General features: G+C 39.7%; 2 protein-coding genes, 1 long non-coding RNA gene and 1 pseudogene across 33 annotated transcripts; 3 read left to right on the forward strand and 1 right to left on the reverse strand.

Annotated features, from left to right (window-relative positions):
* Positions 1-9,821: 9,821 nt before the first annotated feature.
* LOC127785774 (UDP-glycosyltransferase 83A1-like) lies at positions 9,822-15,775 on the forward strand. Its single transcript, XM_052313168.1, has 2 exons — positions 9,822-10,399; positions 14,613-15,775. Exons 1-2 carry the CDS (start codon positions 9,859-9,861, stop codon positions 15,527-15,529), a joined length of 1,458 nt encoding a protein of 485 aa, XP_052169128.1. The 5' UTR covers positions 9,822-9,858; the 3' UTR covers positions 15,530-15,775.
* A 3,962-nt stretch (positions 15,776-19,737) lies between these two features.
* Positions 19,738-22,087, forward strand: LOC127785801 (uncharacterized). Its single transcript, XM_052313190.1, is given in 7 exon segments — positions 19,738-19,823; positions 20,404-20,783; positions 20,861-21,070; positions 21,157-21,610; positions 21,612-21,769; positions 21,850-21,920; positions 22,019-22,087. Coding segments are annotated over 7 exon segments (1,428 nt in total).
* A 3,925-nt stretch (positions 22,088-26,012) lies between these two features.
* LOC127786297 (uncharacterized) lies at positions 26,013-26,597 on the reverse strand (annotated as a pseudogene).
* Positions 26,598-37,453: 10,856 nt separating this feature from the next.
* Positions 37,454-59,243, forward strand: LOC127785671 (uncharacterized). 31 transcript variants are annotated; one of them, XR_008019835.1, is made up of 9 exons: positions 37,506-40,030; positions 40,138-40,215; positions 41,100-41,282; positions 41,412-41,497; positions 42,339-42,416; positions 43,696-43,804; positions 44,390-48,291; positions 48,369-48,515; positions 48,618-54,664. It is a non-coding gene; the product is annotated as an uncharacterized LOC127785671 (long non-coding RNA). The 31 variants fall into 31 exon arrangements; XR_008019839.1 differs by lacking the exon at positions 41,100-41,282 and adding exons at positions 54,671-54,841; positions 58,628-59,243 and having other exon boundaries at positions 41,412-43,804; positions 48,618-49,075; XR_008019841.1 differs by lacking the exon at positions 42,339-42,416.
* Positions 59,244-60,948: the final 1,705 nt, after the last annotated feature.

Below are 60,948 nucleotides of genomic sequence, written 5' to 3' on the forward strand. Positions count from 1 at the left end.
AGGGTAAGCGCCAATTCCCAAATTCTCCAATTACATTTGAGTTGGGAGAAAGTTTAGAGAAATTTGGGGGAGGGTCTCAGGGCTCTCAAGCGAGTGGTCGATCTGTTGGACCGAGGTTACCCAAGACTGATTTCCCTAGGTTTAGTGGGGAGAATCCAAAATTGTGGAAGAAAAATGCTGAAAAATATTTTGGGATGTACCATGTGGCATATGAGACCTGGCGCAGTTTGCAACGTTGCATTTCACTGGAAATGCAGCACTCTAGTTGCAAACCTATGAAGAATTGCATAGTGTGGAGAGTTGGGCAGAGCTATGTGTAGCAGTGAATAGCAAGTTTGGTAGAGATCCATATCAGCACCACTTAGAGGAGTTGGAAAACTTGAAGCAAACTGGTAGTGTAGAGGAATATCATAATAAGTTTGAGGAGTTGATGCATTTAGTGTTGGTGTACAATAGGGGTTATGATGAAACCTTCTTTGTTACTAGATTTGTAGGTGGTTTGAAAGCTGACATTAAGCTTGCTATTAAGTTGCATAAACCTAGAACAGTTGATGCTGCTCTTTCTCTGGCTCAAACACAGGAGGAATTGCTTGAAGAAGCTGGTAAGAAAAGCTACTCTAGGGGGCAGTTTCAGAGACTCTTTTAAGCCTGCAATGAAATCAACTCATATGGGCAAGGGTATATTGGGTACTAGTCTAGAAGATGGGAAGCAAACTGAGGAGAAATCTAAATGGGAAGATAGATTTGAATCCCTCAAGGCAGCTAGAAAGGCTAGAGGTGAATGTTTCAAATGTGGTGAGAAAGTGGGGACCAAGACATAAGTGTCCAAAGGCAGTACAGTTGCATGTAGTAGAAGAATTACTTGAGGTGTTCCAGGTGCAGGAAGAAGAGTCAGACTCTAATCAGGATGAAGAGGATACAAGTGAGGAGGAGCTGGTCCTATTTGAATGTGTTGTGCATGGTACCATGGGAAGAAAAACAATCAGGCTACAAGGTTTAATCAACAAACAGGAGGTACTGATATTGGTGGACTCAGGCAGTTCAGGGAATTTCATAGCTGAACATTTGGTACAGAAATTGCAGCTCACACCATAGCTGATGGGGGAAGAATGCAGTGCAACAGTTGTGTGAAGGGGGTTGAGTGGTGGTGTCAGGGGAGCAGTTTTGTTATTGATCTCAAGGTGCTGGCCCTTGGTGGATATGATATGATTCTGGGAATGGAGTGGTTAGAGCAATTCAGTCCTATGTGGATAGACTGGAAGAGAAAGAAGCGTAGGTTCAATCTCCAGGATAAAAGGGTTACCCTGACAGGAGTTAAGGATAGGGTGGAACACTACAAGTTGGTGAATGCAAAACAACTTTCTGGGTTGGTTAAATCAGGAGCTGTATCACGGATGGTTCAGTTGTGTGTTGTAGAGAAAGATGCAGCAGAATCAGATAGTGTACCCCCTTAGGTGACAGAAGTTTTAACTGAGTTTGCAGCAAGGTTTCAAGAGCCCACCAGCTTACCACCACACAGGGACTTTGATCACAATATACCTCTGATTCCTGGTGCAAGACCAGTAAATAAGAAACCATACAGGTATTCACCTCCACAGAAGGATGAAATTGAGAAGCAAGTTGTGCAAATGCTGAATTAGGGAATTATTCAGTCAAGTTCAAGCCCATTTGCCTCTCCAGTCTTGCTGGTTAAAAAGAAGGATGGTTCTTGGAGATTTTGCATTGATTATAGGGGATTGAATGACATTACTGAAAAGAATAAATACCCAATGCCAGTTGTGGATAAGCTTCTAGATGAGTTGGCTGGAGCAAAATGGTTTACCAAGTTAGATCTGAGATCAGGATACCATCAAATCCGGTTAACTGAATGTGATGAGGCAAAAAGAGCTTTTAGAACTCACCATGGGCACTATGAGTTCAGAGTGATGCCTTTTGGTCTGACAAATGCCCTAGCAACCTTTCAGGGTTTAATGAACACAATCTTTGCTCATTTGATCAGAAAATGTGTACTGGTTTTTGTGGATGATATTCTGATTTACAGTCAGACATTGGAGGACCATGTGAGTCATCTCAGGGAGGTATTTCAATTACTGCAACAGCATGAGTTGTATGTAAAGGCAAGCAAGTGTTCATTTGCTAAGTCTCATCTTGAATACCTTGGGCACATAATTGGAGTGGCAGGGGTGTCTACTGACCTTGGTAAGGTAAAGGCTATGCAAGACTGGTAGTGCCCAAAAATTTGAGACAACTAAGGGGATTCTTAGGGTTAGTTGGCTATTATAGGAAATTTATCCAAGGGTATGGATTGATGACCAATCCCTTAACTGAGTTACTCAAAAAAGATGTCAAGTATGTGTGGTCACCCTTGGCTCAGGAAGCCTTTGACTCTGTTAAACAAGCTTTGACTCAGGCACCTGTTCTTAGGTTGCCAGATTTCACTCAACAGTTTGTGGTTCAAACAGATGCTTGTGATAAGGGGATTGGAGCAGTACTTCTGCAACAAGGGCACCCAATTTCCTTCCTTAGCAAAGCTCTAGGTCCAAGGGCTCAAGCACTCTCAACTTATGAGAAAGAGTGTTTAGCTATTCTTTTGGCAATCCAAAGGTGGCGGCCATATCTGCAGCATGAAGAGTTTATCATTCAAACTGACCATCGCAGTCTGGTCTACTTAGGGGAGCAACAACTTACCACCTCTATTCAACACAAAGCTTTTGTTAAGCTGATGGGATTACAGTACAAAATCCAGTATAAGAAAGGGGTAGAAAACATTGTGGCTGATGCTTTGTCAAGGCAAAAGGTTGATGATGCATTGGGGGCCATTTCAAGTGGTCAGCCTCGGTGGATGGAAATAGTGATCGATGGTTATGCTAAAAATGCTGAAGCTCAAAGGTTGCTGACTTCTTTAAGTCTGAATCCAGGAGGAGAACCAGGGTTTCAGTTAACTGATGGGATATTGAGGTGGAAAGGCAAGGTCTGGTTGGGGCATCATATAGAAGCTCAACAAGTAGTGTTATTGGCCTTACACAACAGTGGTGTTGGTGGACATTCTGGAGTTACCAGCACTTATCAGAGGGTGAAAAAATTGTTCTATTGGCCAGGAATGAAGAAGGACATCCAAACATATGTGGGCAGTTGCTCTATTTGTCAACAGGCCAAAGCTGAGCACTGTAAATCTCCAGGTTTGCTGCAACCTTTGCCGGTGCCCACAGAAGCTTGGTCAACTGTCAGTTTGGATTTTGTTGAAGGCTTACCAAAGTCAGGTGGTTTTGATACAATCATGGTTGTGGTAGATAAATTCTCCAAGTTTGCCAAGTTTGTGCCCTTGACTCACCCCTTTACAGCTCTTACTGTGGCTCAAGCCTTCATCAAACATATCTATGACGTTTTTGGGATGCCACATGTGATAATCTCAGACCGAGATAGAGTTTTCACAACTGCATTGTGGCAGGAATTGTTTCATTTGGCAGATGTTAAAGCTCAATATGAGCTCTTCTTATCATCCTCAGACCGATGGGCAAACAGAGCGCCTTAATCAATGTTTGGAAGCCTTCCTGCACTGTACTGTCCATGCAGCTCCTTCTAAGTGGTCCCAATGGTTGGCTCAAGCTCAACATTGGTACAACACCTCTTACCATAGTGCTTTGGATAAGACTCCCTTTGAGGTGCTCTTTGCAAGGAAACCAACACAGTTTGGATTGGTTAATATGGGAGAAAGTACAGTGCCGGATATTCAGGTGTGGCTGCAAGAACGAGCACACATGAATGAAATTCTTCATCAGCAGTTGGTTAGGGCTCAGCAACGAATGAAGAACCAGGCCGACAAACATCGTTCAGAGCGACAGTTTGCGGTGGGGGACCAAGTATACCTTAAGCTCCAACCTTATGTGCAAATGTCAGTGGCTCACTGCTCTTGTCACAAACTGAGTTTTCGATACTTTTGGGCCCTTTACAATTCTGGAGTGCGTGGGAGCAGTTGCTTATCGTCTTGACTTACCGGCTGGCTCTCATGTTCATCCAGTGGTTCATGTGTCTCTTCTGAAGAAGGCAGCCAAACCAGACATTCAGGTGAGTTCTGACATTCCTCAGCATTGCTTCATTGACAATGTAGAGCTTACTCCTGTCGCGGTTCTTCGTCGACAATTGATCAAGCGAGGCAAATCTGCTGTACCGTATGGGCTGATTCGTTGGTCTGGACTCCCTGATGAGTTGGCTACATGGGAGAATTTACGGCAATTGAAAGAAAGATTTCCCGCAGCATTGGCTTGGGGACAAGCCAATCTTTAAGGGGTGGAGAATGTTATGTATCTCTGGTGTTGTGTGGTGTTTTGAGTATTGGGCCGGTTGGGCCGTGTGAGTGTGAGTGAGTTTGCAGACGTGCCGTGCAGGTTCGGTGGTCACGTCGCGTGAGTGGTTGTAACCTTTAAAGGAGGACCCATCCGTCAGGGAGACGGTATCGAGAAAGAGAAATCAAAATCAACTACTCCTCATGTGAATTGTCTCATTCCCCAACCTGTTCTTCCTCTTGTTCATCCGAAACCCCAATTTCTTTTCCAATTTCCAATTAAGCTGGCGTTCCGCCGCGAAATCTCGGCGAGTTCGTGACAGATGTATGTATAATATATATGTATACTAGAATCTTTCTATATTCTTGCCACTTAGCTTAGATAATTATGAGTAAGAGTATGAATGCTTCTGCTTAGTGTCACTCTACCCCATGAATTATATTAACCCCTGCTTAGACTTTGGTTGATACAAATAATATATAAATTATTAGTACGATTCTCTCTATTATAATCTTTCCACGGGATTAAACAAATACGATATCCTTGGAATACTCTCGGGTAAAATGCTACAATGGTATATCCGTGCGCTTGCGGATGAACTCTATAACCATAATATACCAGAAGTATTTCTGCGCCATTGCTGGAAATTATATTTCTAATAGTGTCGTTAAGAAATATCAACAACGGGTCGGAATTCATGAGGCTTCGGATCGTTCTCACCCTCACCACTTGGTCGCATCTGGTAGTTATCCTCTTGCTGCTCACGCTAGTTACCCTCTTTTGTTCGGATTACGCCGGCGCTCTTTTGCCTTGAACCTACTGCCATGAAGATCGGGCCACCCTCGCGAGTGTGTTCGCATCATTGCACCAAGTGGAGGAGGAAATTTCGCGAGATATGTAATTTCTTCCTATTGACATTATTCATACATTACAGGCACAATTCCAATTTGTCATACAAACAGAGTACAAATTTGTCATGTCCACATGATTCTACTGGCACTACTCAATAATTTCTACCAAAAAAAGTTAGAACCACAGAAACACTCAAATTGGCATGCTCACATGGCTAATTTCTTCTACACAATGATAACTTTTCATAACTACAGAGTGCCCGAAGCCCAATTGACTAGAAGTTGACGCGTGTAGCAATCATCCAAACTTTACACACTCTGTAATCATCGAAACGATCATACTTCAAGCTTTTTTCTGAAAACAAGCAGAAAAAGCTTTGAACAACTTTTCAAGTAAGTTGAGCTACCCAAGCTAACTTCTGCTAATTAATTTCTCATTGAACTCGTTGGACTGACTGATTTCTCATGTACTATGAACACTAAGACATATGATCATGCTACTAGAGTGTGCAAATTAGTTATGAACTTACTATCCGATATGTGAATAACCTTGGGTTGTTGTCACCATGCAGTTGAGGGCTATAAATATGAGAGTTGGGAGATGTGAGGGGGTGTTTGATCCAGAAGTGTAAAGTTTCGACGTGTCACATTGGGTATTAAATAGGGTGTCGCATGGGGTGTTTGGGCACTAATAAAAAAATTAATTATAGAATTCATCAGTAAACTGCGTGACGAATTTATTAAGGCTAATTAATTTGTCATTAGCAAATGTTTACTGTAGTACTATATTGTCAAATCATAGAGCAATTAAGTTTAAAAGATCCGTCTCACAAATTAGTCATAATCTGTGTAATTAGTTATTTTTTAGCCTATATTTAATACTTCATATATGTGTTCAAACGTTCGACGGGACAGGGTGAAAATTTTTAGGGTGAGATCTAAATTGGGCCTGAGTAATGGCGACCTCTTAAACTAGTTAGGTGGTGTTTGAAAGTCCTGAAAATGAAGATGAAGATTAAATGTTATACGCAAAAAGAGGTTGTAATAACGTGTGATTAATTAAGTTTTAATTATTCCAAACTTGAAAAATAGATTAATTTGATATTTTAGAACAGCTTTCATATATAAAGTTTTCGCATGAAATGCACCGTTCAGCAGTTTGAAAAGCGTGGCATGAATATCCAAAATTTAATCCAACTTTTGTTGGAGAAAAGAACGGGGCCTTATGTTATGTCTGAATAACTGAAATAGTTGCAGTAGAGGGTAGCTGAACAAAAGTAACACGGAAGGTCCGAAGGAGAGAAGAAAAGAAAATACAATTTACATGTGGTTCGAATGGCTCAGGTTTCTACATGCATGATGGCTTAGTTCAAACCAAGAGTTTTGGAATATTCTACTTCATCTTTCTATTAAAAAAATCAAATCTGTATAAATTCTGCTCACTTCTTCTAAATTCTTGAATTGGATATGCAGTACTCCATCAGCTTGCAGCAGCAAACGTACAAGCAGATGGAAGAGGAGAAACCCTGCTTGGTCTCCAGCCGAACGGCCAGAACGACATCGGTTGTGTTTAGTTTCACGATAAAATTAAAAGTTCGAAGAAATTAGAACATGTGACGAAAAAGTTCAAAGTTTGTATGTGTAGGAAAGTAGTTTATGTGTGTAGAAAATTTGATGTGATAGAAAAATTGAAAGTTTGAAGAGAATATTTGAAATCTAAACAGGGCGTCAGGGCTGATATTGTCTGCCGTCTCCTCTTCTTGGTGTCCCCTGTCCAGCTGAGCGGCAAGAACAACAATGGCGGTGGCAATAATGGCCCCACCGCCTGGCTCACTTCCTGCCTTGCGGCCTCTCCCCTAGCATGATGCAAGTGCCGCATGGGTGCTTCCAGCCCGCTGCTTGCTGCCTACGTGGCCTGCCGCCACTTCGGGCCCCACTCTTGCTCACCCCACCAATCGTGGTAGGTTCTGAATCTGTAGTCACAGGGTTGAGGCCATCGGATTGGGGTACGACGGCGGTGCACGGAAGGCATGAGCGGCAGCGACGCGTCGGAGGAGGAGAGGAGGAGGCAGCAGTGAGTCTGGTCGCGAGGACGATGAGGCCACACCGCAGCGGTGGTGAGATGGAGGGCAAAGATGAAAATTAGACAATGCGACGTGAGTGTTGAACTGGTAACGTCATATAAGGGAAGGGGTATTTACAAATTTGGCACTTTTTTTTTGAAATTTTGCAAGGATAACATTAGAATGACATTTCTATTTGCATTTTCATAATTTTGTAATGTTAGTTTTGCAATAACGATTTAAACTTGTGGCAAATTTATACTTATCTCATAAAAAATCTAGATTTTTTCTCTCGCGCCGCCCCTCCCCTTGGGCGACACGGGAGGCGACGCCCCCACCGGAGCGCGACCCCCCCCTCCTCCCTACTCCGCCTCGCCGCCACCCGAGCGGCTGCCGGCAAAGCCGCGCGGTGCAAGGACGGCGGCGGCGGGGCTTCATCTTCGCGCCATGCTCAGGGTAGAGGGGGACTGCCCGGGACGGCGGAAATTGCCCAGATCCGTGCCCCCCGGACGGATCTGGCGGGGAGGCACTCGGCGGCGGCGGGGCTGAGCGGTCGTGCTAGCGGCGACGGCTGGAGGTGCGACGACGGTGGTCGGAGGTAGGGCGGCGACGGAGGAGCGCCGGCGAGCCTGGATCCGGCCCCTCGGCCGGATCTGGGCTGGGATACGCGGCGGCGCGAGGGCCGCGCGAAGGAGGCGGCGACGGCGTGTGGCCCACGCGGAGGGCCGCGCAGCGGCGGCATTGGCGTCGACGGCGGAGGTGGCGGGGAGGCAGCTGGCGGCGGGGATGAGCGGTGGCGGCGGTGCTTTCGAGTGGTGATGGTGGCGGCGGTTGGTGATGGCGGCGGCGGCGGCGGAGCCCAAGCTAGGGTGGCTGATCAGAGCTTCAACACGCTTGCCAGGCCGCGCCAGTGCTTTGCAGCGGTGACGGCGCCTTCGCGGCGTCGGCGTCCTCCCTGGCGGTGGCTTGGCTTGTGTGTTGTGCGTCTGGCCTCTCTCTCTGCAAGATCCGGTCCCCTCCACCGGATCTAGGGCGAGAGCGCCGTGCTACGGTGGACGTCTCGGTGCACCATTGTGGAGCACTGTGACGGAGGGTGTCATCGGCATGGCGCGGAGGGTGGCTAGAAGACGGCAAAGCGGTCTTCTAGCCCGAGGATGACGCGGGCAACGGGATCGCGGCGGAGTCGACGTATTGCATTGTCAAGGAGGAGCAGCGGTTCTCCGACGGGCTCCAACCCAGACTTCGTCCTCCTACGACGGTGCCTTTGCCGACAAAGATGGCCACGTCGGTCAGGCTAGTGTGGGGGAGAGGGGATCCATTCTTCTCTCTCACCCTTTCCCCATCCAACCCAACTGCGTGGATGGCGTTGGAGCATGTAGGGGGTCGAGCTCCTCCTTGACGGTTCGCCGGCGGCGTGGCGCCGACGCGGTGGCTGCGCGTCGAAGGCTTTTGACTGTGGCGGCGGCAGAGCGTGCAAGAGTTTTTTTTGGGATGAGACGAAATTTGGGAGAAAACCCAGCCTTCGGGCCGGCAATAACGACGTCTGCGGGCGCCGCTCTCTCCTTGGGGTGTTGCTGTAACTCTTGTCTCTCCCATTCTTCAGGTGAAAACCTTGTCCTGGCTCTCGGGACGGGCGACAGCGGCATCCTTGGTGTCGTTTCCTTCTTGGAGGCATCGTCTCGAAGATTTCCTGTTTTGCTTTTGCAGCGTTTGTGGTTGTAGACGCGTGGTGTGTTGGTTTTTTTTTCCTTTCTGGGCTATAGTCTTTCAGGACTATAACTTGTATTTTTTTTCCTGCTTTATCAATACATGAAACTCGCCCCGTCTCGTGCGGTTTGTTTCAAAAAACAAAAAAAAGGAAGGTTTCATATTGAACTGGGAGTGTCAATTAAAAATAAACAGGAGTACAAGTTAATTATTCTATAGTTGTTGTTTAAAATATAGGTCTCGCATATAAAATTATATAGCCAGGACATAAATGCTTTCAAAATACCAAATTTGTGTAAACTTTTCGTATTTATAAAAAAATTAGTCAAAATTGTACTTATTGACTTCAACAACTAAAAAAATGGAAGTCTCTGATGAATACAAAGAGTTAAAGAGACTGCATCTAAATTTGTTTTAAAAGAAGAATTAACAAACTAGTGGTGATTATGTTACTTCCTTTTCAACTCTCCAACAATCAGCGCCTGGTGATCTTTTTCCAGTACCGTGCTTTGAAGATACTATTTCCTCCATCCTAAAATAAAACCATTTTTTTATTAATTATCGTTTGTTTCAAGATAATATAATTTTTAGACATCATTAGATCCGAGTTTGTGAAAGTATATGCCAATATATATTGAAACTAGATAAATTACAAACAATCAATAAGGATTTGATAAAGTGAGTATTTCGGTATTTTCCTTTTATTTTAGTATGGACGGAATGGATTACAATCAACTTATTTAGCAAATCCCATTTTTAATACGTACTAATAAATCAGCAATAGTTTACTCCAATCTCCAATTTTCCAGCATAGCAGCCGCCCATGACTCGCCCATGTCGGCGTTGACCCGTCCACAGTGATGCCGCCCCTACCGAGCTGGGCGGTGGCCGCTACTTTATTAATTATACCTCAGGAAGAGTCCACACTCGCTGCTCGACTCCACCACGCAAGAGATGGCCGCCGCCGCCGCAGCAGCAGCAGACCACGATGCCGCGCCGCGCGCGCACGCGCTCATCCTCCCGTACCCGGCGCAGGGCCATGTCATCCCGCTCATGGAGCTCGCGTACTGCCTCATCGACCGTGGCTTCGCCGTCACCTTCGTCAACACCGAGCACAACCACCGCCGCGTCGTGGCCGCCGCCGCTGGCGCAGGCGGCGTGCAAGCACCGGGGAGCCGGGCACGGCGCCTGCGGCTCGTGGCGGTGGCGGACGGGATGGGCGACGGCGACGACCGGGACAACCTAGTCCGCCTCAACGCCGTCATGGAGGAGGCCATCCCGCCTCAGCTGGAGCCGATTCTTGATGGCGCCGGCGGCGAGGGGCAGCTGGGCAAGGTGACGTGCGTGGTGGTCGATGTCGGCATGTCGTGGGCGCTCGATGCCGTGAAGCGGAGGGGCCTCCCGGGCGCCGCGCTCTGGGCAGCGTCGGCGGCGGTGCTCGCCGTGCTACTCGGAGCGCAGAAGCTGATACGCGATGGCGTCATTGATGACGACGGTATGATAATTGATAAGCGGCCAGCTCACTTGTCTTATCTATTAATTCAGCTATTAATAATACATTATTATATACATTTCCGAATATAAGTGATTTTGAGTTTTTGCCTGCAACATTTGACCACTCGTCTTATTCAAATTTTTTTGAAATTATTATTTATTTTATTTATGACTTACTTTATTATCTATAGTACTTTAAGCACAACTTTTCGTTTTTTATATTTGAAAAAAAAAATTTGAATAAGACGAGTGGTCAAATGTTGCAAGCAAAAACTCAAAATCCCTTATACTGTGGGACGGAGGGAATATTATCTAAAAAAAATACATTTCTGTTCTCCCGAAATTATTGGATTAACTGTGCGTAGCCGACAGCACATGCCCTTTTTATCCTCTTGTACCGGATCTGAATTATGGGCGTGAACAAAGGTAGAGTCTAAGGGCAAGTCTAATGTTACAGCCCACTACTAGCTCCAATTCATCTATAGCTAATCTAATAGCCAATTCATACAATATTTGCTTACTATACTATTAATATATGGTCCTACATATCATACACACAGTGTGACTGTGTTTTGGAGTCCGTGCTGCATCTGTAGCCTGCTGCTCTTCTCTCTTACTCCCTCCATTCCAAATTGATCTACATATAGTTTTATTGAGGTTATTTCTAAATGATCTACATATTTGTATTCATTCATTAAGTCTATTCGTTATTTGTGCATTGGAGTGAATGGACATTGATGCATGCAAGCATGCATACAAGTATTTATAACCACATGCAATATCTTGATTTGCTATTGGCTAGGAAATAGTGGGGATGGTGCATGCATCGAGTTTGTTGCTAAAGTAAATATAGTATGAGAGAGTTATTAGCTTTTCTTGGTCTTGGTGTACCTATGAAATATGTAGATCAATTTGGAATGGAGAGAGTATCGTTTATCTCATTAAAATATATTTATAGGTAACTAATAGCCAGCTATTGTACCTGCTCTAATATAAGCTTTCCATACTAACTAATGTCTCATCCTCTTACAATAGTATTGTAGAGATAATAAGATTTCTAAACCATTAATGTACTAAATATTTTTTATTATACTTCTTTTCTTTTCTCCACCCTCATGCAACAAATTTTTCGTTAATAAATGCTAAGAGTCGACTCTGAGCCATTGTCATGCATAGCAACGATGTTTCACATTCATTCCCTCTCTTTCTTCCACGTCACCAAATTTACTTGCATGACAATAAAGAGAGCCCGTTATTAGACACCATTGTACATGCCATAATATAGGGTCCCATGACTCTCATCTGGTGCCCACTTACAAAAACCATAACGGCTTTTTGGACAAAAATAATAATTAATACTATGTAAAACTTATATATACATTATATCTCAAAATTTAAGTGTTAAAGTTCCAAGTTCAAATATTGGCTTTATCTTATTCTTTTTAGCTCAACTGATTAGGGCTTATAGGTAGTAAAATAAAGCATTAGGGTTTTACTTTTAGGCTAAAGTCTACTGGATTTTTTTATATTTTAGATATTTTAAATTTTTATTTTTTTAAATAGGTTCTTAAAGAAACTTATTTTAGAAATGGACCATTTTCGCTGCACCAGTATTATTGGCACCATGATCCAATAAGATAGTACCAATGCTATTAGTGTCATCCCCTTTGTCCCCTTCCCTCACCCGAAAACTAAGTGGCTGATATGAATGGGCTATGCACCAATGACACTATCACTGAGGACCTATTTGCAAAAACAAATTCTAAAGAAGAACTAAAATGTAAATATCTTTTCTTACAAATAGATCCTTATACCAATGACAGTTGCGCCGAGGATCTATTTCTAAATATTTTTATATTACAAATAAGTCATTTTTTTATTTTTTATTTTTTACTTTTTACAAAACTAGCATATTGCCCATGCATCGCAACGAGGTTTTAATTGATGAAAATGATCATTAACATGCTATTATTATTATGTTCTGTGTACGTCATCTCTTAAATTCTACATATTTTGCTACTTCCTCTATTTCACAATGTAAGTTATTCTAACATTTCCCATATTCATATTAATGTTAATGAATCTAGATAGATATATATGTCTAGATTCATTAACATCAATATGAATATGAATGTGAAAAATGCTAGAATAACCTACATTGTGAAATGGAGGGAGTACTAACATATGGGTCCTATGGCCTCATAATATCATTTTTCCTTCCCACAAAAAATAGAGATGGTGTTAGGTGGTCGACATGTGGGCCCTTTGGCCCCACATGTCCTTTGTTCACTCCAAAAGGGTAGGGAGTTGGTGGTGAGGTGGTAGATTCCCTACTCATCACGGCCACTACTTTTTAATAGTATAGAATAGGTCCTATATATGCTACTGTTATTGCCGCCGAGTCCCTTCATATTAGTGACTTAGCTTCAAGGGGGCAGGGGGCGGCGCAAATGTTATTGGTGTCATCATGTTGGACCAAGACGCCAATAACGTTGCTGTCGTGAAAATGGTCTATTTCTAGAATAAGTTTTTTAAGGTATATATTTTGTAAAATAGGTTTTAAAAAGGATAAAAATATCCTTCTACGGTATATCCTTTTTATCCTTGAAACTATTTTTACCTTGAATTTAAAACCCATTATTTCTCAACTCAGTCTTTAAAATATCATAAATAAATGATGATGTGTTAAAACTTAATGTACTGTGATTTTTGTTGACATGACTATCTTCTTCACTACCATGCATGAAACTATCATAATTTTTAAAGGTCATTTTTGACATAGATTTGGATTGTAATTTCACGTTGGATTTGGAATTTGTTAGTTGCATTATATTATATAAAATTTTATATTATCACGATAATAAAAGATATAATTTTTTCAAATGTTATTAATGTAATCACAGATAGACATATAGATTTCTCGTGCTAAAAGTATCCAACTGAAGAAAATATTAGATCTAGCTAGCTGTAGCATCTATGTTAACAAAACACAAAAGTAGATGTTTCCGCTACCGGAAAAGGCAAACCACTGTTTTATACCGGTGGTAAAACAACAGAGTTTCGAATTCATACCGAAAATAGACTTAATAGAGAGTATAGTAACCTAAATTAGACTTTAAAATTTCTTTCTTAACGAGGCTCCACAATATGAAAAAGGATGTTGGTAGTACTTCATTCAAAAAAAAAATGAAAAAGGATGTCGTAGTAAATTAATTAAATTAGTAACATTAATAACTCTTATTTCCTCAGGTGAAATAAAACTAATACTTATATCATGTCCTGACACATAAGTAATATATAGGTGCATGCACAGTGACCCCTGCTTTTTATAAAGTACTCCCTCCATTTCAAGTTATAATATGTTATGATTTTGGTTAAAGTCAAACTGCTTCAAGTTTGACCAAGTTTATAGAAAAAAAAGTAATATTTTCAACCCAAGATAAATTTATTATAAAATATATTTAATTATTAATTTAATAAAACTAATTTGGTAATGTAAATATAACTATATTTGTCTATAAACTTAGTCAAACTTGAAGCAATTTAAATTTGAGCAAAGTCAAAACATTTTATAACCTGAAACAGAGGGAGTAATTGTTTTTCAAGTATTCTTTATCTGTTTGAAATTTCCATGTATGTCCTAGTTATTACTATCAATCTTTTCTGTTATTTTTTATTTCTCATTATTTGTATTAATTGTACATAGCTACATACTAACCAATTGTTGGACTAACAGACTGGTGTAACAAAGACTACTTTTAACACCCCTCCAAAAGCGTAACAAAGTTATCCATTATGCAAGCGTTACACTAGAAGTAGCAGAAAATCTAATTTACCCGCACACATTCTGTTACCCCCTTCGGCCATAACTAATTGTTCCATATCGGGAGCTCACGCGGTCCGCATTATTTTTGTATGTGACCATATCAATTTAAATTATAGTAATTCTAACCTTATGGTTTCCTTGATCTGCACTTATTTGGTCTGGATCAGAGTGTTACAAGAACAACAATGAAATAATAAATTGATTATCTTGTTTATAGAAACTCAATTACTTAAAACTTTTAATTTTTATATAACAATAAATAGATCGGATTGAGCGTCAAAACAAAGCAACTTTTGTGTTCAAATTTGAGTAATTTCATGAAAATTTATAGCTCAGATTTTTTCGGATAATGCCTGAAACTGATATGATTTTGTTCATTATGTCGCAGGTGCACCACTCAAATTAGAGAACAACTCATTCCGTCTCTCCGAGTTCACGCCACCCATGGACGCGACCTTCCTTGCATGGAACTTCATGGGCAACCGTGATGCAGAACGTATGGTGTTCCATTACCTTACCTCCTCCGCACGGGCTGCTGCGGCCAAAGCAGACATTCTCCTCTGCAACTCATTCGTGGAGTTGGAGCCAGCCATCTTTACTCTAAAATCCCCAGCCACCATCCTCCCTATTGGACCACTTCGTACCGGGCAGCGTTTTGCTCATCAGGTAGAAGTGGTTGGGCACTTTTGGCAAACCAATGATGACACATGCCTCTCTTTCCTTGATGAACAACCCTATGGTTCTGTTGTATATGTGGCATTTGGCAGTCTTACTATCATGAGCCCAGGACAACTAAAGGAACTTGCACTAGGGCTAGAGGCTTCTGGTCATCCATTTCTATGGGTAGTTAGGCCTGGACTTGCTGGTAACCTCCCTACCTCATTCTTGGACGCCACCACGGGACAAGGAAAGGGTATAGTGGTGGAGTGGGCTCCACAGGAACAGGTGCTAGCGCACCCTGCAGTTGGGTGCTTTGTAACGCATTGCGGGTGGAACTCAACGGTAGAGAGCATTCGTAATGGAGTGCCCATGCTATGTTGGCCATATTTCACCGATCAGTTCACAAATCAAATATACATTTGTGATATTTGGCGGATTGGGCTAAAGATGGTGCAAACCTATGGTGAGGGGATCGTGACCAAGGAGATAATGGTAGAGAGGTTGAAAGAGCTACTACTAGATGAGGGTATCAAGGAAAGGGTGCAAAGGTTGAAGGAGTTTGCAGAAACAAACATGAGCGAAGAGGGTGAGTCCACCAGAAATTTGAACGCAGTTGTCGAGCTTATGACAAGGCCAATGTCATAGAATATGGTTTAACGCAGGTTTTACGTTACTATTGATCCAATGAATAATGATATTTCATACTTCATTTTTATGGACCTGAAGTTTGCTTTGCAACCTATGATTGTTAAAACCATCTAATGTACGTGCTATATGCTCTAAAAGTAATATGTGTAAATGTGTATGGTACAAATGCATATATACTCCCTTTTTTTATGTAGTTACCAACGTCATATATATTAAATTTTGGAAGTAGTATTTATTTCAGCATTGGATATATTGTGCATGTTCGACACAAAATTACACAAATGTGTTTGACTGAATATCATCTATATTTGTGTGACAGAATCTCAAAATATTTGGTTCATGCACAATTTCTTGGAGTTCCATAGCAAGAAGACTCGATTTTGTATGAAAATTTGAATTATTTTGTGGGCATTACAAATACAAACGGATTTTTTTGTGAAATTATTCCTACATGCATGCATGAAGTCGACTGGATAACAAGTAAATTAGGAACTAGTGACACTACTGGAGAAACCCTTTGGTGCCGGTTTCCCAGCCAGAACCAATTTAGTGGCACCAATATCCAATTACATGGATACCAATTTTAGAACCGACACCTCATAGGTTTATTTTTACAGGCGGGCTTATTAATTAAGAGGCCTGCCTATATGGCCGACCAACCACCTCTCCTCCCTCTCAGTATTTTGAAAAGCTAAGTCTTCTCTTACTCCTCATCCTTATCTCCTCAACTCCTCTCTCTCTTTTTCTCTCTGACTCACAAACTCCTCACCTCTCCTCTCTCTCTCTCTCACACACTCACAAACTCCTCACCTCTCCTCTCTCTCTCAAAGCAACAATAGTGGGGTTAGGTGGTGTGGCACACATCAACAGCGGCACGCTTCATTTACGTCACAAACACATAAAATTTCGTCACGTTTCGTAATCTGTGACGCTCGCGTGACGAAAATTCATTCGTCACCTATCACGCGTTTCTAATGGTGTTCTATGATGAAACCTTATTTTTTTGGTCATTAATCTGCTGACGATCTTTCTGTCGTCATAAGTTTGTGACACTCATATTCGTCATTATCTAGCCTAAAAAACGTCACAAATCACTAAGCCTGGATGACTATGCAGCTGCCACATAGGACAACAAACGTCATAAAATTGTAGTACAATGCCACATGGAGCTGATATGGCATGTTAATCGTCATAAAATTTCTTATGGGCTGTTAAGGTCCACGTATGGAGCAATCTGTTTATGGGCTAAGCATATAAGCTCATTTCAGCCCATTACAAAAGCCCATTTCAAAAGCCCATATAAGCTCAAGGTATAACAACCCATATATCATACTATATAAAAGCCCAATTATCATTCAATATAGCACAAGTCCATTTATCATCCCAAACACATACAGGAAAAGCCCGGTCACATACAATCGAAGCCCATTCACATAAAATCTCACATCAGTACAGACCATAGCAAAATAACAAGTTTAGTACATCTTCACCAAATCAAGCTACAATTGCAAACTATGTTCAATTCCACCATATCCTAGATATCAAAATAAGGTCCTAGCCTCCTAGGTTAACTTAACAAATGCAGCCACAACAGCAAACTAGATTAATTAAATCCACACTAGGTCCACCACAAATAACTCAGCAAAAAAATCAATGTCCAACTCAGCCAACCATACTCAGCAACAACCTCAATATAGTCCTCCTAGGCATCTGTGAGACAACAAAATTTAGGAATTAAGCCGTCCAACTCAGCCAACCATACTCAGCAACAACCTCAATATAGTCCTCCTAGGCATCTGTGAGACAACAAAATTTAGGAATTAAGCCCCAGTTTGCAGAACATAAATTTAAATTTAAATCGACACCTGTTAATTGTGCATCACACAACTTTCCTGTGTCAACAGCCCTCTTATCCCCTGAGTCGGTTAAACAAGCTTTGCCAAATCGTAAGACATGAAATCTCTTCCAAAACATAAGCATAAGTCCAAAGCAGTCCTTCCATCCTGTAATCAAATCTGAATTCAGAAAACAATACTAGTCTATAGACTATACTACAAAGCATCAGTCCGTGGAAAAACAAGCATTTGAGATGACAAAGCCATAGAAGTCAATTTCTGCCAAGCGGATAAAAATGACATGAAAGTGTATGCCAACTTCCCAAATAAACTCAAGGCTCATGAGTGCAATATATGTCACAAAAGAAAGAGAGCTAAGAGGAACATAATCTGCAATAAAGTTAACAAATGTCATTTTCAAGCTTCATATCAATTGTTTTTTCTTAATTATTTGATTTTATTGCTTTGTTAGCACCTGAGAGGCAGAATTTCATGTAAGTTTACCATCTTCTCCTGAAATTGGTCTCCGATAATCAGTTACGGGTTAGCTAAAGGTCACTAAACTTGTTGATAGTTTCATTTTCAGAAGGAACAGAAGGGAGAAAGCTCACCTGGGTGCAAAGAATATCGATAGCTATTGGTGTTGCCAAGGGAATTCAGTTCTTGCATGGAGGGATCATACCTGGCCTATTTGCGAATAATCTGAAGATCACCAACATTCTTGTAGACCAAAATCATGATGCTTCCATTTAGCTGTATGTGCATAACGTCATTGTCAAGTTATTTGGCACACTTCAAGAAGTGGAAAGAACAAAAGATGTGCGGAAAAGTCCTTTAGCTATTAGGGTACCTCTACAACTGCAAGTTAGTATAAAGATTATCTCTAACTAGTCGCCAACCTGTGCGTTGCACGAGCTTATTATTACCTAATGTAAAATTTCAATTGTATGCTAAAAGCACTGTGTTATAGTAGCCTAGATTAAAATAGATTGTACATCAATTGGAACTTGCCAATATGAATTTTTAATTTTAGAATAAATGATAAAATACTCATTAAGTGTTCAAGATGGGGACAACTACAGTTTAATAATTGTTAATTCCAAAAGATCTAAATTAGTAAATTCTGGAAATGTAAAGAAAGCATGTTATTCTCTATTGCATGTTTTATTCAACAATTTTTGTTTATGATAAAATAAACAACCTCACCGGCCATATTCTTTTGTTTATCGACATAATCATGTACAGATCTTTGGGACAAATGCATTTGGATGAAGTAACAAGCGGCAGGTTTATTAGCCATATATAGATGTTTACTTATCAGGGGAAAAAGTTGCCATAAGGATTAATTTAATGACATGAGAATTCATAATATAAATGGCAGACTACATACAGTGTGCATACATCTACAAACAGGACATATGGAAAATTAATCATTTGTTGCTAGAAATAGAGCGAATGTTCTTAATAGGTGCAAGCAAACTTTTAGATTTGAGGAACAGATTGTTCCTAACAATCGAATATGAAACAATATTGGTTAGGACCCTGTGGTGGCCTATGCTTTTCATTTGAGTAATCCAAGCATCATAAGGATGATCTATACGTAGAAATATTTGGACTACCAGTTTGCGAGTACCTGAAGCACTGCAGCAAGACCTTCATCTCGAAGAGAATAACATAGCACATTGTACAGAACACGTCAAATTAAGTTTGATAGCACACATCTGCTCTCTTGTATATTACACGGATCAGATCAGTAGATTAGATGGGTTTGAATTCCAGATAAACTGCATAAAGTGAGTTGCCGCTCTAAACAAAACAGACGGTGTATATGAACAGTTGAAAAATAATTTTAGATACAGTGGGAACAGATTGAATAAGGATTTAGTTCACCCTAAATTTTCTTAATAGCATGTACATTCCAAGAAACTTCTACTTCTTTTAATTCCATAACAGCTTGTACATTTAAACTAATTTGATCATGTTCACTTATAAAATCATATCAGCAGATTTTTATGAAATGACCATCAGACTATACCTCTTGAAAACAGAAAAATAAAAATGATTCTCTTCAAAACCATGCACATCTATCTAATATAAAAAGCACCAGTCATCAAACACCTATCTTTTCTTACCCTTAGATCTATTCATCCAACGGCTTATGTGAGAAGTTGGATCAACCTCTGCAATTTGCGATCCCCACATCGAGGAGCAGCGGTTAAAAGAAAATAGCGATCCAAAAAAAGGAAAAAAGAAAAAGAGCAATCGCTCCGTCTCCACAGGACCACAGGCCACAGCCATCGAGCGCTCGCCCTACCCTGCCGCCGCAACCGCCACCTCTCGTAGGCACCAGAGTCGCCGTCGGCCGTCTCCATGCAAGCCCGTCGTCTCCACACGCTTCTCCGGGCGACAGGGCGGAAAATCGGGGTCGCCGTCTCCATGTGCGTCTCCAAGGTCGGGTGAGGGGACGGAGAGCCGGGTTCACCGTCGGCCGTCGCTGTCTCCATGCGCATCTCCAATCCGTCAGCGCCCCTTCACACCCAGCCCATCGCCGCCCTCAACTACGTGCGGTGCCACCGGCCCTCCAACCGCACTCCAAACCGCTGCCAGACGCCAGCCCTCAACTCCACCTGCAACCGCTGCCATCGGAGATCAACCTCCCTAAATCGTGGCCATCGAACTGCTCCTCTCTTCAAATTGAAGGTACAATCGGATTTCTTCTGTCAACATTTCCATTTGCCCTCTCCTTCCACCGTCGCATCTTGCCGAAGAGAGTCACTGGTCGATGTTCCTTCCCCTGCTCTCTCTCTCTCTCTATATATATATCTCTCTCCCCCCTCAGCCCACGCATCCAGATCTCGCCTCCCTCTACCCCTCCTCTTTATTAGCCGCTGCACCCCATCGAGCCCGCCCAACGCAGCCCGCACGAGCATCTCCTCACGCCACCGCTCTTTGCGTGTCCACCACTTCCATCCTTGCGAGACCAAGTTATAATGTCTTCTAAGTTTTCCCGTATATATATGTTACTGTTGACACCAGGTTTGGTACTATTTTCATCTTCCTTCAAAGTTTCTGGGACAAGCAGCGTCAGTTTGTGAAATGGATGGTGTCTGATGAGTGGAAAAATAGTGAGTGGAGGGAAGAAGAGGACCATGCGTTCACATATGATTGTTTGACAAACAGAAGGTGGTGGAGGGACATGGAATTGGTGTTGACAGCTGTCAAACCAATCTATATTGTACTTCGCTTTGCTGATCAACAAAGAAATGCAACGATTTCTGGATTTCTTCCAAAGATGATTTCAGTCTTAGGTGACATACGTGCTAATTTATGTCAAAAGCAAAATCTTCATGATAGGGTACTACAAGTAGTCAACAAGAGGCTTCGTTATCTTCTCAACGAAACTCTTATTACTGCAGGTAATAGTTGTAAGTGAAAATTGTTCTATTCATGTTGATTTCCATGCTTAACATATTGCATCTGTTTGCTTTCCTAGCTGCTGCACTTGATCCGAGAGTGCTATATACGTCGAACATGGGAAGGCAACGCAATTCAAGATTTGCTGTAACACTAGCCCTCAAGAAGATTGCAAGATCGTCGTTGGAGGCCTCTAATGCAATTGAACAATTTAACTTCATCACAAAGAGAGGGTTGTTTGGAGGAGATGAGGCTCGGCGGTCAGCACTTAATGGTCGAATGAGTGCAGGTTTTACCTTGACTCTGGATTTTCAATTATCATTGTACTTCTTTTATTGCTCCTCTGTTTCGTACCCATTCCATTGTATATTGTAGCTGAGTGGTGGGATTCATATGGAGGAGAGCACAAAGAACTACAAAATCTTGCACGCCGCCTTGTTTCACAATGCCTGTCCTCCAGTGGCTGTGAGCGGAACTGGAGCACGTTTGCTTTGGTGCATACCAAAGTGAGAAATCGGCTGGGATACGAGAAGATCCATAAGCTGGTCTACGTGCACTACAACTTGAAGTTGCGCATTCAGCATTTCCAAAATGACATGCAACTTCTTGATGGTATGCATTCTGCCCAGGAAAGAGAAGGAGATCTGTTTAGCATCATGATCGATGTTGCTATGTATGATGAAGGTAACCCAATCATGGATTGGTTGTGCAACTCTAGGAGTGAATCTGTGCCCATTCTTGATGAATTTGATGACAATGAACCTGAATTGTCGAGCCCAAGTAGATTTCTCATAGAGGAGTAATGAAGAAGTGGCTCAATTTAAGAGGAAGCTTCATTTTGATACAGGTGATGCTAATAAGAAAGGAAAAGCACGTTTGGAAGATGTTGAAGAAGATAACGCAGAAGATTATGTGTCAGATTCTCCACGAGGTAGCCCGACTTATGCTGAATCGGGGGATAGTAGTTCAAGTGATGGTGAAGCTAATGGTAAGTTTGCAGTTTCAACCGCTTTCATTATAAGTGCTTCAACATCCTGAACTTTCTTTCCATCTTTTATCATCTCATAGATGATGTCGATGTTGTTGTTGATGTTGGTAGTGAGGAGGATCATGGTGAACCTACTGCTAGGGGAGCACCTGTTGGTAATACATGTGTGCTTGATAAATAATGAATCAATTGTGTATGTAACATTTAAATTTAAATGGGTACCAATAAGACTTGCATCTTATTTTGCAGGTGAGCAACCAGCCCCACTCCACCCAAAATCAACAAGGAAAAGGAAAGTTTCTGTCAAGGTTCTTTTAGACAAAACTTCTAAAAAAAAGGTATAGCTAAACCTGACCTCATCTGTATTATATAACCATTTAAATCCAATATAGTGACTGAATTTGAGCATATGTCAACATTTGTAGTGATCTAAGCCTCCAAGGACTATGGATAGATGTACTGGACCAAAATTTGAGCATATGCCTTTCCTCTATTTTGCCCATTGGTTCTTATGCTTGTATGTATGGTTGTATGCTGCAGTATGGGCTAATTTAGAGATGTTTTGGGGCTGTGACCCTCTTTTGGCATATGTACTGCCTGTAATATTTCAGACTCCAGACTTATGTTGTGTATTTTGGTAGAAACTGGTGATATTTGGGACTATAGACTCATTTGAATGTTATGTCAGGATGGGCCAATTTAGAGATGTTATGGGCTATGCGACCCTCTCTTGGCATATATGACCCTCTTTTGACACAATCTGTCATGTTCAACTCAATCTAATGGACTATGCATGCGTGACATTGTGTTCTTGTACTGCCTATATGATATTTTGCACTTGTACTGGTTATTTACATACTATATATGTTATTTTCTATACCAAATGATCTAGATACAATCTACTTGATTTCATGCACAAATTCAGCCAAATTTTAATAAATTTTGTCCGAACTTTTTTTCGTATCGCTGATAAAATTCTGATATTTCCGATAATCCCGTTTATCGGTACCCTCCGATAGATTTTACATATCGATAAGTGAAACCCTGACTGTTGTATCAATTGACTTGTTAAGGAAGCTTGGAAAACTAAGCTCTGTAGTTATGCCCAAATGACTTGTTAAGGAAGCTTGGAAAATTAAGCTCTGTAGTTATGCCCAAATGCTTGTAGTGCCTAATCAGCTTAGATGGTCGTGTACTGTACTTGAACTTCTATAGGCTGTGAGGGAGTACATCTATAGGCAAGCAGTCAGTCAGAGTGACAGTAAAGAATCAGGTAGAATATTTTTTTTTCTTACAGTTCACCATCCTAAACTTTAAAGGGCATGTGCAGTGAAATAAGTTTACTAGCTTTCTGTTCCCCGGCTTAGCCCTTACATAGTTACATTGTTGATTAAGCTAAAATTTTTGGCAGTAGGCTCAAGCTCAAAGCTCCAAACAGTCCAGGTTTTTCTCATTGCCATCCCCGATCATAAATATGCATGTCACCCTTTTGCAGTTCCTCATCTTTCTCTCAACGAATCAGTTGCAAATCATGTATTGACCTTTGATAAGTTTGCAGATTCGTAACGCCATTCTCTCATGATCCATCTGAATCTTTCTTGCAGAGTCCTCTAATTCTTTAGGCATGCTGCCTTTTCTTTTTGTTTGGTATTGTACTATGCAGATATAAATCTATATTGTCAGCTCTCCACATGTTTCTGGATCACTAACAAGACAGAATGTCTCACCACAGCTATTGGTTGGTTGGCTGGTTGCGGTCATGCTCAGGGGCCACGACGAGGCGTTGCTGCCCTTCTAGCGGGGGGCAGAAAGGCTGTGGGTCGCACTGGTGACGTTGGTCGCTGCCACAGTGGCACTGCCTGGCTTGCCAGCGGCACTGCCTGACTCTACTTCTCTGTAATCGTTTTGGTGTCATAAACTCCTCTCATGGAGTTCAAGTATGCTCTTCCTTCATCTGCATTTAATACCCTGAGTTTTGGAGTATTGTTCTATCTTCTTGGACTCTGAACATCCACTTTCTCGGACAATCAATTTTACTATTTTCTGCTTTTTAATGGTTCATGTAGTTAGCCATCATGGCAATCAATCGATCCATGGTCCTAGAGTGTGTTATCCTTTTCTATGCTGTCGTCCTCGATTTATTCTACTGTCAGCTGCCCTTTGACATGTTATTGGCGGTGGACTTGCTAAAGCAGTATGCGGGTGGTCAAGTTATGAACAAAGGGGGCTAAAATACGAGCTGTGATGTGGCGATGAATGAAAAATGGGAAAATTGGACAAGAACCCAGGAAGGTAAGTAGAATATGAAAGTGGTCCAAGTAATTATGATAGCAATCAAGTCAGATGCTGATTAAATCAATTGTTCGGCAGGAATTATCAAGTCACCTTGGTGCTTTGCATTGTCAAATGGCAGATGTCCAATAGCATCTCAGGTAAATAGCTCCGCTTCTTATATTAATAACTTGAGCTGTATATCGAATTATCTACTCTCATTGGATAAATAATGCAGCAAATATGCATATATGTCTACATTTTTCTATTCGGTGCTGTATTCAGTAGTGGTTTGGTGGCATATGATCTTAAAAGGCCCCCTTCTTCACACACACACACACACACGAATTGAGCAACACATACGCCAACGTTACATGCATGTCCTTCAGTTATTGGATCAACCACAGGAAGGTTAAGAATATTGACCATATAAGAGGAATTTCACTAAGTTCTAATAGAATATCTGAATCACATCGTAATTCATAAGGAATCTCGATTAAGTTCTAATTAACTTTGGTACATCATGTTGCCTGACTCACTACATAATATTTGGAGTGCTAATGCCAATTCATATAGTGCTCTGCTATCACTATTTCAGTAGTGCATATACTGTTAATCAAAATAATTTCATTTTGTAACTTGTATATATATATATATATATATCTACATGAGGACTTTGCAAAGCAACATCTCAGGGGCCTACAATGAGTTGTTGCTCGGTAAGAAGTTTTAGTATCAAAATTCATAATATGCGCGCTACAGGTCCAAAGTACTGTCCTTGCTAGATTCAGTTCCAAAATGAGACAGTTCTCACCAGGATAACAGGTGACAGAAAACTTTGTCGTGGTTCCATAGCAGTTGCGTGTGGAGGGGCAGCAGCTTATGAAGCCACGTCTTGTTTCATCAGAGGTAATATTGAGCTAAAGATGATAAATTTAGAAACTTCAGAAGATGGCATGAACTGAACTTACTGACAAATGCTTAATTCAGAAAACTGACAAGATCTCACGAACTAACACAAGAAAACATGGTCTTTATGCACTGACTTCGGGTGTTCAGCGAGCAGGGCGTTGCAGTCTTGCTGAGCTACCAGGTCTACTTCAGTATGAGGAAGCGGTCAACCAACAACGTCGGCAGCAAGCACATGCTGGAAATGAGACTGTGTTAATCTTATTAAATCAAAAAAAATAGTTCATGTTATGCCATTTATCTAGTGTAATTACAGTTGTATATGTTCTTTTGTATGCTTATGCTGCCATCGGCCAATCTATGCCGTTAGGATATACATGTAAGAACTCAGAAGCGCGGTGTAGATCAATTGAAAATCGGTTGATTTTTTTCTCACAAAACAAGCATATTATAGATAAATGGTCTCTGATTTTCTTTTCAGCCTGCCTAAATTGTAATATTTGTAAAATAATGAAAGGATACTTGAAAGTTGATGTTTGACGTCGGTTCCATTGTAAAGGAATTTGAGTTCAAGTTTAGAAAGAATTTTGTTCAAATTGGAGACTCCAACGTGTTTGATCAATTGAAAGCAATCGTGACGAATTATCCAACTTATTTTTAGAGCTATATGAAATAATCACATATTTATGAGTACGTATTTTTCTTTTTAGAGCTATATGGAGTAATCACATATTTATGAGTAAGTATATGTTTATTAGTATCAAGACTCAATAGTCTCCTTCTAATTTGATTCCATTCAATAGGTATCGACGTGATGGCGTGCCTTGCACGTGCACGCTCACTAGTAAAGAAAAATGGGGAAGAGGAAGGCAGCCCAAAGGCTCGACTGCTGCAAAAAAAAAAGTCAGAAGATATAGGGATCCAGAAGTTGGTAAGCAAAGAAAGAAATAAGGACCCAGTATTAGCAACAAAGAAAGAAAACCTGAGCGCAACAATCGCTACCCGCCAGGCATTTACTGAGCCGCATCCAAGCAATCAACGTGGCCGAGCTGCGTTGCCATCATCACAGGGACTCCAGAGGCAACCACCTCCACCACCTTGATGACAGCGAGGCGGAGTCCTTGATATGTCGGCGTTGGGATCTGCCGACGGAGGAGCAGCCCGATGCAAGGCGATGCAGAGGCGAGGGGGTGGTGCCAGGCCAACGCAAGGCGTGGGAGAGGCAGGGGATCGGCGCCGACTACTGTGGAGAGACGAGCAAGGCACGACGCCATCCCTGTTGCAAATCCCACCGGCAACGCGTAGGAGATCGGCTTGGCAGGTGAGGACAACGGCCCCGGCGACTCCGGACGATGGTGATCTGGCGGCGCAGAGGCGGGCGCGCAGGCGAAGAACGGGGGCGGCCCGGACAAGAGTGAGCGGAGGGCAGCGAGTGTCGCTGTCCCGACAAAGATGCGGCGGCTGTTGAGGGGGAGCGAGAGCGACGGAGAGAGGGGAAAAGAGGGGGGCTGTGGCGGCGTGGATCGTTGGATTGAGGGGAAGAGAGGGGGACGTCGACGTTGGGGAACAGGGAGGAGAGGCCACCGCTAGTGGTGGACGACGCGACGGCAGTGGATGAGCCAATGGAGGAGGAGTCACGGTGGGACATTGCAACGGTGGAGGTAGTCGCCGTCGATGGTGGTGGGTGAGGAGATCGGTGGTAGAGTGGATGGCGGTGGCGAGGAAGGGGACGATGGCGGCTGGGTTTTGGTGGATTTGGTTTGGGATTGGCTAGGGTTTGGGGAACCAGGGATATGAAGCAATCACAACGCGGTTTTACCAAAATAACCCTAGTGCGTCCATAGTAGTTATTGAATTGTTTGGATAAAACGGTCAATACACCTTGAAAATGTTTGGCTTGACCGCGAAGTGGCTTGAGTCTGAAAAATTTTGGCACCTGCCCAAAAAAATTTGGCGCCCTATCTTTCTATAAAAAAAATAGTTTCAAAATATTAAAACTTCGAATCAAATTTTATCATACTAAATGAACTCATGTGAAAAAGTTGTCAAAAACAAAATTGTAGAACTCATTGAGATCTACCAATTTTCTTTTGGTCATTTCTCCATCCGAGTTTAATTGAACTATATAAAATTTGAATTTTAAAATAGAAGAAAATCAAATAATTTTTCGGATAGTAAATGATTTCAAATAGGACAGTTGTCAACAACAAAGTTGTATAACTTATCAAGATCTACAACTTTTGTTTTGGTCATTTTTTTATATGACTTTGTTTGAACAGTTTAAATTTAAATTTCAAATTATGACAATTTCAAGCAACATTTACAAGTACTAAATGATTTTAACTAAAAAAGTCATCAATAACAAAGTGGTATAACTCATCAAGAACTATAACTTCTATTTGGGTCATTTCTTCATCCGAGAAAGTGATTTGTAACATTGTTCACAAAATGTGCATATCTCTTATATAGTTTATAAACTATAACATAGATATGTAATTTGTGTGAACAATGTTACTATCATTTTGTCGGATGAAGAAATGACCAAAATAAAAGTTATAGGTACTGATGAGTTATACAACTTTGTTGTTGATGACATTTTCATTTGAAATCATTTAGTATTTGAAAATGTTGTTTGAAGTTGTCATAATTTGAAATTCAAATTCAAATTATTGAAATGAAGTCATATAGCAAAATGACCAAAACAAAAATTGTAGATATTGATGAGTTATACAACTTTGTTGTGATTACCTTTCCAGTTGAAATCATTTAATATTTGAAAATATTGTTTAAAGTTGTCAAAATTTGAAATTCAAATTTTATATAGGTCAATCAAACTCAGATGGAAAAATAACCAAAATAAAATAAGTAGATCTCAATAAGTTATACAACTTTGTTTCTGATAACTTTTTCACATAAATTCAGTTAGTATGATAAAATTTGAACAGTAGTTTTAATATTTTGAATTTAATTGAAAGGAGGGACGTAGAATGGACTTCTCAGCGAGAAAAGAGCAAATGGGCTGGCCCATAACAGGCCTTCTTTCATCCCATCTCTTTTTAACCTTTTTTTTTCTTTTTATTTTATTGTACCACTGTGAAATAACACACAAAAAATCATACTAAATAAAATTATGTGAAAAAGTTGTCAAAAACAAAGTTGTATAACTTATTGAGATCTACTAATTTTATTTTGGTTATTTCTCCATCTGAGTTTGATTGACCTATATAATATTTGAATTTCAAATTATGACAACTTCAAACAATATTTTCAAATATTAAATGATTTCAAATGAAAAAGTCATCAACAACAAAATTGTATAACTCATCAATATCTATAACTTTTATTTTGGTCATTTTGATATATGACTTTGTTTCAATAATTTGAATTTGAATTTCAAATTATAACAACTTCAAACAATATTTTCAAATACTAAATGATTTCAATTGAAAAAGTCATCAACAACAAAGTTGTATAACTCATCAATATCTATAACTTTTATTTTGGTCATTTTGCTATATGACTTTGTTTCAATAATTTGAATTTGAATTTCAAATTATAACAACTTCAAACAATATTTTCAAATAATAAATGATTTCAATTGAAAAAGTCATCAACAACAAAGTTGTATAACTCATTAATATCTATAACTTTTATTTTGGTCATTTCTTCATCCGACAAAGTGATAGTAACATTGTTCACAAATTTTACATATCTCTTATATGGTTTTATAAACTATAAGAGAGATATATAAATTTTGTGAACAATGTTACTATCACTTTGTCGGATAAAGAAATGACCAAAATAAACGTTATAGATATTGATGTGTTATACAACTTTGTTGTTGATGACTTTTTCAATTGAAATCATTTATTATTTGAAAATGTTGTTTGAAGTTGTCATAATTTGAAATTCAAATTCAAATTATTGAAATAAAGTCATATAGCAAAATGACCAAAACAAAAGTTGTAGATATTGATGAGTTATACAACTTTTTTATTGATGACTTTTTCAGTTGAAATCATTTAGTATTTGAAAACATTGTTTGAAGTTGTCATAATTTGAAACTCAAATTCAAATTATTGAAACAAAGTCATATAGCAAAATGACCAAAACAAAAGTTGTAGATCTTGATAAGTTATACAACTTTGTTTTTGGTAATTTTTTATTTGAAATCATTTACTATCCGAAAAATTATTTGAATTGAAAGGAGGGAGGCAATATAGACTTCTCGGTGAAGGAGGAACAAAAGGGCTGGGCTGGCGGCCCGAAGAGGGAGGAGGGAGAGAAAGGCTGCGGGCTGAGGGAGGGAGAGAGTAATACTTGGGCCGAAAAAGGCCCAAGGACAGAGAGAGGAATTTCAATTTGTTTTTCATTTATTTTAATAGGTTAAATGAATTTTGTAGTATTAAAATTAGTTATTGAGTATCGAATATTCACGGAAAATTTCAGATAATTATTTCGACCATGTAGAATATTAGAAAAATATTTCCGACCATGATTTTTAAGGGAAAATTTTAGTTTCCTCATTAATTCACTTGATTAAATTACTTTAACTTTAATATATTTTTCTAGAAATGCATTATATAAATTTATGACGTTTGCTTTGTACCCTTTATGACAAATTAATATTCGTCACGATGTCCCATTGAAAAACTTTATGACGATTTCTAGTTGGTATTAACGATGAACATCTTTTTTCGTCACTAAGCCACCCCATCTCATACTAATCGTCATAAAATGGAATGTGCTAGTGACGAATAGCTCCGACGTCATGAGGAATTCGTCACAGAAGGTCATATTTCTTGTAGTGAAGGGAGATGACAACGACGATAGGGAGGGGCGGCAACCTCAAGGACAGATGATCCGTCGGAGGTCGCGACAGGAGTGGCAAACTCTCCCCCTCCCTCTTGGATCCCACTGCCTCTTTCTCTCCCTCGCACATGGATTCGCATGGGAGGGGGAGAGGCCACCGGCCGCCCGCCCCATATGTCACCGATAGATTCGCCCATCTCCCTCTCGCGCGCAGTTCCTCCAGCGGTGGCAATGTGAGGTGTAGGTTCGGCGGCAGGGACACCAGGGAGGGCAGTAGCGACGGTGATGACGAAAGTCACCGGGCATAGGAGAAGCGATGGCGATGGCTACCGGGCACAGGAGTGATGGATGACATTCGCTGGGCACGGGAGCGGTGGCCACTTCTAGCTAGGGCTTTAGAAATTTCTTTTTGAACTTATTTTGCTGAAAATTCTTTTTTCAGGCGAGTGGTCGCCCAAGAAAGTTCCACATATTCCTTCGTGCACTTCACACATAACCACTTTGGCTTCTTCCAAACTTAAGCACTTAAGCAAAACTTCATCAATTGTCCGATAATAAAGATCATCATCCAACACAACATATTTAAGAGCTCTATACTTCAACTTCCTTGATGTCGATTGAGAAGGATTTTTTAAATATTCAAACATTTCATACCTCCAATCATCGGCTTGTATAGCAACAATTTCAATCTCTACATCTTTCAAAATCAGCTTGTATCCAGATGCACCTTGAGCTAGATCATTGGCTTCAACATTCTGTTATCTGGGAATATGTTTCATAGAAACCATCTCGAACTCTTTCATTAACTCTTGACATTTTTCATTATAAACTCTCGAGACATCATTCTTGTACTCATACTCTCCAGACAATTGATTGATTACTAACAATGAATCACCCATAATTTCAATAGCATCAGCTTCAACTTCCTTCAACAATTGTAATCCCTTCAATACTACCTCATATTCTGCTTGATTGTTAGTATAATATAGTTTAATTGTAAAGGCAAACTCAAAAATTGCCTCCCAAGGCGATATAATCACTAAGCCGATACCTCAAACATGAGTGCACACTGACCCATAAAAAAATATAGTCCAAGGTACTCACTCAACATATCCAAGTGAATCATTGCGGTATTCCACAATGAAATCTGCTACCGCTTGTCCTTTTACCGCCTTAGTTGATTCATACCTTAGATCAAATTCCGTCAAATCCAAAATCCACTTTCCAATCCTCCGTTTCAACACAGGAGCCGTTAGCATGTACCTGACCACATCGGCTTTGCAAACCACTATGCACTCATTTGAAAGTAGATAATGCCTCAACCTTGTACATGAAAAATATAGACTTAAGCACAATTTCTCCACTCGGGTATACCTTGTCTCAGCATCCAAAAGTCTTCTACTTAGATAAAATATAGCTCTTTCCTTGCCTTCAATCTCCCGGATTAACACAGAGCCGATCGTTTTTTCATTGGTTGATAAATATAGCTTGTAGGGTACCCCTTTCTGTGGTGGTATCAAAACTGGAGGAGAACTCAAATATTCCTTATACTATCTAAAGCTCTCCTTGCTTCTCCCCCCAAACAAATTCTTGATCGGTTTTGATCCTCAGCAATGGAGTATATGGCATCAAGTTCACAGCTGCTCTTCCATCAACCAACATCTTGGACGTTGGCTTCCCATTAACAAAACTGTTGACGTATAATGGCTTAAGATGCCGATGCTCTGTCCCATTAGGCTTCTCAAAAATAGCTTGCTATGGTGATAATACTAACTTGGCTAGAGATTCTTCAAAAACATCGTCACCAGCTTGTTTTGCGTTGTACTCTGCTGGTAGCACAAAAACCATGTTTACTGAAGAAGAATGCTTGATCTTTTGTTTTATCGGCTCTGACCTCATCGGCTGGCACCACTTTGCTCTTAACCCACCACTCCTTAGTGCACTTCAGCAAATTATCAATCTCCTCTTCAATTTCCTGCATCTGCTCCCTATTTCTCATCCTTTGAACTCGTCTCTTCTTGTTCTTTGTAAAAATACCATATGGACAACATTGTGGATTTCTGACTCTAGGCTTATCTTCAGCTTTTTCCTCAAAATAATCTTGATGAATTGGCCCCAACCTCTGATGCATAGGTAACTTTTTCTGAATTGGTCAATTCTCATCTCTAACATTATTTTTGTCTACTAGAATTCCCAATATATCTCACATTAGGATCATTGCACCCTAGGCAATCTTCAATTGATGGCAGTCTCGTACCCTCATTCCAGCAAAATCTGGAAATTTCACACCGCCAATGAGGATCAAAACAATAGCCATCATCCTGATACTGCCTTTGATCTTCTCTCTCTTATTTCCTTTGATATTTGTTAATCATCCTAGTAGAATTAAACTTGTTCGTCCGATATCCTCTCTTATCGGCTTGATCATTACTCCTAGTATGCACTATGTTGACTGAGAAAGGATGTCCATCAATCTTCATCGGCTTCTTGCCATCCTCAAACTTGATTCTGCCTTATTCAATAGCCGGATGGATTTGCCGTCTTAACAACTTGCACTCATTAGTATTATGAGATCCTGTATGATGCCACTTGCAGTATATCCTTTTCTTCAACTCTTCAGCTGATGGAAAGACATGCCCTGCTAGAAGCTAAATAGAGTATGTTTTTCTTGAAGCAATAAGTCAAATATCCTATCAGCTTTGTTAATATCAAAGTCATATCTTTCTTCCTTCCCAGTATTTTTTACCCATTGGCAAACAATAGTCTCTTTGTTCCTAGACCACCCTGCCAAGCCAATTTGTGGGTCCTTATCTTCTGAATCAGATGTGTAACCGTATATGTTGTTGACATTATTTCTCTTTTTAGCAAACCTCTTAGAAGTTAAGATGTGTGCGTGTGTGTGTGTGTTTTCAGGTATGAGTGTGCGCGCATTTGTGAGTGCATGTGTTTGTATTGTGTTTGATTTTTTTGCACAAGGGCTTAGAGATTGTAAATTGTGAATTCGCTTTCATGGGCGTGGACATTTGGTTAATACTAGGTTATTCCCATACTTTGCTGCGGGAATTAAGCAATTCTCAATATATTTTTTCAACATATTGATAAGTATAGATTTGATAAAATATTGTGCAAATGATATGAAAGGTGATGATTGGATATGTTTGCATGTTGATTTGCATAATTAAATAAATTATAGATGACATTGTATGCTTGCATTAGGCTAAATATGCAGATGTGTTGCCTGACATTATAAATACTAGGTGATTCCCCGTGCTTTGCTGCGGGAATTACTAAGCAATTCTCAATATTTTTTTTTGACAATCAAGCTAGGAGAAAAAGGAAAAAAATAATGAAACATCAGGGTTTATCAGTACTTATCATCAAACAAATAAATGATACCCACGCTTTAATGCGAAACATATTGATAAGTATATGTTAAATATTATAAAAATGATAGATTTGTTAAAACATTGTGCAAATGATGTGAGGGGTGATGATTGGATATGCTTGTATGTTGATATGTACAATTAAATAAATTGTAGATGATGTTGTATGCTTGCATGAGGTTAAATATGTATTTATTGCTAGTGGGTGATGATGTGGCATGATTGCATATTGAGCTTTAGATTTAGTAGATTTGCATATGGACCACCCTTTGATTTGGCTTATTTATATATCCTAAATAGTACGAAAATAAGTACATGCATGAAGCCATGTCATCAACAATCCTAAGCCATTTGATCGCGTTAGTATAAAATTATTAGCCAATGGATTAAGGAGTTACTTATTCGCATTTATTTGTGAACTATTTAATTAGAGTAAGCGGAGAGATGGAGGAGAAAGCAAAACGGCGTGGGGAGGAGAAGCGCCCGGGGGGAGGGGGGTGGATGAGAGCGGCGCGGGGATGCGAGGAGAAGCGAGAGCGGCCGGCGGCGGGCCCGCGCCTGGCGCTCGCGATTGGGGAGGGACCGTGCGCGGTCGCGTGGGGAGAGCGACCGGTGGCGGGCCCGCGCCTGGCGCGCGCAGGGGCTGGTGGGGAGGAGAGAAGTCGCGCGCGCGATGTGGGAGAGGACCGCGCCCGGCGGCGGTGGCGGAAGATTTGGTGGCTCGGTGGAGGGAGGCAAAAGAGCTGTGGGATAGAATACATCGAACCCGTTGGAACCATCTCGATCGAACAGTTGGGATTAAAAGGGTGACGTGGCTTCACCAGAACTCAGGAAAATCCTAATAACTGCACTAAGTGGGAATCACTTGTATAGTATTATAGGATTATGTCAAGCTATTCGGGGTGAAAATGATACGAAAATTTGCCAACCGGGATGGTGGTGGTGACTCGAGAGGAAAAAATGGCATGGTGTGGGCAACGGCAACAATGTTGGAAAGGAAGGCACGGTGTTGATAGATCTCTCTCGCAAGTTTGCCTTCCTGCAGCAGAAGTGGTAGAAGAGGAAAATTAGAGAGGGGGGTGCGGCAGTTAGATGACATCACCTCTCGTTGACAATGGGATCACCTGATCAGGCTGCATGGCGAGGCGAGGGGTTGACAACAGTGGCTGAGAGGGAGAGGCGAGTGATTCTGGGCCACTAATGGAGGGGGAGGAGATCACGTGGTGAGAGAGGTAATTACGCACAGTACTTTCACTGGGGCACGTGTGTGGATAGTGAGATCATAGGAAAAGGAAATCAGGGACGTTTGTTTGCACGCAAATGGTGTGGGGCATCGGATTTGATAAATGATGACTGATGATGGCCATGGATATAACAAGCTTGTGCATAGATCGATAGATAATTTATGCACATATTCTCTATAACAGTTTGAAATTCAATACTATTATCATGCATTGTGAATGTGTGATGATACAATGACATATAAAACTTGGATTAGAAAAAATACCCGTGCGTTGCAATGGGTGAAGACTATTTTAGTCTTACTATTATTGTTATACGACTTAGTTAGGGTAAAAGTCACTAGGAGAATTCGCTTCGATTTTTTTTTTAGAAAATCATAAGCTACAATTAGAAGTCCAACTCTCATCTCAAGTTACCATGCAAGTTTTTCTTAAAAAGATTTCTTATACGACTCCTTCTGTATTCTTTGCTTTTCTTGGTATGTCGTTATTTGCTTTTCTTGGTATGTCGTTCAATTCTGCTTCGCTTAACTTGAACTGACCATTTCACTTTTCACGTTGCTGCTTCACTCTTCTATTATTGACCACACACTCTCTCTTTCATCAACCTTTTCCTGTTGCAACACTGTCAATTTCTAGGATCGACAATATATTTTAAGAGGTGCGCTAGATCAAGGAGAGATGGTGACGCAAGCGTTTATCCTGGTTTTCTGGTGTGGCTTTTTTTTATTATTATTATGTGATTTTTTTTGTTGGAATCATCGGCTTGATTTCTTAACTTTTAACTTGTGATTCTTTTTCTCCTTTTGGATTGGATTAAATGGATCCGGAATCCTAGAACGGGGTAGAAAGAAAACCGGACATGTAAAAAAAAATTAGCGCGTATCTCGTACGGACGAAAAAAATTAGCGCGGACGGACGGACTAAAAATCGCACACGGACGAAACGGACAAGGGACAATTCCAACCTGACGGAGTAGTATGCTTAAATATAAAAATTGCAACATCTCTCTGAATTCCAACCTGAGTATGCATCCATAAATGATTTTGCAATTACCTCAGAACTCAGAAAAAGAACGAGGTGATTACTTTCTAAAATAAAGAATATGCATCCATTTTGCAATTGAGGGAGGGTGGAAGCCTCTGCCTCTTGCCTCCCTCTCCAGCAATAGCCCCACCTGTCAGGGAGGCTGGAAGCCTTCGCTACAAGAAATGAGTCGTGGTTTGTGAGCGCTCAACGCAACGGTCGGAAAGATCCCACCTTCCCACACAAATCCAGTTTCGCTCTAGCCCCAAACCCTAGCCCCATCTCTACGGGTCCGGATCGGCTGCGCCCCCGCCGGAGTCAGCTGCCGCATTGCTCGCCGAGGGGCCTCGCCGCCGGTGGGATGTCTCGGCCGTCCACTTTTGCCCGGTCAGTTCGTTTCGTTCCCCTGCCACTTTTCGATTTCGTGTCCAATCTATCTGGTTTTCTGGTGTGGCTTGTAGAGGGATCTCGCCATCATCGATCGCCTACCGGAGCAACTGCCGGTCCAGGAGGCCGCTGCGTCTCGCCGCATCCAATCTGGTTCGGTTGGATTTGGGTTTCGTGCCAGCCTTACCTGGGTTTCGGTTTCTTTTACTTCTCTGAGTTGGATTGCCCAGTCTCTTGTGCCTTTTTTTATTCGAGTTCCCTTTTCCTGGTTCGCAATACCAAGTTGGTCATGTGCTGGGGCTCGTGCTTAATGACTACGTGCGTGCTTTTTCTCCTACTTGTCTGATTCCTTCGCGGCAAGTTTGGCACGATTCGACCGGTGGATTGATTTGGGTTTTCCTTTTGTTGTACTTATGGCGAGATGTGCGATTGGAGCGGTGGATTGATTTGTGCTCGTTTCTGTTGTCCTCATGACGAGATGTGCGCTTCGAGCGGGTGGCTGAGCGATTTGGAAATATGAACGGTGGATTGATTTGAGTATGTTTTGGTTTATACTCTGTTGATTTGATTAGTTTGTCAGCCCATAGGGTGAGAGGCACATACTCATGAATAATTGATGTAATTTTGGTTCTTGTGTTGAGATGCATGTTTTCAGAGGCCGGTGGATCCAATTTTTGTTTGTTCATCTTTGCTATGAGAAGTTCATTTCAGTGCAGGATGTGATTCTGTTTTAGTTTATATTGCTTTGTCCAAGACTACAATCAGTCCTGCATTTGGGTGGCAACCCTTCTCACTAACAGAATTAGTTATGCTTTTGTTGAAGAATATGATTAAGGGATGGGTTGCTTTTGCTGTGTCATATCTTTTGATTGCTGTTGTACTTCTAAATGAGAAAGTAATATTTTTGTTGCTCTGTGGAGAGGTAACAGTTTGCTGAATTCCTAAATGTGTTTTTGGCTTTTTGATTATATGTGATATGCTTCAGCTGGTTATATGCTATATTGACTTAAATGAAGTTTGTGATTTTATTTAGAGAAAAGTTATTTTCCTTGATACTTGCATCAGCATCTGATACATGCATAGGAAAATGCCCTTGGTTTTATATTTTTTTTCCCTCATGTTTTTCTTTGTTTGGTTGTGGTGAGTTACTACATGTAGAAGCACATGTCTTCTGGGTCAATTAGTACTACATCCATTAGGCATAATCATTGAAAGAGTACCTAATCGGCTAGCTGAAAGCTGAATATACAAAATCACATAGCCATGCCATTTTGTGCAATTGTGATGCTTGAATAATCAAGGAAAACAAAAAAAAATCAATTAGCTCATCCATCTGATTGTCCCACTGCTCACATCGTTTTTCATCTAATCCTTGGTAATTTATTATGTTTGTAATACCTGTTTTACTCTGCTATTTGCGTAGGCAACACAGAGGGAACCTTTCATTATCTGCAATTTTACATTGTAATATGAACTACTGCTATTAAAATATATTTTAGTCTCTCTTTTCTCCCTTTTTTGACATGACCTATAGTTCCTATGATCATCTTTTGTTAATGCTTTTTATCTAAGCAAAATCATGCACTGGTGTAAAACTCGAGCATGTTTCCCAAAGTTTTGTAGTTGGTCTATATATATATATATATATATATATATATATATATATATATATATATATATATATATATATATAATGTTGAACACGGATAATGGTGTGCCTGTCAGGAGGTTAGAAGGGTAAGTTCAATCGAAGTTCACTTCAATTTGCAACTTTTACCAATCTGTAATTTATAGATGCGGTCCAGTAACATTCTTCTCTGGTTACAGAGCTTTGTTTTTCGCCGATTCCCTGCCACCGGTCGCCGTCATGCTGCTCGAGTCAACCACTGCGACTCCTTGCAGTGCCGTCCGTCTGTCGCCAATACCTCCATCGTCACGCTGCCTCCGTCCCTCGACGCCGCCCTCGCCGTCCTCCCCCATGAGCTTCCTCCCTTCCCTCCGGCCTGTGCCTCCACGCCCACCACAAGCGCCGCCATCGATCCTCTGTCACTGCTGCCCCTGGAAATCCACTTTCGTGCCCTGTCCGTTCCTGATCCGCCACCATCGATCCTTCGTCATCAAGGGCGTCATCTCCCCTGAGTCATCAAAGTTGTCGTACTCGTATCCCCGAAACAAGCAGCCCCAGCGGCCCAGCCCCGTCCATGCCGCCACCCCGGCCTTCGGCCTCTGACGCCGTCCATGCCACCTCCCTGACATCCTCGACGCTACCCTCACTGCTTCTGTCCCTCGATACCGCCCTGAGTCGACCGCGATCTAGACAGTGACGACGGAGGAACATGTAAGATACTGCAAACTTATTAGTGCAGTGCCATGTTTGTGCATTTTTCTCCTTCCCTGTTGTGCTTGCAGATTCTGCACAGTGCCATAGTGTACATTAGTTCATTGTTTTTGTGTGAATCATATAGCCATCTTATTACATGTTTAATTGTTGAAACAGTAAACTTTCGAATATCCCATACCGCCGAAATAAATAAACTCCTGTCAGAAGATGGCTAAATACCCCCTTCCAATACTGAATCTAAAGTTCAATTCATGTGCTTCATTTCCATTTTAGCCTGAGATGCAGAGGTTTGCGAACAAAATGAACTCCTGCGATGAGATGATTAAATATGATCCTTTTCCTCCAATACTGAATCAGTTCTACTGATGTGCTTCATTTCTACGTTAGCCTTGAGATGCAGAGGTTACTACCTTCCAAAACCTTATCTCTGCATATCCTTTAAAATAATATTTCTTCACCAAGGCTATGAACCACACTGTCAAAATAATATTGGTACAACGGTATCTTATTTTCTGCTACTCTTTTATACAGCAAAGGAAATATCAGCACAAGTGTGAATATTATATTTGAGTTCTGAAAGTAACACTGAAATTGAGTTTTGCATCACAGTTCAGTCCTGAGGTTATTTCCCCAATCCATAAATATTGTATTACTTGTATCACTAGATATGCAAATATTACTTTAATCACAGATTTTTCCCCTTCCTTTTTTCTGCACTCTGAAATTGTTATTCAGGGGAAATTTAATTGAACAATAGCAGAAGAGGTGCGTAATCATGTGGAGACCCAGGAATCTTTAAAGTTTGTTTTTTTTTTCACTTCTATCGTCCTTTAGTCTACTTATTAACCGATTGCTTGGTGAGTGTTTGATTTTATTGTCTCCATGATTCCTTGACCTGAATTAACATTATTTTGCTTTTACAAGAAAAGATAATTCTCTAGGTGACATATAAATGCCTATTATTCTACAAGTGTCTAACATGATATGAAATTACAACTAAAACTAACAGTGGCACTTGAAGATGCATGGGTATTGATTATCCGATGATATAGATGCATTGCAAAAGAATTACTCCTACCACCTCTGCCTTCTTTTAGAAGAAGAGTATACTTCCAATTCAGATTAATCCCTGCTGTTATTAGGGACAGCTTCAAATGCTTTTTAAAAAAAATACATAGTGATTGAACTACTGATTTTTAGATATACTCAAGCTAATATATATGGTGTGGCCATACTGTACTAATCAAGTTCGAACCGTGTTCCCATCATTGTCCTATTGATCGATCGAGTGGTAATATAGTTTTATATATTCTGTAATAAAATTGTGAAATCTTGGAGGCTAGAGATTCCAGAGCATGTGGGTTAGATATTGTCCTGCAGTTTCTGCAATTGTGTAAGTTATTTTGCTATCTGATTACTAATTTGATGCATGTGCAACAGGAGTGGCACTATACTCGTAGTTGTCATGCTTAGTTGGTTGCTGGTTACACATGCAGACCAATTATTTTCAAGTCATTTTAATTTGACCTCTGCTAAAATTTAGGTAAATTTAATCGATGTAATTAATTTCAAGTCTAACTTTACCCCCCAAAGCAGTGAAGGCACTTCACATTTGAGCTTGTTAGAAAGAACATTTCAGTATTTCACATTTCAGTTGACAAGACCATAACTGCCCCCCTAATTTTGATTGCAGTTTATGTCAAATGCTAAGTGCTCCTTTTGTGCAATTTGAATAGTTATATTATCTTTTTAATTTAGTTATCATGCCCTTTTCTCTTGTAAAGTCATCCAGGATTATTGGGGGACAGGAACATTCGGTTGTGGAACAATTATTGTGGAGGAGAAAGATTTCATTGCAGAGAATGTCACGTTTGACAACTCATCTCCCTAGGTGCTTAATTTTTACTTGTTCCTTTTTCTTTACCAGAACTTGTTCGTGTTCCATAGAGAGATGCCTGTGCAAGAGCGCACAAAGCTCATCTACCAATTGTGGTGCAGGGGTATGGGCAGATAGATGCAGTTTGAGTAACAACAGGTAGAAGTGCATTCTACAATTGCAGGTTCCTTGATTGGCAGGTATGCTCATTTATTCAACTCTTGGTTAAATCATTTCATTAGTTAAGATAATCATGGTTTAAAAGCGTCGCCTAGGCGACGCCTAGGCGTCTGAGCGCCATCAGGGGGCAGAGCGTCCCCACCGCTTACCCTTCTACACGTCTTGGATCCTAATATCTCGTGAAATCAGGTAGATACGGGCAAGGTGGGGAGGGGGGTCAAGGGCGCATGCGCTGTAGGGAACGCATGCTGGGAAGGAAATCGCATGAGGATAGGATAGAAATTGCATGTGCGACGATTTAGGGAGAGGAAAGGGTGAAAGATGGAAAGAGAATAGAGAATAGGGGTGTGCCAATTTAGGGAGAGGGAAGGGTGAAAGATGGAAAGAGAGTAGAGAATAGGACGGGCAGAGATTGGAAACATGAGAAAGATGGAAAGAGAATAGGGGGAAAGATGGAAAGAGAAGAAGGGGGAAGATGGGAGACAACCAAGATCCATTAGACTGATGAGGTCCTTGCAGCGGTTACATGTGAACATGGTTGTACCAGTCTTATATAATTTCTGCAAGATTGAGAACCTTTAGTTATAAACATTAATGGGATGGCACCATTAATAGTAACAGCTACATTTTCTAGCCCAAAAGTCCCATCAGCCAAAAATGTAGATGTCCTCCAGTATATTCATGTGTGTTATTGGTCTGTAACATTATTTTGTTTGCTAAAAAGAGTTATTGGTAAATCTGTTTGATTTTATGATTTATAAAATGCTCTTACACACTGGTTGATAATATAAGTATGCCTATCTATTGTAGTTGTATTGTGCATGGATTCAGATTTTTATTAGCTTTTAATTCTATCAGTTGCTGCAGAGTGTCCGAAATTTTAAAAACCTAAACCTTGTTTCAGGTACAACACCTGGGATTGGTTTGAGATCGTGTGATTGATCTCATCAGCTCTGTACATACATTTCTTTCAATAGTGCAAATATTAACCACAACCATTCTTGAATTTTAATCACAAGCTCCAGTCTATTTTTCTCTTAAACAACAGGTTATTTTACACCTGAGTCTAGATGTCTATGATAAGAAGGTATTCCATGTTCTGATGGACTAATAATGTCTATTTCTTGCCACTTATTTTCAGGGAAGTATATAGCTGTTGGAAAAGATCACTGTTCTATTATAGCTCATAAGCATTTTCTCGTTTGCTTTTATGCAGCTTAGGAGAAATAGAAGGCACCATGTCTCTGATATTTACCTTTTACTGGGCTCTAAGGATGATAAAATCCTGGAATGAGAGACATGGTATGATTTAGCTCTCTTGTACTTATGCACCTATGCATAGGTTCGTGTATCCAACATAAGAGCCATACGTCCATATTCTGCTTTGGACTGGCTGGCATGGTATATATGACTATTGTTTATTTCTTATGAAGAGTGTGACATTTTTTATGGGTGCTATGAAGATCAAATTTTTAACTGTTTCTTACACCATTAAATTTCTACAAAAAAAACATATTCTATTTGTAGGAAAACTATCTGTAGCGAAAGGTAAGTCTGAAGAAGCTTTTACATAAACATGTTTCGAGTTTGATATGAAGTGCTATTGTTCTTCAAGAATTTGACAACATGTCATTGCCTTCGATACGGTGCTTGAATTATGCGTTCGATAGGACAGTTTATGTGGACCGGTTAATCTTGGGGTGCTCTACAAAGAAGTAGGTGATCAGTGAGCAGCAGAAGTTGCTGAATGTTTCCAGGCTGCTAGATTTATTGAAAAAATAACACCTGTAGAATCTTTCTGCTGATATTTGTATCTATTGGTGCTATATAAAGTTAGAAACCAACAGCTATTGTTGTTTGTCTGTTAAAATGTTTCAGTCATAGTGATGAAAATACTGCAAAACTCCATTCATGACCTACTTTAGGATGATATTAACACTATAATAACATTTATTACCAAAACAATATAAATCTCTCTTTCTTTGATTAGTGAATCTTAAATATATCTTATTCTATGCTTAATAACTAAAACAATATCAACTTTTGTGACTGAAAACAGTATCAACTTTCGGCTATTTGAATTACTAAATATCGCCGTTGCATTAGCACATGCATATTACTTGTGTTGTTTGTTTTTGCACAGTTCCGATGCCAGTCCTTTGGGCTTGTCAGTGCACAGGAAGAGTGAGATTTGTCCTTCCGCTCACCTTTGAAGTAGAAGGTTCCATTTGTTTTTTCTTTTGTATGTGTTGTTTCAGTTTATCAAAGGGTTGTAAAATTCATATGTATAGGGCACTGTGAGAACTAAATTTAATCAGAGCATAAGAAACTGATATAAAAAACAAGTTTTTTGGTTGCGTCCAAAAAGTTTCTAATGAAATTTAGTAAAGGCACATGAACAATCATGATTAAGTTCAAAAGGAATTGAAGTATTCAATAGATTGAAACGAGTACCTTAGTTGTCGTTTGCATACAATGCATGTATTCACGAAGGCATCCGATACACCACGTTCTGAACAAACTTGGGCAAGAGAGCTATCCACACCAAGGTAAATAAGATATTATTGGTATTTCACAACTGAACCTGTTACCTAATGTGACCAGTTGATTTAGTGCTTTTGCAACATGTAAGAGAACAAACAAACGAGTGATATTCAGGAATCAAGGAAAACAAAAAGTTGTCAATGCACAGAGTTTTTGTAATTCATCTTGTAGAAATTAAATATAGAAGATTAGAAGGATGGCTTTTGAAATCATAGCAAAGCATTGCCACGCCATGATCAATGTCATGGTAGTATTTTGTTGTCTTGCCATGTCTGTTGGCGCAGCCAAACTCTTCCCACATTATGGTATTAACACGGTGGGCTTATAGTTAGTAGAATCATCTCTTTCTAGTTCTTTTGAGGTTTAAGTAGTGCTTTGGACCTTTATGCTCTCATTGCTGGCCATGTATATTCAGTATTTTTTTACTTGCTGGTTCCAAAGTATGGAAATGTTCACGAGTTTTTAGAACTATATCTCCACAGTGGGACACTTAAGGATAGGAATTTACTTGATAAACTTTTAGTGATATTAGTAGATAATGGGAATTTACTTGATACACAACTGTGCAAATACACAATACTTTATTATTTAACCTATACTTTCATCATATGGATCTGCACATATATATAATGATTAAATACTGTATCTTGATCATATGATGGCTTACACACATGATATTATGGTATTATTTGCTGCAAGTATAGTGCTATGAAATAAATCATCTTTGAGACTTCTAAGTAGTATTGGACCTCCTAATTTCGTTATAAATAATTTCAGTATTATTTATAGATAATGATCACCCAACTTAATTGTTTTTGGATAGGAGCAACAATCAAGTCAGATCTTTTTTCATTTTTTCAACCAGCTATTTTGAATCCAAAAACAGACTAAGTCGATTTTATGTGGCTAGATGATAAGGTTAATATCTGTAGCTAATCTGGTTGTTTCTTTTGTAGGTTTTGGAGGGTTTTGCGTCTGGGGGATCCTTGCAAGTAGCTCACAATATTAAACCTAGATTAGATTTAACATCTACAGAGTGAACAATCTATGCTTATCAAGTCTTTGGTAAGCTCAAGTGCTGAACTCGTTCCTTCTGTTTACCTCTAGTTAAGGTGCTTGTTTGTTTTGCAATAACACTTGTATATATACTGCGTGAAAAGAGTCAAAACTTTATTTTCATTACTTCAGTGACACATCTGATCCCTGCTTTCTATTTCTTTAATTTCTTCGCTAGATGTCTAGTATTTGCAAAATGACCATGTGATTAGATTGACTGGTCCTCTTTCTTATCGCTGCTCCTTTTTTCATTCCTCCTATTAACTTCTGCCTTAATATGGTCTCTTATTATAGGAGAGACAATTACACCATCAGGATTTAAGACTATTTCATCTGCTCTATCATTGCCACATGCTACCCACTTCATTCGCCACAGTACTGAAATTGGTTTATGTATTTTTTTTGCACATTTTTTTTCAATATTTATTGGATACACTAAAGTTAATTTTTCAGATTGTTAAGTAGATGAACCACTATATTCAGGGGGTTGAGTAGACATTTATATATAATTTTGCTGTTGTTGAACTTATCTATATTTATACTATGTCAATGAAATAGAACACTGACTCAGGAATTAATCTGACATGGGCCAAGGTATTGAATTGATGCCAGATTCAGAGAAGTTCAAAGGGAACAACTCTCATCCTTAATTGAGATGCCTACTTCTGAAAGTCTTCAGACTCACCTTTCAGCAGGTTTGTTTTCTCTCACTAGGATGATGCCTTCATTGCCTGGTCATTGTTGTTGTCCCACCTGCAATTAGCACCACCAGCTTCTGTTACTAAGGGAAAAGGTACTTCAATATATGCATGATAAACTCAGCCCTTGCATATTAGATAGCAATTTCTAGCATATTCCTTTAAAGACTGGTACACCTTGTGGGTAGAAGAAAGATGCTAAATTCATGCCTAGCAGATGTTGCTGCGATAGCTTCTAAGAATGCCATACATGTTCATTGCTCCCATTCATTTAATCTCTTTGGCTAGATGATGACTAGACTGCCGTGTTCCTGCACGTACGTGGTTTACTTTGAAATTTAGATAAAATATCTTAAGAAATTTCCATATGTAGGGGGTGTTATTATACAATCACATGTATTCCCTCAATTTAAGTTTATAGATTGCATGAAAAAAGTGTGTAATAAATTTATTATCATGCAAGGTATAAAATGATTTGTACCATTTTAAAAGTTGCTATCATGCATGTATCTGTGTGATTTGTGTTGCAACGCTCATGTACTTGGATATAACCAATGACCAATGCATGATCAATTAGATCTATGCCTCCACATTTTAAAGATGATGAATGATGTATATATGTGGCCATTGCAATCTGAAAGAAACTATGTACTTATATGCTGGAGTACATCTGTACATGGCATACTTAATATTATGTAGCACTTTTTAGTCTAAACATTTTCTCTATATTTCTAACTGCAGCTTGAGGTTCTAAATTCTGAACTAGGCTCACATTTTTAAAAGTGTGATAAGTTCAGTTGTGAAAACATGTGTTATAATAAATTTAGGATTGTGCTGAATCTAAATTTTTGTCCCTTTTTTTAAAACGTGTAAAACATAGTTTTGCATATATAAAACCTATTGGGTGATGGATTTGTATTATTGTTTTGCTATAATAATCTTTTCAGACATAAAGTAAATATTAGGTTTGTGTAAAAATAAAGGCATTAGACTGGCTCCCTTGCTAGCAGCCTAGCATTATATTGTTCAATCTACTCACATGTTCTTGTTGTTATTAAGGAAGTTCTAATCTTGTGTCGTCAAGGATAAAACTCTTGGATGGATAAAATTCATTGAGTAATACGCTAGATTTGTTTTAAAACTCATATATCTTGCATAAATAATAATCTGCCTTTCATAGTACATGTAAGTAGTGAAAGTAATTTTCAACGGTTTCAGGAGCAGATGAACATGCAATCTACCCATGCATTCTCTATTGAGAATTATGTCTACATTAGTTTAGTTTTATAGAGGAATAGACTTAGTACATTTTTTCTATAAGTATCGATGTAAGACTATCCAACCATTTCAATTATACATACTATGAGTTCATGTCAATTCTATTGGTAGGCAAATTCATTTTGATTAAAGTAGAGTTTTCATTTCCTATCTCCTCTGGAATATAGGAAATACGGAGGATTTGAACCCTATGGTTTTTGTTGTAACTTATCTATAATTATAGTAGTTGGATAATTCGGTTAAGCGACTTGCATATATGGCCTATTTAACTACCTTTGTTGACAACCATGATAATTCCTATGGATTAGATCCAATTGAAATCTTAGGCATCCAAGCGCTGTTATCTCTAACATTATATACCAAACATAAAAGAGCAATAGCTCCCTGTAATCACTAAGATATGGCATGAAAATCTCTTAGATGTGGAAGCTTTTTCTTGATTGTCACAAAAGGTGCTCTTGCTTAGATGCGTACCAATGTCATATCTCCAATCACCCTGCTAAGGTAAGTATGATTTGTTTGCCACATAGGAAAGTAATCAGTGTGGTTTGAAGAAATAAAATGGCATGCCATTTTTAATCTAAAATGCAAAAACAACACTTTTAGTGTGTATAAAGGGAGATAGATTGAGCTAAGTTTACATGTTGTACTATACCTTCAGATTTCAGTTCTTTGCTGCAGATAATAGTGGCACAAGGTTCCTGGTTTGAAAATTTTTTGTTACTGCAAAAATAGTCAATAAAACTTCGCTATTGTTTGTGTTGCTTATTTCCATTAAATTACTTCTCAGAAGCTATGTTCCTTCTCTGTCTTGCTAGCTTGTCCTTTTCACTGGGTTCAATTGTAAGAAATGAATTATTCAGCCACTTAACCCTTGAAAGGACATTTAATCTTGGGATCCCATAATCACCTACTTGCATCTTATTGTTTGTTTTCCAATGCCTGGTCTATTAGGAAAGTTGTCAATGATTCACACTTTCCTCTTTACGGTTAACATAATTTTGTTTAAGATATTTTGTCAGACTATTTTCTTCTGCTGATAAAAAACACAAGCATCGTTATTTTTTGTATTCCTTTGCATGTTTGTACAATGTGAAAACTGTAATCCCCTACCAATATTTTTTTCAAACCAATAACAGGTACCAACATTTTTTTTCTAATTAGTGGTTATTAGTACATTTTGTAGCCTAATATATCTGTATAGCAAAAGCAATAATCAATCTACATAAACTAACACAATTGTTAACAGTAGTTGTTGAAGAATGCTATCAAATAGTGGGTTAGCTTTTGCTTTTGCTATGATGCCTTTTGAATAACTATTCTGCTTTTAAATGAGCAAGTAATGTTTTCGTTCCTCAGTGAAGAGGTAGCAAATTGCTGAATTCCTATAACTGTTTTTGATTGAAAAGATGTAATATGCTTCAATTGCTTATATGTTGCATTGGCTTAAATGAAGTTATGATTTGAGTTAGAGAAATGTTATTAACCTTCATACTTGCATCAGCGTTGGAGCATGAAAGGGGAAGCGTGTTCTGACTCTATTGGATCAAGTCAGATACTAAGCCTTCTACTACTACTTAGGTCATAACATGAGCGATTCGGCATATTTGGATTCCTTTCCTATATTTCCACTCATGTGGTACTTCATCATACGATTCATATAAGATTAATCTGCAGCGGAACCAGAACCACGCAGTGAAGCCATGAGATCTCAGGGGAAATTTTAACTGCTATTCTTCCTTTTCCCATTATGGTTCATAATTCTGATAGTACCTTCTACCAATGTGAGCTACTGATAGTTTTGGCTGCATCTCTATTGTTGGCCTTATTCGAGCATGGTATTCATAAATAATTTTTGTTTTCTTTGTGATGAAAGATTAAGATAAAGCTTGACACCGTCTCTGAAATGAAAAGTACTTCTAATGTAGTGAGTTTTTCTTTGAAAGAAAGATCATTCTTATTGTTGAAATATCCTTCGTATTTTTTCAGCAAAAAATATCCTTCATACATTGTGAAGTATGTAATGATCAAAAGTTCAGAACCTTAAGTTCATGATGTCCTTTTATTAATTAAAATACTTGTGCCATTCTGATTCTAGAAGTAGATTAATCAGTTGTAAAATCAATGCTTATTAGTAAGAAATGGCAGTTAGCCGTGGAGCGTGCGTGAAAAGCGGAAAGAGTTTTGCACTAAAGATCTGTCTGCTACTAACAGACCTAAAATTTTGTATATAATGACCATGAATCTGTGATGTATCAGTCTTGATTATATTTTATAGATTGGCACTTTTCACATTAATCATCAAGGTTTGCGTTCTAAGTGAATATACATTATTTTCCTTAGCTTATTTCTGGTGGCCAAATCTCAGGTTGATTGTTTGCTGCTTCCAAATTAACAATTCAATGTACTTGATGTATTCTACTTAACCTTCGCATTTTTGGTATTGTAACTCTGAAGTGATTTAAGCATGGTTTTTGGACAAATGATCATCCATTGAGGCTGCTACATCACTTCCAGTTTGTATGTTATTCTATCCTTTTGAATGATATCTTCTGTGCTTATGGAAGGGCTTAATGAACTGAAGTTTGTGTTGGCAGTGATCTCCATCGGATGTCCTGTCTCTTCAGCAGGTCGTCCATGATTCAACCAGCTCGCACATGAGGCAACAGTCCCCTCCAACCCAGGTTTGCCAGGTTTGATTGCTTGGTGCAAATGAGGAGTATGCCATGCAGATCAAGGTGCAGGTAAGCTCCATTTCTTGTGGTCAAATTTTTCATGCAATTTTTGTGAATGGATGGGGGATTTTCATAAATGGAGCAACAATGTTTTTATTTTCCTTTTGTCAGGGCATATGGAGATGCAGTCGTTTTTATGGCATTCCTCAAATCCAGCTTAATATTATGCGGATTTTATCTATTCTGCATACATTATGCCTATAAAATTTTCCTTGAAAATGCCAACAACAGAAGTAATTTCAAGTGTCCTAAATTGGGACATGTTTCTCTTTATAAGTAAAATGTTCTCTCAAGAAGTCTCATATCAGAATACCTGCTAAGATATTTCTGGGTGTTCCCTTAGAAACATTTTCATTTGTAATATAGTAGTAAAATTAATCAAGGTTGTCAAATCAAGGCATAATAGTAAGAGTTAGTACAGATAGTTAGCCCTCTTCTGCAGGCCGTGAATTCATTTTCTTTATTAGTGCCATCCGGTGCTTAATTTCTTACCCTGATGTCTGACGAAATTCAGTTTGGTTCTTTTCTGTAGTAGAACACCAGCGCTGAGATCTGAAAACTACAACAAGGTACCAACTTTATACCCATCTAAACTCCAGTGATTTCAGTCCGTTCTGTTTACCTATTTTGTTTTTTCTCACCTTCACACTCTTATGAGATCTAAGAGCTACAACCAGGGCTGGGTTTTCGCTTTCGATTTTGCTCAAAATTTCGGCCATTTCAGTAGCACCGAAATTCCCAAAATTTTGGAACTTTTGACACTTTTTGGACCGAAATTATTTAAAATTTTAACACAAGTTGACTGATTTTGAATAAATTTTGACCAAATTCACAAAAAAAACTGAGAAAAACCAAAAATCACTGTATATATTTTGTTTTTCTACCTTCACCTGTGTTATGCCATGTAATCAATTGGGGATGTGGTTTAGTTTGTTATGCTGCTAATGAATGCCGTATTTAATTTTTGAAATGGTCCTTGTTTTATTGGTACATGCATGGAGAGGTGAAAAGATGACTATAATTGAAATGTATGTGCTACAAACAACACTCCATCATCACCATATGTGATCACTAGGAAGAATGTCTCTTGATAAATTGATGATGAACCCTGAGTTCCACTCGGCACTCAAGGCTGTTGTTGGCCCGATCTTTCGGTGAGTTGATGATAACTACGATTTGGGAGAAACGTTGACGACCCGACTACAACCGTATAAGACGTTGTGTTGCGCCTTTGCGATCAATACACCTCTCCGTGGGTTGTTGATCTTGCCGGTGCAGATCAACCTTATTCCTGCAAGAAAATCGAAGAAACAAGCAAGAACAAGATAAAAGCAATCTGAATTGCAAATAGGAATAAATATACACGATAAGTTGGAGTTTCGAATACAAGCAGGCGGACGGTCTAGCCGACATGCGTGCTGCAAGGAAGTAGCAATGGCTAAACTTTCATCTAAACAAAACCCGAGAAACCCTGAAAGGGTACCTAGCTATTTAAGGATGTGGGAGAACGACCAAGAGGGTCCTAGGGTCGTGCTCCACCAGCTTAGGGCGCACCCCACATGGGCCCCACTTGGGGCCGGGGTCCCAAACGAAGTTACAAGCACAAAGGCCCATGACAGGTGACGCAGCACCTTGTTGCTTCAATTGCGGCTCAATAAGATGGAATTTCGGAATGAGGCTGGATCCGTTGGAAGAGGACTCCGAGAGCTTTCCATCAAGTACTCACGGGCCGAAAACGGAGCTCGTATGGAGATTTGGCGGCCGTTTGAACTCAGCAGTGCAGCAGGTGGCCGAATCGGATTCCAGCACTTGGAGGCCTTGACCTTGATGTCTTCTTGTTCATCCATGATGTGAGCAATGTTTGTATCCGTAGTAGCTATGGTCACATCATCCTCCCTTTCTTCACGGAAAACCGTCCTCGGTTTTTTCATATGGTGCTCTTCACATAGTCCATTCAAAATAACCTGTTTCATCCAATCAAAACTAGAGAAACTCGAAGTAGTGTGATTAGCAATAATATGTTTCTCCAAATCCGAACAAATGAAAACTCTATGCACCAAATATATTCCTCTATCATTATATTCGCCAAAGATATGAAAAATAGCATTAGTTGGACATGGCAAATCAGACTTAGCAAATAATTTCTCCTCCAAATTATTGAGCTCACAAAAATCATCAAACTGAACATAGCCCAAAGTATTGAAAGAAGTTATCAATTTACGTTCCTCAATATCATTAGCAATGTGAACAACATGCTTAAAATCAGCACACAATGAAACACTAGAAATAGCATGTTCATTCACTAGTTGTGGCATTGATATAAGTGAAGCATTATCACACAACTCTTCTTTATCACAAGGAACAGCAAACAAATCAACTTGTGACAATGGAATCTCAGCAGTTGGTTCCACTAATGGTTGCTCTAGTATAGCATGAAAAGTGGACAAATTCAATTCATTAACAACACACTCACCTTGATTAATTTCAGCACCATTAAGTTTACCTTTGATGCCCTCTTCAGATGATGGAGGTGCCTCGACTTTGAGTGTGAACAATGGGACTGACGGCTCTTTCATGTCTCTCTCCTCCTTGTTGCAGTTGTTCACTTCCTGCAAAATATTAGTAATAGGAGGTACGTCCACAACTTGTTTCTTGTTCACATCCTCAATTTGTTTTTCCGCATGGCAAGCAAGCTGTAACAAAAGAGCTATAACTTTGACAAACAAGCATGTCCTAAATTTCTTTATTAAGCCCACGTAAAAACCTCAACTCTATAGCTTCTTCGCACTCATCTAAACCACAACGTAATAAACAAGCATGCATATATGATAATACGAAGTAACAGTTCTGGTATCTTGTTTTAAACATTGCAGTTTGTTGAACAAAATGTCAGCATAATACATGGGAACATAAACATCTCTGAAATATCGTTTCAGGTCTTTCCAAGATTGTGGTATTTTTTTATGCCTACAAAGATGTTTCTAATCATTAGAAGCATGTTTAATTGAAACACTAGAGGCACACATAACCTTTTGTTTCTCAGACAAGACATGCTTTTGAAATTCACTATCAACCGCTAGCTCCCAATTAATGTAAGCATGAGGATCATAGTTTCCCTCGAAATAAGGCAGTGCAAATTTGATCTTACCTAGAAAATTGTCACTTACCTCATAATGGTCATGTTGATCACTCCTCATGTCTCGACGAAGATGTCGATGTTGAGCACCGTTATCCCCAATTATCTTGCGTATCCCTGCCATTGTTAGTAGAAAACAAGAAACATACACAAAAATATGCGCGTTCCTATTAACTACTAGGTAGTGGCAGCTCAAATATCACACACACTCAAGCTTTTAACCAAGCTCTTACATGATCTTACCAATGCAAGCGGAATGGTGACATACACCGACTCAACCAAGCACCCCAATGGAGGTTGGATGTATCGATGCCTTGGCAAACACTTGCTGTACGGCTGCAATTAAATCTGCGGAGCTCTGGGTAGGCTTAAATATGTAGCAAAGGAATAGCAAATGCTCAAATCAGAGAATGCAAAGTTGAATGATCGTTCAAAGTCAAGTACCGTGCTGGTCCTAGGCTAGAACGTACTAGAGACACGAGCCTAGACACAAACGATACCACAAGATAGCACTAGGAACAACTCATGCACAACTCTAATATATGAAGTTCAGCTCAAACATAACAACTCTTTTCTTTCATTCTTCTTTATTCTTTTCTTTTTCTTTCCTTTCCTTTTCTTTTCTTTTTTTTGTGCGGCCTTTTCTTTTCTTGTTTTTATGCACCTTTCTGCCTTTTTTTTCTTTCTTTCTTTTTATTTTTTTACTAAAAACATACTCAAGGACCTCAATGTAAGGTTACAGGGACTCAGATGTAAATATAAAAATTACAGGGACACAAATGTAAAAGTGCAAACTCAAAATTAAAATTATACAAAAATGGAATGTACTCGTCCCGAAGGTTCCGTTTTTGCAAACGGATCTCCAATCCGACACTTCAAAAATTTTCACCAAGCTATATGGGAAGACACGGTATGGATCTAAACCGAGAGAGAAGAGGGAGGGAATCGGACTCCTCACGGTGGTAGTGGGCGACGGGTGGATGGATACGGCACCACTAGGAGTCCGGATTTGGTGAGAGAAAAAGGGAAACTAATCTACAATCAATCTGATCTACTATTTCTTTTCAGATTAAACTCTCAAACTTCCAAAAACAAATTTGGAAATTCTTTTCCCTCCTCTCAGCGCCGGCAACAAGCACGACCGATCTATTCATGGGCAAACCAAAAACTCAAGCAAAAGCTAGATGCAACTCCAAAACTGACCGATAAAAATTTCTGAAAACTACAAAATTAGAACCGTAGCAGTGAGCTGATTCCGTTTTTGTAGATCCCGACAACAACTAACACACGGCAGCGGCGACGACAGTGGCACAAAACGTGACCAGAACTCGAAACTCTACACGAACTAGACACTAAGACCAGCAACACGACTAGACGATGCAACACAAACTCAACAAAGCAAAAGCTGAAAAGAACAATGCAATGGCACAATATGGCTAGGGAAATGATACAATTTTTTTTGTATGGCAATTTTTTCTGGTTATAGGTAGATAAAAACTCACCGAGCAACGAAAGCTCTGATACCACCTGATGAACCCTGAGTTCCACTCGGCACTCAAGGCTGTTGTTGGCCCGATCTTTCGGTGAGTTGATGATAACTACGATTTGGGAGAAACGTTGACGACCCGACTACAACCGTACAAGACGTTGTGTTGCGCCTTTGCGATCGATACACCTCTCCGTCGGTTGTTGATCTTGCTGGTGCAGATCAACCTTATTCCTGCAAGCAAATCGAAGAAACAAGCAAGAACAAGATAAAAGCAATCTGAATAGCAAATAGGAATGAATACACACGATAAGTTGGGGTTTCGAATACAAGCAGACGGGCGGTCTAGCCGACACGCGCGCTGCAAGGAAGTAGCAATGGCTAAACTTTCATCTAAACAAAACCCAAAAAACCCTGAAGGGGTACCTAGCTATTTTAGGATGTGGGAGAACGACCAAGAGGGTCCTAGGGTCGTGCTCCACTAGCTTGGGGCGCACCCCACATGGGCCCCACTTGGGGCCGGGGTCCCAAACGAAGTTACAAGCACAAAGGCCCATGACAGGTGACGCAGCACCTTGTTGCTTCAATTGCGGCTCAATAAGATGGAATTTCGGAATGAGGCTGGATCCGTTGGAAAGAGGGCACCGAGAGCTTTCCATCAAGTACTCACGGGCCGAAAACGGAGCTCGTATGGAGATTTGGCGGCCATTTGAACTCAGCGGTGCAGCAGGTGGCCGAATCGGATTCCAGCACTTGGAGGCCTTGACCTTGATGTCTTCTTGTTCATCCATGATGTGAGCAATGTTTGTATCCGTAGTAGCTATGGTCACATCAATTGATTTATGAAGTTTGGTTATTTCCAAAACAGATATATTATCACACCATTGATTTAAGTTGATCTATGAAGAACATTTCTTTCTTAATTTATTTATGCTTCCTTTATCAAATTTTTTGACCAATATGATATTTTCAGGGAGGTGATAAATGCTGACCAATTGAAAAAATGTCGCTGTATTCTGCATTTGGGCTCACAGCTTCATGGAACTTTTTTTTTCAGTACATAGAACATACTGTCGCAGCAACCTAATGATACTGTTAGCAATAATCCAATTTAGCAATATAATGGTGCTTTTAGTAATCATCTATTCAAAGTGTAATGAAAGAAATGACCATTTGCATAAACACTAGCAAACAGTTTCATAACCATGACTATTTGTAACTTGTATTTTATAAACAAATTCTCTCTTCCGTAGCATCAGCGTGAGACGCTTGTTTCATCAGTATTGTTGCTTTATGCCATTTTTCTTAGAGCTTTATCCCTATCACTACTATAGTACTATCTAATGCTTCTGTAAATCATCCAATCGTAAACTGGACCAGCAAAGCAAATGATCTGTTTTTACCACCGCTAACAAACAATGCCTATAAACAATCCTCGGCGATATATATTTCTCTTTATTGTTACTGTAAAGTATTTGATTCATTTTGTCACACCCTTTGATTTGATTTTCCAACCGAATCTATTTATGATTTACTGTACAGATGAAGAATATAGCAAAATAATTGGGAGGATGGTGTTGGTATACATTTCCCGTGATCAAGTGCACTGGTACAGCACCACGTGAGATCCTCACCGCTACCCCAACTTGGAGGCTTTGTGTTTTGCTTCCTAGGGTTATGCTTTACCAGCACTAGAAACTGCATTGGCACCAGGTGAGATCCTCACAGCCATTGCGCCTGCACCAGCGGCGTCCTCTGTGCATGTCTTTCCGTTGTTTACTCCATGTCTCCATAGCTTGATGTGGTGCTCGCAGACAAGTAAGATATGCCAATCCATGCCCACCATGTGTTTGTAGAAATGCCAGTCACATAGAATGCATTTTCTTCTCCAAATTCCTAAGCCCTCTTTTCTCACAAACTCACAGTGCTATGACAAATTGTAGGTTTCTTCAGACATACTGGTTGTCTTGGTATTACGTGACTAACGCATGCACGATTGTAGGTTTCAACCATGTAGATCAGACTTGGTGGCATGAAACCATAATTCAAAGGCATAATAAAAAATCTTTAGTTTATGATTTGTGGTACCTCCACCTGTTGAACTTGGACTGATCCTTTCTCTGTCACATATGTGCACCAAACAAATTCATTTTATGATGATACTAATGACAGTAGTTGGAGAAGGGAGTATGGACTTGTGAAATTTGGCTCCTTTGCATGGAGCTATATATTTGCACACAATTTTTTGCACTTCTACTTCACCTTGCTGTGACCTGTGGGTTGTCAGCCAACTGTGTAACTTGGAGGTGCCACGCTAGTGCAATTGACACGTCATCTACGCCATTACCTTATTTTCCTGTCGTTCTCCCGTCGCTTTGCTGCAAGGTACTTTATTTATCGCTTATAGTTGTGAATTGTTATTTTACTTGCATACATGTATAGGAAGAGGTACTTTTGCTGACATTACTAACTTAAGTATCTGGTCGAAGTTAGAAGACAAATAAATAATGGAAAAACATGGAAAAATCCGAGTTGATCTATGGCAAAATAGCGAAGCTAAACTTTGATCTAGACAAAATCCGAGTTGATCTATGGCGGCTAAGGGAAATATATGTGGGAGAACGAGTTGGGGTCGTCCTCTAACCCTATGATACGTCCCTAACGGACTCAAGTTGATACACAGTACATTGGGCCTAAATAAGGTGACGCAACACCGTGGACAGAAAAAGGTCTCTGTAGTAAAACGATGATTGGGATCTCTCTAGAACAGAAATGGACATAAGGAAGGATCCATTTAAAAGTAGACATATAATGCCTTGCAACTCTCTCCTTACCTCATTTAACTTTGTCTAATGCATGCAATCTAGCCTACACGAAATCTTTTGATTCATCAACCATCAAACTATGATAATCACCGGCTGTCAATTGATCTTGAAAAAGAATCCTCCTTGAGCCGATGTTAGTTTCACATGGTAAAACAACTTCATGCCCATAAACTAGTTGATAAGGTGGAACTTGTATTGATCCACGACATGCTATCCGATAGGACCACAAAGATTCAGCCAATGTAGTGTGCCACTTTTTAGGTTGTTCACCAACTTGATCAAACTCTTGTTAGATGCCTCTGCTTGTCCATTAGCTTGTGCATAATAAGAAGATAAATTCAATAACTTAATGCCCATGCTCTCAAGAAATTAAACAAATTCATCGGACACAAAAATAGACCCTTGATATGTAGTGATTATTCGTGGTATTCCAAATCTATAAATGATATGCTCCTTAATAAACTCAATAGCATCTCTGGAATCAACTTTCTTTAATGGAATTGCTTCAACCACTTGGTAAAATAATATGTGGCCACAAGATAAATTTGTGCTCCTTGCTTGATGGTGCTCGCTCGCCTCCAGACGAGGAGCGAAGCCAGCGAGACCAGCTGCTGGGGACAGCGTCGCAACGGAATCCGAGAGGCGCGGACACGTGCACCGGCGGGCGCCACCTCGATCAAGTGGGAACAGGCGTGTGCAGACATCGCCCGACCGCTTAACATTTTCGCTCTATACACGCATATGACGATATGATTAGTACTGTTTTTTCCTATATGATATACTACAAATGAATTGTTTCTTTATATTTTAGAAAAATTAGATCTAAGTTCTACAAACTGATTAGAAGAGAATTTACCACGTCCCAACAGCAGAAAATCAGCTCTCCTTACTAAATCACCATGTCCAAGTGCTAGAATCCTATTCAGCCACTTGCTACATTGCCGACTTGAAATGGCCGCCAAATATGCATACGAGCTCCTTTTGGATCCATGAGTACTTGATCGAAAGCTCTAAGAGTTCCCTTTCCAATGGATCCAGCCTCATCGCCAAATTCCATCTTAGTCGGTCGCAATTGAAGAAATAAGGTGTTGCATCACCTGTAATGGGCCTAGGGGCTTGTAACTTCGTTTGGGGACCTGGCCCAAGTGGGGCCCATGTGGAGTGCTGCCCCAACCAAGTGGAGCGCGAATCAAGCCATTTACTGATTTTCAGGGTGGTGGATACCTTAGTTAATCTAATCTAGCAAGATAATTTAGCCGATAGCATAAACCCTAAAACGAATCTCTGCCGATATGATTAAATTAAGATGCTAAGCTAGACTAACTAAGATATATGATAAACAACGGTTGTAGAAGATAGATTAGAACATCTAAAGCGGCACCCTAATCCGCCAACGCAAACCGCTGAGACAAGTCATACCTTCTGCTAGAAGATCGAACCCGATGCCCTAACTCCAAGCAAGAGCTTGTCGAAAAAGTAAGAAGGTAAAAAGTGGCGATGCACCGAAGCTGTACTGATCGAGAGATAGATTACAATGAACCCTGAGTATACATAATACCCATGGGTAGATACTAGTCCTTATTGGACAATAAACAAACTTTCCTAAAGATAAAAGGAAAAACACAAGTCTTAATCAGACATTAAACACACTTTCCTAAAAACTAAAGGAAACTAACAAATACTTCCTAATTTAATAGATAAACTATCATACCGCATCTTCCTTAAACTCGGACTCTTCTGGATAAGCTTCCTTTAATTGATTGATTTCCTTAACCGAATCCATCAAGAATACAACTGCTAGCGATAGATAATTTCTATCGGCTGATTCTGAAGCCGATACTGACTCTAGACCGATGATAATTCCAGGGCATACCAAATTTTGGCGTTAACAAGTTTACATCTTTTCGGATTTAGAACCTCATGTAGATGTGGATAAAACATGCAATTTAGAGAGACTTGTTATTGCAAATCATTATCTCGAGTTTCTCTAGTTTTGATTTGAAGAAACATGTTGCTTTAAATGAACTATGTGAAGAGCATCATATGGAAAAACCGAGAATGGTTTTCCGTGAAGAAGGGGAGGATGGGTGTGACCATGAAAACTATGGATACAACCGTTGCTCACATCATGGATCAACAAGAAGACATCAAGATGGTCTCCAAGTGTTGGAACCCAATTCGACCACCTGCTACATTGCCGACTTCAAATGGCCGCCAAAGATCCATACGAGCTTCATTTTAGGTCCATGAGTACTTGATGGAAAGATTTTAGTGTCACCTTTCTAATGGATCTAGTCTTGTCGCCAAATTCCATCTCTATTGGCCGCAATTGAAGAAACAAGGTATTGCGTCACCTGTAATGGGCCTATGGGCTTGTAACTTCGTCTGGGACCCCGGGCCATGTGGGGTGTGCCCCAACCAGGTGGAGCACGACTTTAGGGACCCCTAGGTCGTCCTCCCACATTGTTAAATAGCTAGGTACCCATTCAGGGTTTCTTGGGTTTTGTTTAGATTAAAGTTTAGCCATTGCTACTTGCTTGCAGTGCGTGTCTCGACTAGACCGTCCAAATCTGCTTGTCTTTGGAACCCCAATTTATCGCGTGTATTCAATTCCTATTTGCATTATCAAATTGTTTTTATCTAGTTCTTACTTGTTTCTTTGATTTGTTTGCAGGAATAAGTTTGATCTACACAGGCAAGATCAACAACCCATAGAGAGGTGTATCAATCCCTAAGGTGCAACACAACGTCTTGTACGGTTGTAGTCGGGTCGTCAACGTTTCTCCCAAAACGTAGATATCGAGTGTCGAGTGGAACATCCGTGAGAGTCGAGTGGAACTCACGGTTTATCAAGTGATGTGACCATGGCTACTATAAATACAACCGTTGTTCACATCATGGATCAACAAGAATACATCAAGATCATGTCCTCCAAGTGCTGTAATCCGATTCGGCCACATGCTATATTGCCGACTTCAAATGGCCGCCAAATATGCATACGAGCTCCGTTTTGGGTCCATGAGTACTTGATGGAAAGCTCTCAGATTCCTCTTTCCAATGGATCCAGCCTCATTGCCAAATTCCATCTCAATCGGCCGCAATCGAAGAAACAAGGTGTTGTATCACCTGTAATGGGCATGTGGGCTTGTAACTTCATCTTGGACCCCGTCCCAAGTGGGGCCCATGTGGTAGCTCAGCTACCATCTTAAATTCCTGCTAATTCTTGAAACTTGTACATGCTAACAAAATGTATATCCATAAACATTGGAGACGGCCACACAAGAATGACAATATCCAGTTTATTGCAACCCTACAACCATTACCTTACTCCTATCACCTAGCTCATTTGTAGTTTGAATTTAATTTGAGTCGGTAACTCCCCCTGTATCAGTTTCTTGCAACCCTACCACCATTTGGAGTAATCAGTTTAATTTCAGTCGGTAACTCCCTCTGTATCAGTTTCTTGCAACCCTACCACCAGTACCTTACTACTATAACCTAGCTCATTTGTAGATTTGGAGTAATCAGTTTAATTTCAATCATAGACAAATTATATCTGCTCACCCTAGAGGACTTCTATATGGAGTGATCTATCAGACCAAATTACTTTTGACTCAATACTATCTGATTAATGCTTTGCATGTTGTTTTATAAATCTTGATTCTCATTTTGGCATGTTTTCGAAGTGTATTTTGGTTTACTCTAGATATGCCCGTAAAGAGATCATTTAATTATCTATAGATATGCCCGTAAAGAGATCATTTAATTACCACGTTATTTGATGATTGCTTGAATCCCTTCAACTGGTTTGTCAGTGATGCGTGGTTTATATACTATACATCCTAGATATAAAATAACTTATACGACTTGTAAGATATATTCAATTGATATATAACATTTTCATATTTACAACATGAAATCGTAATTATGAATTTGATGAATCTCAGGTTTGTTTATATTTTATTAGCTAGGTATGGATTCAAATACTTCAGCTAATGAAGGGCGTATTGCCTTCAGTGATCTAACTAATGTTTCTTCAGGTGTTGTAACATGTATAATATTTTGTAATTTATGACTGACTTTATGTACATATATGAACCACATCTTTTGTTCTTTTCATTTTGCAATAAAACTACAACAGCTCAAAAACAGCTCAAAACACACCTTCTAAAACTATTGAACGTAAAAGGGGAGAAATTGCTAGAAAGCATATAGATCAACATGAAAAGAAGGTTGAGTATGAGACATGTGTCAACCCTTTTGTGTTTACCACACATAACCAAGTGACAAAAACCGAGATGCTAGACAAATAAAAGGAAGAATTTGTGTTTACCACACCTAATCAAGTGACACAAACCAAGATGTTAGACAAACAAAAGGAAAAAGAAAAGAACAAAAAGTTGCGTGAATGGGGTGCAAGGAGCACACAGATGGCTGAGTCAAAATTTGGTGAAGATATTGTGACAAATGATGCTATAATGCAGAATTAACATGCACGATTTGTGCGGGGACCAAATGCGCGCACGATAATATATACCTACATGTCTCAAAATACATTATACTTATACATAAAACAAAATTAAATTGGACTGCCCATATAAATACAAATAAAAAATATCCTAAAATATACTAATTATATAAATACAAATAAAAAATATCCTAAAATATACTAATTATTAAACGCACGTATACAAAAGGGTAACATGATCCCAAAATAAAACTATTTTATCACACCACGCAAAAAAAAATAGTCATGTGACATTAATCACATTGTAGTGCTTTATAATGGGTGGCTTCAGTATGAATACAAACAAATTCTAAAATAAACTATTTATCAAATCGTGGTAAAAAATAAAAGAGATACATGAAACTATCTAAAATAAAATATTTTATCACAAGCCCACAAAAAATCCTGTACATGACATGAATCATAATTCAGATTTCTGCACATAAAAATTCCATCTGAGCTCTGCATATATCCTTTCATTTATATAT

The sequence above is a fragment of the Oryza glaberrima genome, chromosome 10, assembly GCF_000147395.1.
Source record: "Oryza glaberrima chromosome 10, OglaRS2, whole genome shotgun sequence".
NCBI lineage: Eukaryota > Viridiplantae > Streptophyta > Magnoliopsida > Poales > Poaceae > Oryza > Oryza glaberrima.

Coding starts and splice junctions, on each gene's coding strand:
- LOC127785774 (XM_052313168.1), top strand. CDS start 9,859: ATGGCCGCCGCCGCCGCAGCAGCAGCAGACCACGATGCCGCGCCGCGC. Junction 10,400..14,612: donor TGGCGTCATTGATGACGACG/GTATGATAATTG, acceptor ATTATGTCGCAG/GTGCACCACTCAAATTAGAG.